General features: G+C 41.9%; 3 protein-coding genes across 3 annotated transcripts; 1 reads left to right on the forward strand and 2 right to left on the reverse strand.

The window, feature by feature from the left end:
* Positions 1–2,343: 2,343 nt before the first annotated feature.
* Positions 2,344–9,410, reverse strand: LOC120058570 (mitochondrial glutamate carrier 1-like). Its single transcript, XM_039007362.1, has 10 exons — positions 9,301–9,410; positions 7,844–7,977; positions 7,487–7,612; positions 6,591–6,646; positions 5,147–5,237; positions 4,878–4,996; positions 4,579–4,771; positions 4,287–4,441; positions 4,102–4,177; positions 2,344–3,965 (listed from the first exon to the last, which is right to left on the reverse strand). Exons 2-10 carry the CDS (start codon positions 7,864–7,866, stop codon positions 3,806–3,808), a joined length of 999 nt encoding a protein of 332 aa, XP_038863290.1. The 5' UTR covers positions 7,867–7,977; positions 9,301–9,410; the 3' UTR covers positions 2,344–3,805.
* A 12,050-nt stretch (positions 9,411–21,460) lies between these two features.
* LOC120024344 (thyrotropin subunit beta-like) lies at positions 21,461–22,181 on the reverse strand. Its single transcript, XM_038968568.1, has 2 exons — positions 22,020–22,181; positions 21,461–21,742 (listed from the first exon to the last, which is right to left on the reverse strand). Exons 1-2 carry the CDS (start codon positions 22,179–22,181, stop codon positions 21,461–21,463), a joined length of 444 nt encoding a protein of 147 aa, XP_038824496.1.
* A 6,566-nt stretch (positions 22,182–28,747) lies between these two features.
* On the forward strand, positions 28,748–52,098 carry LOC120058577 (sodium-coupled monocarboxylate transporter 1-like). Its single transcript, XM_039007372.1, has 15 exons — positions 28,748–30,827; positions 32,150–32,215; positions 32,470–32,521; positions 33,588–33,655; positions 36,567–36,721; positions 36,822–36,962; positions 37,070–37,199; positions 37,531–37,619; positions 37,940–38,052; positions 38,282–38,349; positions 38,445–38,531; positions 38,746–38,939; positions 50,327–50,436; positions 50,836–50,921; positions 51,254–52,098. Exons 1-15 carry the CDS (start codon positions 30,471–30,473, stop codon positions 51,365–51,367), a joined length of 1,830 nt encoding a protein of 609 aa, XP_038863300.1. The 5' UTR covers positions 28,748–30,470; the 3' UTR covers positions 51,368–52,098.
* The last annotated feature ends 19,991 nt before the right edge of the window (positions 52,099–72,089 follow it).

A 72,089-nucleotide genomic window follows, 5' to 3' on the forward strand; every position in this document is an offset into this window, starting at 1 on the left:
ACATTTTTTTATTGAAAAATTAAGTTTTAACATACAGGTAAGCCCTAAAGCTTAGGTTTACGCACTAATGCCAGATAAAAAATGATGAAAACCGGGAACACTACCTGACACCCAGCATCATAACACATTATGAAATGGTCATAATAACCATGTCATAATATGTCATAACAGCTGACATAACTTGGCATAACACATATATTTGAACCTGTTGTGACATATATTGTGTTATTTTATGGTTGGTTATGACACCTACATAAGAGTGTCAAAACCTACCACGGTAGTTATTTTATGGTTGGTTATGACACCTACATAAGAGTGTCAAAACCTACCACGGTAGTTATTTTATGGTTGGTTATGACACCTACATAAGAGTGTCAAAACCTACCACGGTAGTTATTTTATGGTTGGTTATGACACCTACATAAGAGTATCAAAACCTACCACGGTAGTTATTTTATGGTTGGTTATGACACCTACATAAGAGTGTCAAAACCCACAAAACCTTCCACACAACGCAAAACATTCCATTACACCATAGCCTACTCATCAACAGCATGTTTATGTTATATAACATTTTCTGAAATTGACCATATTAAAATATTGTTGTAATTGGGCACACATTGCTGTCACACTTGCACCTACCCCAATGCTCTCTTTCTGATGACAGGGATGAACGCAGGAACAGATTTCAGGAGCAGGTCAAGACACCCTCTTTTTGACTGATGACTGACGTAAGGGCATGCACATGACAGGCCTATCTGACTTATATGATTATGATGGTCATAATGCTTCTTGACAGTGTCATTAAGTATCTTTTTTACAAGTTAAAATATGATGAAAAAACATGACTAAATAATTCCTTACAACAACAAAGGCCTTAGGAAACAAACTTTCAAACGAAAGGAAACTTCTTGGCAGGGAAAAAAACACATTTGAATAAATATGGGTTTTGACACTTATGTAGGTGTCATAACCAGCCATAAAATAACACAATATATGTCACAGGTGTTATGACATAAACTACATGACCAAAACCAAAAGTATGTGGACACCTGCTCGTCGAACATCTCATTCCAAAATCATGGGCATTAATATGGAGTTGGTACCCCCTTTGCTGCTATAACAGCCTCCACTCTTCTGGGAAGGCTTTCTACTAGATGTTGGAACATTGCTGCAGGGACTTGCTTCCATTCAGTAACAAGAGCATTAGTGTGGTCGGGCACTGATGTTGGGAGATTAGGCCTGCTTGCAGTCGGCGTTCCAATTCATCCCAATGGTGTTGAGGTCAGGGCTCTGCAGGCCAGTCAAGTTCTTCCACACCGATCTCGACAAACCATTTCTGTATGGACCTTGCTTTGTGCACGGGGCCTTGTCATGCTGGAACAGGAAAGGGCCTTCCCCAAAATGTTGCCACAAAGTTGGAAGCAGAGAATCGTCTAGAATGTAATTGTATGCAGTAGCATTAAGATTTCCCTTCACTGGAACTAAGGGGCCAAGCCTGAACTATGAAAAACAGCCCCAGACCATTATTCCTCCTACACCAAACTTTACAGTTGGCACTGCATTGGGGCAGGTAGCGTTCTCCTGGCATCCGCCAAACCCAGATTAGTCCGTCAGACTGCCAGATGGTGAAGTGACTCATCAATCCAGAGAACGGATTTCCACTGCTCCAGAGTCCAATGGTGGCGAACTTTACACCACTCCAGCCGACGCTTGGCATAGAGCATGGTGATCTTAGGCATGTGTGTGGCTGCTCAGCCATAGAAACCCATTTCAAGAAGCTCCTGACGAACAGTTCTTATGCTGACGTTGCTCCGGAGGCAGTTTGGAACTTGGTAGTGAGTGTTGCAACTGAGGTCAGATTAATTTTTGCGCTTCAGCCCTCTGCGGTCCTGTTCTGTGCGCCTGTGTGGCATACCACTTCACGGCTGAGCCGTTGTTGCTCCTAGGCATTTCCACTTCACACTAACAGCACTTACAGTTGACTGGTGCAGCTCTAGCAGGACAGACATTTGACCAACTGACTTGTTGGAAAGGAGGCATCCTATGACGGTGCCACGTTGAAAGTCACTGAGCTCTTCAGTGAGGCCATTCTACTGCCAATGTTTGTCTATGGAGATTGCATGGCTGTGTGCTCAATTTTATACACCGGTCAGCAACAGCTGTGGCCAAAATAGTCAAATCCACTAATTTGAAGGGGTGTCCACATACTTTTGTGCATATGTATATATGTGTATTATGACATGGTTATGATAGTGTCATAACGTTATGGCACTGCGTGCTAAGTCAAGTGCGGTAAACCTCAACGTAAACTAGATGACCTGCACAAGAAGTATACATGTATGGATTTTCTTTAAATACATTGTTCTCTTTATTCAACCCGCCCTTCATCCACACATTGCATGAACCTAAACCTGCCCGTCCCGTGGATATAACAGTCAGGACTGCAGGTTATGAGTCAACCCAGGCATCACTTAAATACATACAAAACAAAATTAGACATACAACATAAAGTGATGTAACAGTAATTTCCTTTGTTAGATGACCTGGTACAGATAGTGTCGGTGATGCTATTTGGCAGGCTCAGTCAGTCTCGATACAGTATCACTTCCTTATAGTGAAAAATGCCAATCCACTCAGCTAAGGCAAATACAAAACCATTTGCATTACATTTAGGGGCATGTCATTAATAAAATAAAACAGAATTATGGCCATAAACTAAACATCTTGGAACTATTGTCTATAGCCCTGAAGTAACATAGACCATAACAGAACACTTCACAACCTTACTGTATATGTATGTATAAATATGCATAATATAAATGAATCAAGTATTTAGAATGTAAAAAATAAACTAAGATGTGAGTGTCTGTGGCAGCGAACCATGAGGTGTAGCTGTGGAATAACCCCTAGGTGCTTGGTCCCTCTGTCTCAAACTAAACCTCAGTGAAATGTGAGTTGAAGAGGTTTCTTTTGAAAAGAAAATGTTAAAAAGCTCATTCTAACGTGTTTCTTTAGCCTTCTCAATCAACCACAGTTAAATTAACAATTCAAATGTGTAAATCAGATTAATTGATAGCTTGAAATCACATGACTGCAAAAACATGACAGACGCTATGAAATAACTTCACAAATGGAGGCTGAGGGGAGGACGGCTCATAATGTCTGGAATGGAACAAATGGAACGGCATTAAACACATGGAAACCATGTGTGTATTTGATACCATTCCACTCCAGCCATTACCACGAGCCCGTCCTCCCCAATTAAGGTGCCACCAACCTCCTGTGACCTATACAAATCTTTACACCACACTATGGCATTCAACCAACGTGCTGTTGTAGAAAAGTAGAATCATAAATTATCAAATATTTTTTAGATAAACAATGGATAAAGAAAACAAAAAACGATGAAAAAACGTTCAGTTGTTGGTTGTGTTGAAATGGCCCCTCACAGAGGGAGAGGAACCAGGGAGACTCCCCAGCCAGCGCCACTGCTGCACTTCACGGTCCGCAGTTCAGCAAACTGACACCTTCAAGTGCAATCGTTGTTCACAGCCCATTAAATAAGCCAGGAAAATATTTGGAGGAAGTGCAGTACAGCTATTAGACCATACAGGAAGTCAATAACTATTTTTATTTTCTCTCTTTTCTAGGCTCCAAAGCTCTGACAGACACCTCAGTCTTACGTAGTTTATTTTTCTGTACCAAATACTGATGGAATATAGCTGCCAGTATTTTGCTGAGATACTTCTTCATGCGACGTGTGAGAAAGTCCCATGCACAGCCAGGTAGTGTTGGTCTTATCTCATGCAGACAAGTAGTTGAAAGGTGACTGGTCCAGGATGAACTCTCCGATGCCAATAAAGTACATGACCTGTGCAATGCCAAAGAGAGGAGCGATGACCAGCGCCCTGCATCCTGCTCCCTTCAGAAAGGCAAAGGGACCCTCCTTACTCATGATCTTACTGCAGGGAGAGAAAGGAAATAAATCACTGCTTGAATTTCAGGAAGGGGTGTAAATCAATTTTTATAGAGCACACTGGTTGTAAAGTTGCAACGAGTTCAAAGTCAGGGAAAAGCATGATTAAAGAGTGACTCTACCTGACGCAGTCAACCACACCGTTGTAGCTCTCCTCGTTGGCCCCTTTGCTCAGAGACTGCAATCTCGTTTTTACAACTGAAATAAAGAGCGGGAAATTGTTAGACCAGGAAGAAGAAAAATAAGAAATACACATCCGCTAGCTTAATAAAAGTGGGTCACAAATGGAGACAGATTCCAGACTCACCATCACAAGGATTGACTGCCACAGCTGCAGTGGAGCCAGCCAGACAGCCAGACAAGAAAGCCCAGTAGAAGGGTGCTGATTGATCTCGAGAGGGCTGGCCCAGCCGGTTGAGGTGGGCGAACAGTGGGAAGTAGACCATGGAGAAGGGAACATCTCTGAAATAGCAGACAATAAGTATTTTACTGGTTTGTAAATCTGTTTTCTAAAGCTATTCCAGTTTTTCTAGCCTAGCAGCCCCAATAAAAATTACTTCAGGCCTTTGACTTTACATGAATGTGTAAGAAGCCCTTACCTCATGAGGGTGGCCCCGAGGCCTTTGTAGAGGCCCTGGATGCCTTGTGTGTGCAGAAGGTCCCGGGCGATCTGGGTAGCAGACACTGCCCTGGCTGCAGGACTGGGCCCCACGTTGTAGGACCTGCTCAGCACTGTGTTAGTGGCAGCCAGCTTAGTGGGAGACATCATGGCTGGCATTCTCTGCTGAGCCGCTGGGAGGAACAAAAATACATGAATATACTTGCACAATATGTATTTGCCGCTGTAGGAATCACATGTAACATAACTTCCATCAATCAATACGGTGTACTTGCTTACCTAGCCTCCCTGCATCCTGAAGTTGAATCTTAAGCATTTCCATAGGAGTAGTAATGACAACTTGGCATATGCCTGCACCACAACCTGCCAACATCTCTTTAAACACCGTCAAGCCCTTCCTGCAACAAGGAGTCAGAGAGGTTAGAAAGCATGCATGGGATAGGATTTGTCTCTTCAATGACTAGTTGGACACTTCATAATATATCTATTAGCTACACTGTACTCTTAATCTACCGTCTTCACTGTCCGAAATGCAAACAGTAATTTACCCATTTTTGCTAAGATGCTGGCGGAAGAAGTCATTTGCGGCTAGTTTGATGGCCTTCTCAGGAGTGACCAAGGTCAGATTCACAGCAGCACCTAAAGACAAAACAATTGAACATTAGTCAAACCTTAAAAACCATACATCAAAATGTGTGAACAAGGAAATGTTACAAACAAAAACATTCCCCGCCACCATCGGTCCATTTAAGTATGCAATGCCATTGACTGTACAGTACTAGCTATCAATCTAATACACACGTTTCTAAATGAAATAGACAAGAAGCGCACAGGATGGCTGCTTGGCATGATCATGGAGGGGGATTATTTCAAGCATAAATCAACCTAATGAGTTACATTAAAACATGAGAAACATGATGAGAAGCAAGCAGAACAGGAATGCGAACAGAGATCAGACAACACTAGAGAAGGGGATGCAGAGAAGACAGTAAATTCCAGGAGAAAATGAAAAAAGCTAATCTACTGGAAGACCAACTTTTCTTTAGAAAACAAATGTGGGAAGAAGACTTTACATTAAGACATAGGCTAGCCTACATGCCAGTGGGAAATGGATAGACGAGAATGAAAGTCACCTTAGCCACTACTACGACATACATTTTCACAAGAGCATTGTTTGGCAATGGTCACAAGTGTTGGTGAAAAGTCAGTAAGCGAAAGGAGTCGAAAGCAGAAAGAACAGGTTCACTGATATGAAGACATGAAGGAGCAAAATATTGAACAAATGGGAAATGGTTGCCTAGTTGAAATAAAGCATTATTGTAAGAACCATTAAATGATTTGCCTTCAGCGTGGCTGTGCCATATCGGCTAGCCGTTCAATACCCCAGGGGGACCCAGGTCTGTAACATGAAAAAAACAGATGCAAAAACAAAACAAACATTCCTCACACAAATGGAGTCCCATAAAATTAACTCCAACCTCCTCAACACAAAAGACACTAGGCTATGTACATGATGTTGCTCAACACAAATGTGTCAATGTGTTTCATACAGTATTTAGTTTTAGTACAGCTAAAGTAATGCATTTCACTGTGTCATCAATTGAAAATTAGGCCATTCGCTTTTAAAAGGATTGGAGAAAATTCTACCATTTGTCATTCATTCAAATCTAAATAAATGAGTACAAAGAAACAAGCCAATTTCTAATGATGCATTTAAACATCACTACATAAGTACAATGCAGTGACCATCAATCAACTTTTGAGATCACATCCGAATATAATTACTTCTATCAATAATGAGAAACTACTGCATTGATTGTGATTGAACAGCAACTTGACTGCTTTCACTTTAAGCAAATAATAAAATCCAGATCAGTTATTGCTTAAAATAATTTTCTTACAAATCGGTCACAATTTCACTAATAACCCCCTTGTTGACTAGATATAGAACCAGTACTATAAAACTAGGACAAAAAATGTAATGACTCTTACCTCTATACATGCCAAAGTATCCTTCTGATCGAACAGTCTTAATGAGGCAGTCCAGCCTAAGAGAGAAAACACAACATGTCAGAATGATGGAATTTTATCACGTCTTCTTCCTTTGGGCTCCCGAGGGAGCAGCCCCACCTACTCGTATAGGTAGGGCTGTGACGTGACGTTAATGGAATTTTTGGTGAAGGTTATTTGTCAGCCAAATGACTGCAGTCACCGTTTAGAACTGTTACAATAGCAACAAAAGTCTCATCACGTTGTAAAGAGTCCATGTTATGGCGGAAGCGGATTCGACCGCAAGTGTCAATCTTTTTTAATGCCTAGCCGTCCCGTCTTCAGTCAGATGTCTGTTCCACATAATTCTAGAACTGGCTAGTTTTGCCTCTCCTCGTCTCTGCTTATATAAGCTGTTTGATGTAAACCAGGATTACATCCATTTGCTGCTATCAGGTAAATGGTCAACTATTTTTCATGATGGACAATCCATAATCGGCAGTTACACAATTATACAATTACTGCACCAGGCCTATCTATAGGTAAAACAGACAGTCAGAACTAAGTAACATCAAGGGGTTTAGGGTGGAGATGCCAACTGAATGGGCACACACAGCAAAGGGAAATTTCCACTCCCCTCACACATTCCTCAGGATTACTCAACAGGAAGAATGAGCCAATGACGACAGTCGGTCGTCACAGACATGGGACTCAAAGCCGGGCACCAGTCTATGCTCTCACAACAGCAGCCGCATTCTCTGAAGTACACCTCAAGATATCCCATCCTATATTAATTCCATGTCCTTTGTGGTGTTTTTAAAAACGTTCAAATAAATGTAACTATCAAGATTTAGCTATGCAGCCACATAGCATGACATGAAAAGGGAGGACGGACTCACATGTTCTTGTAGATCTGCTGACCTTGCCTCTGGTTCTGTAACCTGGTCTTTACAAGGTCGATGGGAAACACACAGGTGACCCCAACAATGCCAGCAATACCACCATTGATCAGTTTAGCAGGAAGGCTGGAAAAAATAAAACCGTTTGAGATTAGATTCAGATTGGCATTACACACACACACACACCTTCAAGGCACTTGAAATAGATAAAACAAAGGGAGGATACATTTATGAAAACAGTTTCCTGGGTTACTAACACTGGAAAAAAAACAAAGCAACTCTCTAGATATGGCACATATTGAGTAAAAAAAGTGAAAGACGCTCAAGACAGATGAGAGAAAGCCACAGTTACAATACCTGATCTGCTGCTGGTGAGCCATGGTAACTTTCAGATAGATAGCAGATGTAGAACGGAGCTGTGATATCTTAGCTAGTCGTAAGTCGATCGTAGTGGTCAGTAGATCAAGTGCTGATGAGCTGCTGCTAGAGTTCTGGAGAGGAAGAGCCAGGGAGATTATTTATATATAGACAAGCCTGTCAGAGTCCTGAGCGTGAATACGCACACGCAAAATTAAACCTAATACACACAAAGCCTATCCCACACACATACAGCAACATGCCCCTTGGATAATCTCCACCCACTCACACCTCAAAGGATCACGAGGGTTTACAACCTGCCTCCTACTGGAAGTGAAAATTGAATCTCAATACACGCTCAGTAACAGGAAGTCTATATTTGGGCATCAGTTTGCATGGCCCTGAGGCATCAACTCCAGTATCTTTGGCACAGTTGCTAGGGTAAAAGACATTCCAGGTCAGGACGTGAACAAGATTCAACTTGAGTCTAACTTGTAACTTTACTACACCCCAAACCAGTTTAATAATTAACGTTAGTTAGCTATTTCACTTTAATTTAAAGCTAGAATCCTTATTTGCTACATTAATTTTCAGACACACACACACACATATATATATATCGCCATTGGTTGTTGAAGAATATTACTTATGAGCTTAGTTCAACTGTCATACCCCATCAGAACCCAAAATATAAGCTTGTCTTACTCCAATGTTTGCAAAGAACTTAAATATTAAGCAACGCTGCACAGTATAGCCTCAAAACATGGTTAAAACTATAGCTTATATCATATATGGTCAGTCATTGCACCACATACTAGATCATTTAGTAGAGCATGGACCTTGCAACGCCAGGATTGTGGGTTTGATTCCCACGGGGGACCATTACGAACAAGTATAAAAATGAATGCACTCTACTGTAAATAGCTCTGGATAAGTGTCTGCTAAATGCATAAAATGTCAAATTAGTGGTTAACGTTAGTTAGCTACATTTTTGCCAGCCCCATCCATTAACTTAACTAACTAGGTACTATTATATTATAATTTTCCCTAAGTAATCTTATTCAATAATAGCAACAATATCTTTCATTACGATTGCGCCTTATTTACTTAGCTAATTAAGTTACCAAGGCTAGCTAGTTAGATGTTATTTATCCGGAAATGGCGTTAGCTAGCTAACGTTAATTCAGTATCTTCCGTAGATATATAACGTTGCTGTAAGATTATTAACCAAGTTTCTCTATATATAAAAATTATAATAATACTTAATGTTCGAATAGGTAGTTTAATTGCACTCAGAGCAAGCTATTGTTAACTTGCTACCTAACATTAACTAGCTAGCCGCGGCAGTTCCTCTTTCAATAATGCATTATAAGAAATTGAGCAACGATGACATAGAAAGTGTCAATCCAGTGATACATTAGCTAATAGTTATATTTGATAACGCGAAAGACACTCACCTGAAATAAATGTCAGATGAGATATGTCGTTCTAGTACGTAAAAGTATCGACTGTCTTGTCATTAGTTGTGAAACTTGCTGAATGACATAGTGGAAAATTCCATTACTTTATTAAACATGAAGGCGGGGCCAACTATTCGAAACGAGAGTTCAAAATTTTCCAATCGTGGTTTTCAAATGTACATATTAACGGTTCACTTGTCGTTTTATTTCATTAGTTGAAATACAACCAATGTTTATTTATTTTCCCTTTTGTACTTTAACTATTTGCACATCATTACAACACTTTATATCGACCTAATATGACATTTGAAATGTGACATTTGAAACTTTTGTGAGAGTAATGTTTACTGTACATTTGTTATTGTTTATTTCACTTTTGTTTATTATCTATTTCACTTACTTTGGCAATGTAAACATATGTTTACCATCCCAATAAATCCCCTTAAATTGATATTGAAATTGTAAGAAGTGGCGGGGATTAAAGGCTGAAGTTGCCCCTGGGTGCTGATCTAAGGTCAGTTTGGAATTTTCGTGAAGATTTGGGGATGGTAACATCAACAAGATTCTTCATCCAAGATCAGTTCCTACTTACATCTTCCCAGAGCCAGAGAGTATATACACATAGGGTAAGTTAAAAGTATCTTTGGTATAGACAATGGTGAAAAAAAGTACCCAATTGTCATACACGTGTAAATGTAAAGATACCTTAATAGAAAAGGACTCAAGTAAAAGTGAAAGTCACCCAGAAAGAAAACTACTTGAGTAAAAGTCTAAAGGTATTTGGTTTCATATATACTTAAGTAGCAAAAGTAAATGTAATTGCTAAAATATACTTAAGTATCAAAAGTAAATGTAATTGCTGAAATATACTTAAGTATCAAAAGTAAAAGTATTAATTATTTCAAATTAAGTACCATTTTCTTGTTTTTTAAATTCAGCGATAACCAGAGGCACACTCCAACACTCATAACATAATTTACAAATGAAGCATGTATGTTTCGTGAGTCTGTGAGGCAGTAGGGAAGACCAGGGATATTCTCTTGATAAATGTATGAATTGGACCATTTTCCTGTCATGCTAAGCTTTCAAAATGTAACTAATACTTTTTGGTGTCAGGGAAAATGAATGGAGTAAAAACTACATTATTTTCTTGGGGAATGTACTTAAGTAAAAATAAGTAAAAGTAAAAGTTGTCAAAAATATAAATAGTAAAGTACAGATACCCCCCAAAATACTGAGTATTTTTACTTAAGTACTTTACACCACTGGGTATAGGCCTATGATTGGACATAGCACAAACTTTCTCCAAATAAGATAGGACTAATAAAACTTTAAACTTAGTGTGTTATTGGTATAGTAGTGTTATTCGTATAGACCAAGGCCATCTGACCAAATCCTACATGGCATGAGGAGTCAAATATATCAGATGGGTAGGATCACAGAGATCCTTATCTTATTCATTACTATGGGTAGACTCTTAAACTGCTTTTCAATAGGCCTACACACAAACTAGGACAGGATCTTTGAAATTGAACTGCACTGCATGTAGGGATTTTTTTTTATACAAAAGCATGAAAGGGGATTACATAAAATGGTTTACATCAAGCTATCCAAAATAATGCTAACCATAACTGAGTGAATGAGAGTGAATGAGACTTGAATTATCTGAAAGTCCTCGTGCCAAATAAAACAATTACAAAGAGTTGGATGTTTGCAGTGCTATAATCCCAAACATCATGTCAATGTATAATCCTTAACATGGGAAAGCAAACACAGACAATGATGCTTAACTGTTCATTAATTTATATTCCAATCATTAGCCACCACAGTACAGGAGCCAACACACAGGGTCAAGGGTCAAGGGTCAAAGACGAGCTGGGTAAGTAAGGGATGTTATAATAGATAGGTGTTGTTCAATTACTAATGCTGTTTCTTTTTAAAACAAGTCATAACACAGTCCGAGGTAGGTAGGCCGAGGTAGGCCGTCATTTTATAGAAGAATTTGTTCTTAACTGACTTGCCTAGTTAAATAAAGGTAAATAAAAATAAAATATGTTGCTTTAAACCAATGAGATGTCAAATAAGTTTGAAAATGTTTTATTGTTTCTTTCTCCACAATAAAAAACATGATGTTATGTCATATGAATGCACACACTTAGTCATGACTCGCTTTGGACAAAAATGGCTGCTAAATGGCGTATACACTGAGTATACAAAACATTAAGAACACCTTCTTAATATTGAGTTGTACCTATTTTTGCCCTCAGAACAGCCTCACTTCGTCTGGGCATGGACTCTACATGGTGTCGAAAGCGTTCCACAGGGCTGCTGGCCCATGTTCACTCCAGTGCTTCCCACATTTGTCAAGTTGGCTGGTAGTGGATCTCTACTCCAAATAGCTCGTTCCATCTCATCCCAAAGATGCTCAATTGGATTGAGATCTGATGACTGGGCAGGCCACTGCAGTAAGCTGAATTCCCTGTCATGTTTGTGAAACCATTCCTGGACAATCCTAGCCTTGTAGCATGGAGCATTATCCTGCTGAAAAAAAATCTATTTGCAGATGGATACAGAAGATTCTTTGTGCGTTGCGCCGACAGAAATAAACATCTCTCTGGGAAGAAGAAGGGCTGGGGTGTATGTTTCATGATTAACGACTCATGGTGTAATTGTAACAGCATACAGTAACTCAAGTCCTTTTGTTCACCTTACATAGAATTCCTCACAATCAAATGCCGACCGTATTATCTCCCAAGAGAATTCTCGTCGGTTATTGTCACAGCCGTGTATATCCACCCTTAAGCCGATATCACGACGGCCCTCAAGGAACTTCACTGGACTTTATGTAAACTGGAAACCATATATCCTGAGGCTGCATTTATTGTAGCTGGGGATTTTAACAAAGCAAATTTGAGAAGAAGGCTACCTAAATTCTATCAGCATATTAATTGTAGCACTCATGCTGGCAAAACTGTATCACTGCTACTCTAACTTCCGCGATGCTTACAAGGCCCTCCCCCGCCCTCCCTTCGGAAAATCTGACCACGACTCCATTTTGCTCCTCCCTTCCTATAGGCATAAACTCAATCAGGACGTACCCGTGACAAGGACAATTCAACGCTGGTCTGACCAATCGGAATCCACACTTCAAGATTGTTTTGAACACGCGGACTGGGACATGTTCCGGGTAGCCTCAGAGAATAATATTGATTTATATGCTGATTCGGTGAGTGAGTTTATAAGGAAGTGTGAAGGAGATGTTGTACCCACTGTGACTATTAAAACCTACCCTAACCAGAAACCGTGGATAGATTGCAGCATTCGCGCAAAACTGAAAGCATGAACCACTGCATTTAACCATGGACAGTTGACTGGGAAAATGGCCAAATACAAACAGTGTAATTATTCCCTCCGCAAGGCAATCAAACAAGCAAAATGTCAGTATAGAGACAAATTGGAGTCACAATTCAACGGCTCAGACATGAGACATGTGTGTCAGGGTCTCCAGACAATCACAGACTACAAAAAGAAAACCAGCCACGTCAAGGACAGCAACGTCTTGCTTCCAGACAAACTAAACACATTATTTTCCCGCTTTGAGGATAATACAGTGCCACTGACGTGGCCCGGTACCAAGGACTGTGGGCTCTCCTACTCCGTGGCCGACGTGAGTAAGACATTTAAACATGTTAATCCTCGCAAGGCTGCCGGCCCAAACGACATCCCTAGCCGCATCCTCAGAGCATGCGCAGACCAGCTGGCTGGTGTGTTTACGGACATATTAAATCTCTCCCTGTCCCAGTCTGCTATCCCCACATGCTTCAAGATGGCCACCATTGTTCCTGTACCCAAGAAGGCAAAGGTAACTGAACTAAATGACTATCGCCCTGTAGCACTCACTTCTGTCATCCTGAAGTGCTTTACCTGTCACCCTAGACCCACTTCAATTTGCGTACCACCCCAATAGGTCCACTGATGATGCGATCGCCATCACACTGCACATTGCCACCTAGACAAAAGGAATACCTATGTAAGAATGCTGTTCATTGACTACAGCTCAGCATTCAACACCATAGTACCCTCCAAGCTCCTCATTAAGTTTGAGGTACTGGGTCTCAACCCCGCCTTGTGCAATTGGGTCCTGGACTTCCTGATGGGCCGCCCCCAGGTGTTGAAGGTAGGAAACAACATCTTCACTTTGCTGATCCTCAACAATGGGTGTCCCACAAGGGTGCGTGCTCAGCCCCCTCCTGTACTCCCTGTTCACCCATGATTGCGTAGCCACACACGCCTCCAACTCAATCATCAAGTTTGCAGACGACACAACAGTAGTAGGCTTGATTACCAACAACGACGAGACAGCCTATAGGGAGGAGGTGAGGACACTTGGAGTGTGGTGTCAGGAAAACAACCTCTCACTGAACGTCAACAAAACAAAGGAGATGATCGTGGACTTCAGGAAACAGCAGAGGGAGCATCCCCCTATCCACATTGACGGGACAGCAGTGAAGAAGGTGGAAAGTTTTAAGTTCCTCGGCGTACACATCGCGGACAAACTGAAATGGTCCACCCACACAGACAGTGTAGTGAAGAAGGCGCAATAGCGCCGCTTCAACCTCAGGAAAGCTGGGACCGAGAGAATGAAAAATAGCTCCTATCTCAAGGCCATCAGACTGTTAAACAGCCATCATTAACACAGTGAAACTGTAGCCTACATACAGACTTGAAATCATAGCCCAAGTTAATAAATGGATCACTAGTCACTTTAATAATGCCACTTTATAATGTTTACATATCTTGCATTACTCATCTCATATGTATAAACTGTATTTTATACCATCTATTGCATCTTGCCTATGCCGCTCGGTCATTGCTCATCCATATATTTATATGTATATATTCTTATTCCATTCCTTTACTTAGATGAGTGTGTATCAGGTAGTTGTTGTGGAATTGTTAGAATACTGGTTAGATATTGCTGCACTGTCTGAACTAGAAGCACAAGCATTTCGCTACACTCACAATAACATCTTCTAACCATGTGTATGTGACCAATAAAATGTAATTTGATTTGATGCCATGAAGGGATGCACCTGATTGGCAATGATGTTCAAACATTGCTCCATTTTTATCAAGGAGCCCAATAGAGAGAAATAGTAATGGTGTCCTTTTGTAGGCACTAACTAACTCTGCCATGGTTCTTTGGACAAATGGTTAGTTGGAAAAATAATTTCCACCACAGAGTCATTGAACTTAATGTTGGTGATATGGCCCCTCGTGTTCATGTAACCGATGTGAAATGGCCAGCTAGTTAGCAGTGGTGCGCGCTAGCAGCCTTTCAGTCGGTTACGTCACTTGCTCTGAAACCTAGAAGTAGTGGTTCCCCTTGCTCTGCAAGGGCCGTGGCTTTTGTGGAGCGATGGGTAATGACGCTTCGTGGGTGTCAGTTGTTGATGTGTGCAGAAGGTCCCTGGTTCGCGCCCGTGTCGGGGCGAGGGGACGGTCTAAAGTTATACTGTTACATTCAGACAAGTAATCCTCTGTTGCGATTGGTTTCCTACCATTTGAAAAAGGGGAACACAACAAAAACAAAACTACACAGATTTGTTTGAATGGAACTGTGAATGGCATGTGCCCTACATACAGTAGCTAATTCAATTCTGTCTAAAATAATGCTGAGGAGTCAAATTCTGTTTGGATGATTGCTTTATTCATCAGAGTATCAGGGCTTTTCTCTTCAAAACACAGCTTGATGTGGTATGTCAGCTGGACAATTCACACCATTGTCATGTGATTAGTCTGATTGTTTCAGAGTAAATTCAGGCCAACAGTATTTTATTCATTTTAAACCAATTGCATTTAATACAACTGGAAAAGCAACACACTTATAATCACTGTCCAATCTGATTAAATCAATGAGACTTTCATGAGGTCAATTCTAGTTATGTAGTATTGACAAGGAAGTTTTAAGGTGGGGGGACAATATAACAATAATGTATATTAGGGTGCCGAGTGACCCATGCTCGATACGCAATTTTGTGATGTTGAAATCATTCTGATGAATGCTATCTGACAATGAATATCTATGGTAATTTTCCATCTATTAGTACTGAGCGATTAACCAACATTTCGGTTATTTTTGGTTTTTAAACAACTAATTAATTGGTCGACGTCGGTTCAATTATTTTAATTCCTTTCGTTTTTTTTCTTCATGTGAGCTCAATGCGCACATCGCACAGTTCCTCAGGTCGCGCACCTGTTAATGGTGGGTCGCGACGTGTCAGAGTAAATGTATAATTATTTCATGAATTACTAGAATTGATTTGGCCAAGTGCAACTGCGCTCTCTGCTTAGCAGCGTTGCCTCTGCTCAGTTTGGCAGAAGCGCGAGTGTGAGGAAGACGTGCGTGTGCGTCGTGGTATACCTGCTCTTTTGAGGCAGTTTTCTTGAAGATCACTCCGCGACACCCACGCTGCGGCGCTGTCGTTCAGGAGCAGATGAAGTGCTGTCAGCCACTGACTTGTCATTCCTACTCGCCGTCACTCACCGCTGTTATTGAATTGACTCAAGCTAGTCACAAGTTCTGACTGAACTCAATCGTCATGAAATGCAATACAGCAATGAGTTTCTCTCTCTTGGTTTCATGCAAACTTTGAGAAATAACGAGGAGCGCCCACAATGTGTTTTGTGATGGGAAGTGCTCAGTAATGAGTCTCAAAACGAACAAAAGAACGACACGTCCTGACCAAACATTCACAGCATGACGGTAAACCCAGGGACTTTTTTCAAAACAGGGCAGAATGCTTCAGGAAACAGTACTAAAACAGTGGAAGAGTAAATCAGCTGGCAAGGCATTATTGTCATTTTATAACAGTTGATGATGACACTGTAAACAGAAATGAGGGATTACTATCTCTCATAGTAGTCGATGTGAATTTCTCTTAAAAAACAACAACAATGTACACAGCTAGTAGCTAGCTAGCTAACGTAAACGTTAGGCAAAGCAAGCTAGCTAGCTAACTGATACTGCAACCCTAAGTAACAGTACAGATGAAAAATAATCAGGTCTACTGTACATCTTACTGTTTAAATTATTGGTGTTTATTCCAGTTCAGAATGAAAGTGATGTCTTGTATTTTAACAGCAACAGTTCCAACCTAGACATATATGTAATAGTGTTTTTAATGGGGAACAATACACATGGATAGCTATTTATATGGTTATTTCATTTAATTGTTATTCGTTTTTGTCTATATTGCATTTGTTTTAGGCATTACGACAATGTAATGTACACATATTTACATATAGTTGCATGTTTTTATAAGCTTGGGTCCCATTAAAACACAGAATTTCTCATTTGGGTCCCAGGCTGAAAAAGTTTAAGAACCCCTGACATAGAGACCAGCTGTTGCTTCTCAAGGTATCTCTACCTGATAATAGATGATCTAAGTTATTGATATTTGGTATTCAGCCGTCTTAAATAGAGGCCGACCGATTATGTTTTTTTAACACCGATACCGATTATTGGAGGACCAAAAAAAGCAGATACCGATTAATCAGCATTTTTTATATATTTATAATAATGACAATTACAACAATACTCAATGAACACTTTTATTTTAACTTAATATAATACAGAAATAAAATAAACTTAGTCTCAAATAAATAATGAAACATGTTCAATTTGGTTTAAATAATGCAAAAACACAGTGTTTGAGAAGAAAGTAAAAGTGCAATATTTGCCATGTAAAAAAGCTAACGTTTAAGTTCCTTGCTCAGAACATGAGAACATATGAAAGCTGGTGGTTCCTTTTAACATGAGTTTTCAATATTCCCAGTTAAAAAGTTTTAGGTTGTAGTTATTATAGGACTATTTCTCTCTATACCATTTGTATTTCATAGACCTTTGACTATTGGATGTTCTTATAGGCGCTATAGTATTACCAGCCTAATCTCGGGAGTTGATATGCTTGAAGTCATAAACAGCGCTGTGCTTCAATCATTGCGAAAAGCTGCTGGCAAACGGAGGAAAGTGCGGTTTGAATGAATGCTTACGAGCATGCTGCTGCCTACTACCGCTCAGTCAGACTGCCCTATCAAATATCAAATCATAGACTTAATTATAATATAATAAACACACAGAAATACAAGCCTTAGCTCATTAATATGGTCAAATCCGGAAACTATCATTTCGAAAACAAAACATTCTTTCAGTGAAATACGGAACCGTTCCCTATTTTATCGAACAGGTAGCATCCCTAAGTCTAAATATTGCTGTTACATTGCACAACCTTCAATGTTACGTCATAATTATGTAAAATTCTGGCAAATTAATTACGGTCTTTGTTAGGAAGAAATGTAATTCACACAGTTCGCAACGAGCCCGGCGACCCAAACTGCTGCATATACCCAGGCTCTGCTTACACTGAACGCAACGAGCCAGGCGACCCAAACTGCTGCATATACCCTGACTCTGCTTACACTGAACGCAACGAGCCAGGCGACCCAAACTGCTGCATATACCCTGACTCTGCTTACACTGAACGCAACGAGCCAGGCGACCCAAACTGCTGCATATACCCTGACTCTGCTTACACTGAACGCAACGAGCCAGGCGACCCAAACTGCTGCATATACCCTGACTCTGCTTACACTGAACGCAACGAGCCAGGCGACCCAAACTGCTGCATATACCCTGACTCTGCTTACACTGAACGCAACGAGCCAGGCGGCCCAAACTGCTGCATATACCCTGACTCTGCTTACACTGAACGCAACGAGCCAGGCAGCCCAAACTGCTGCATATACCCTGACTCTGCTTACACTGAACGCAACGAGCCAGGCGACCCAAACTGCTGCATATACCCTGACTCTGCTTACACTGAACGCAACGAGCCAGGCGACCCAAACTGCTGCATATACCCTGACTCTGCTTACACTGAACGCAACGAGCCAGGCGACCCAAACTGCTGCATATACCCTGACTCTGCTTACACTGAACGCAACGAGCCAGGCGACCCAAACTGCTGCATATACCCTGACTCTGCTTACACTGAACGCAACGAGCCAGGCGACCCAAACTGCTGCATATACCCTGACTCTGCTTACACTGAACGCAACGAGCCAGGTGACCCAAACTGCTGCATATACCCTGACTCTGCTTACACTGAACGCAACGAGCCAGGCGACCCAAACTGCTGCATATACCCTGACTCTGCTTACACTGAACGCAACGAGCCAGGCGACCCAAACTGCTGCATATACCCTGACTCTGCTTACACTGAACGCAACGAGCCAGGCGACCCAAACTGCTGCATATACCCTGACTCTGCTTACACTGAACGCAACGAGCCAGGCAGCCCAAACTGCTGCATATACCCTGACTCTGCTTACACTGAACGCAACGAGCCAGGCGGCCCAAACTGCTGCATATACCCTGACTCTGCTTACACTGAACGCAACGAGCCAGGCAGCCCAAACTGCTGCATATACCCTGACTCTGCTTACACTGAACGCAACGAGCCAGGCGGCCCAAACTGCTGCATATACCCTGACTCTGCTTACACTGAACGCAACGAGCCAGGCGACCCAAACTGCTGCATATACCCTGACTCTGCTTACACTGAACGCAACGAGCCAGGCGACCCAAACTGCTGCATATACCCTGACTCTGCTTACACTGAACGCAACGAGCCAGGCGACCCAAACTGCTGCATATACCCTGACTCTGCTTACACTGAACGCAACGAGCCAGGCGACCCAAACTGCTGCATATACCCTGACTCTGCTTACACTGAACGCAACGAGCCAGGCGGCCCAAACTGCTGCATATACCCTGACTCTGCTTACACTGAACGCAACGAGCCAGGCGACCCAAACTGCTGCATATACCCTGACTCTGCTTACACTGAACGCAACGAGCCAGGCGGCCCAAACTGCTGCATATACCCTGACTCTGCTTACACTGAACGCAACGAGCCAGGCGACCCAAACTGCTGCATATACCCTGACTCTGCTTACACTGAACGCAACGAGCCAGGCGACCCAAACTGCTGCATATACCCTGACTCTGCTTACACTGAACGCAACGAGCCAGGCGACCCAAACTGCTGCATATACCCTGACTCTGCTTACACTGAACGCAAGAGAAGTGACACAATTTCAGGCACCACATTGATTATATGCAACGCAGGACAAGCTAGTTAAACTAGTAATATCATCAACCATATGTAGTTAAATAGTAAATATGTTAAGATTGTTTTTCATAATATAAGTTTAATGCTAGCTAGCAACTTACCATGGCTCCTTGCTGTCTGCACTCACGTAACAGGTGGTCAGCCTGCCACGCAGTCTCCTCGTGGATTGCAATATAATCGGCCATAATCGGCATCTAAAAATGCCGATTACGATTGTTATGAAAACTTAAAATCGGCCCTAATTAATTGGCCATTCCGATTAACCGGTCGACTACTAGTCATAAAAGTGTTCCTTATTTGCTTTGAAGACTACAAAATAGTGATTTTGTCAGACAGCATAGGCAGCAGCTCTATAGAGATGAGATGATGACTCTGAATGAAATAATAAAGTAATCAAATAAAACAAATGTAATATGCACAACTAAAGTATTTTATTAAAGTAAAGTAATGTGAAAAAATCATGGGACTTATATTCATTGTTTTATTTTGTGTTAGCATTCAACCCACATAATAATGCACAATGCATTTAATGTAAAACATGTTTTATCGAAACAGAAATAGAAGACCTCAATACATTTTTTGGTAATCAAACCGAACCAACCTCAAAAGCACGAATCGCTCAGCATTTCCATCTAAGCCTCCTTACCTCTCCCTGCCCTGTGGTTTCCCTCTGTGAGTCATCATCATGTCATGACCCTTGTCACATTGACACAGACTGGATTACAACATAAGGTATGGAAAATTCATAATATCAGATTAAGCATTGATTGAGATAGAAGGGAGTCCAAATGACAGGCGCATAACATGTCCCCCTCTGAGCTGGTGACTTATATATAGACCACCAGCTGTCTCCCCAAACGTCCTTTGTTTATTTCCGACCACGCATACCCCCTGTGATACACTCCCACGAGACTAAAGTTATAACCAGATGCACTTTGGATAGGAATGGATAGGATAGGATAATGTATGAAATCCCATTGAATGATGTGTGTTAGTAATGTCCATCGAGTGCACTTGGTGAAATAAAACAGTATTTCATTATACTATATTGTATTAATTTTTTGACAAAACTACTAATACATCTTTTTAGAATTTAGATTTTTTTTTTACTTAATAGTGCACAGGCTAATATCTCTATGATTATTGCACACAGAAATAATTTACAATCAGATTATCAAGCCAACGGAGGGAAAGTCAGGGAGTCATTGCCACGGTCTTGTTAATCACTATGTTGTTGCTGTCAGTGTGTCTGTGTTGTGTTTTGAGTGTGACAGCAAGCTGTGTTCCTACACAGGATGTGATTAATTAAGATTACTGACAACTATTTACAGACTTCAGCTTTAATCTAGTTGCATTCATGGTATTGGTTCAACGTAAACAAAATAGCTCAGTGTGTCAATGGACAGGACAGACAGAGAAGAACAAACCCAGGAAGCAGACAAAAATACCAGGGTCAGCAACTTGTAAGTATAGCAGTAAACGAAAAAGCACATCCAGATACCAAACAAAACAGACACTATACATGTCACAATACATGGGGTCCACCACCCTGTAACTACAAGTATGTATCCACCACAAACACATAAACACAATGCTAAGCACAATGATGTTCTATTTTGATAATGAGTAGGCTATTGACCATAAACTTTATTTGAACTGATCATTCTCATTACCTCCCCTGTTGGTAGTATGGTCATTACAGATGCAGGGTCTTAATTTGATCACTCTTTTGTTGCTGAGAATTTTCCTGCTCAGCAAAAAGGCTTCTAAAGTTTGTAACTTCCACTTTAAAATGTCAGGCATGATTTACCCTAATGAAAAATGTATCAACCCTACAAAAAATGACCATGAACTATAATCCATTATAATAATTAGCATTTCCTGTTGCTAAAGGATATTTTCCTGCTGTAGAAAACTGGCTCAAATTAAGATCCTACATCTGTCCACGGAAGGGAGAGAATTTAGTTGGGGTGAATGTAGTTGTTCAGGCCAGGGTATGGGTAGATGTGTCTGAGTGGCTTGGTACACCTGGGGCCGTCACCACTGCTGGCCTTGTGGGCACACTCATCACTGTCTGTGTTGCAAGTTCCACAGTGGCAGCTGAGGGCTACGGGGTAGGTGAAGAGAGGGTTGGCATGGAGCGGGCAACCAGGCAGTATCACTGTACGGTACTCCACCTGGTCATAGGTACAGCCTCTCTGGACCAGGAATCGTGGTCCGGCCAGCTCCTTCATATTACTGTCCTGATTATCACACACACAGACACATGCTAAACATATATACATTAAATTCATGGTATGTTGTATAATTGACCTTGTCTGTAACTACTAGTGTCCTGCAATTATGGCCAGGTCTGTCTTGTAAAATAGTATGCTTAATCTCAATGAGACTATGCTGATCAAATAAAGGGAAAACAAAACATGTTTTTGTGGGAGGATAAACGTTTTAAACTGAGTGATTTTTACAGATTTTTTCTTGTTGAAAACTTAGAATGTCAGGTTCAGCTTGTAGCCTGCTTACCCTTGAGTAGCAGAAACCCATGCAAATGGTAGTATTGATGGCCACGCAGAAGTCACATTCATGTCTCTCCTCATACAGAGTGTAGTCCGTGGGCACACACATGGGGACAGCTTGGCTGAACAGCAGGCAAAGGAGACCACACATGGCCACAGACGATTCCATTTGGCAAGCAGCGACAACTTTCTGTCATACAATCAAGAACCTGCATGGAATTAAAGTCAATGTCAAGAAGAAAATATGACATATTTATAGTTTTTTAGTTGGAAATATGAACAAATTCGGTCCTTCAGCAAGGCTGCACCGATAGCTGGACAAAAGAAGCTGAACCAGTGTTCCTGTCAGATCAGCTCTGCTCACTCACCTGGTAGAGCTGGGCACATGCAGGCCTGATGATGCTGCCTGATGCTCTTTATACAGGCATTCTAATCCACCTTGATCCTACTGGACCATTATCTCCCATCTCTGACCGAGTGGAAGCAGGAGTCTCCAGGCCCATTATCATGTTGACATACATAAATACATTTGCAATTACATTTGAGTCATTTAGCAGACGTTCTTATCCAGAGCGACTTACAGTTAGTGCATTCATCTTAACTTCTTATGGCTGAAGGGGCAGTATTGAGTAGCTTGGATGAAAGGTGCCCATTGTAAACGGCCAGCTCCTCAGTCTCAGTTGCGAATATATGCATATTATTATTAGTATTGGATATAAAACACTCTAAATTTTCTAAAACTGTTTGAATTAAGTCTGTGAGACTAACAAAACTCATATGGCAGGCAAAAACCTGAGAAGTTCCACTTCCTGTTTGGATTTTTTTGGGGGGTGCCATATTTTCAACCAAGCTCTTATTGAAAATGCAGAGAGATATTGATAAGTTTTCACTTCCTACGGCTTCCACTAGATGTCAACAGTCAATAGAACTAAGTCTGATGACTCAAATGTGAAGGGGGGTCGAAGGAGACAGAATTTAGAATGAGCTGCCATGAGGTGACCATGCATTCAACACGCGCGTTCACGTGAGAGGCAGCTCCGTTCCATCTCTCAATTGAAGTCGATTTAATTCTCCGGTTGGAACGTTATTCAAGATGTATGTTAACAACATTCTAAAGATTGATTCAGTACATCGTTTGCCATGTTTCTACAGACTGTAACGGAACGTTTGGACATTTCGTCACGTTATAGTGGTCGCGCTTTGAGACTTTGGTTAGGGTATTTGGTAAACAATTCGAAAGTAGCTAATTTGACATAAATAACGGACATGAACGAACAAATCAAGCATTTATTGTGGACCTGGGATTCCTAGGACTGCATTCTGATGAATTCATTAAAGGTAAGGAAACATTTATCATGTATTTTCTGGTTTCTGTTGAGTCCAACATGGTGGCTAATTTGGCTAATCATCTGAGCTCCGTCTCAGATTATTGCATGGTTTATATTTCCGTAGAGTTTTTTTGAAATCTGACACAGCGGTTGCATTAAGGAGAGGTATATCTATAATTCTATGTGTATTACTTGTATTATCATGTATATTTATGTTGAGTATTTCTGTTGAAACGATGTGGCTATGCAAAGTCACTTGATAGCTAGTGAATCTAACGCCTCAATGTAAACTCAGATTTTTTTATATAAATATGAACTTAATCAAACAAAACATGCATGTATTGTGTAACATGAAGTCCTATGAGTGTCATCTGATGAAAATAATCGAAGGTCAGTGATTCATTTTATCTCTATTCTGTTTTTTGTGAAAGCTATCTTTAGCTGGAAAAAATGGCTGTGGTTTTGTGGTGACCTAACATAATCGTTTGTAGTGCTTTCGCTGAAAAGCCTATTTGAAATCGGACACTTTGGTGGGATTAACAACACGATTACCTTTAAAATGATATAAGACACATGAATGTCTGAGGAATTTTAATTATGAGATTTCTGTTTTTTGAATTTGGCGCCCTGCACTTCGACTGGCTGTTGTCATATCGATCCCGTTAAAACCTGTTCGGGACAGGGGGGCAGCATTTTCACTTTGGACGAATTGCGTGCCCAAACGGAATTTCCTCCTACTCTGTCCCAGAAGGTAATACATGCATATTATTATTACTGTTGTATAGAAAACACTCCGAAGTTTCTAAAACTGTTTGAATTATGTCTGTAAGTAAAACAGAACTCATATGGCAGACAAAAACCTGAGAAGAAATCCAAACAGGAAGTGAGAACTCGATTTTCAAAACTGCCAAATGATACCCCTTTTAGTTATGGATGTGCAAACACTTCCTAGGGCTTCCACTAGATGTCACCGTCTTTAGATTTTGGTTATATGATTCTACTATAAAGGAGGGGCTCATAGGAGCTATTTTACTGAGTGGTCTTCAGAAATTCTCAGTCTCATTGTGCACGGTCACGAGAGAGTATGCTCTCGTTCCAATGCTCTTTCTTCAGACAATGAAATTCTCCGGTTGGATCCTTATTGATTATTAATGTTAAAAACATCCTAAATATGGATTGCATACATCATTTGACTTGTTTCTACGAACTGTAACGGAACTTTTTGAGTTTTTGTCTGGAGGTGTCACGATCGTCAAAGGGAGAGAGAGAGGACCAAGGCGCAGCGCGTGAAAAATACATCTTCTCTTTATTATAAGAAGGTAAACGAAACAAAACAACAAACAGACGACCGTGAAGCTAATAATACAGATAGTGCTGACACAAACACTACACATAGACAATTACCCACAAAAACCTAGTGCCTATGGCTGCCTTAAATATGGCTCCCAATCAGAGACAATTAATGACATCTGTCTCTGATTGAGAACCCTTCAGGCAACCATAGACACAGCTAGACTTCTATACTAAACATAAACCCAACTACTCTAATAAACCCCCTAACCTTACAACCACCCTAGACACTACAAAAACACATACATTCACCATGTCACACCCTGACCTAACTAAAATAATAAATGAAAACAAAGATAACTAAGGCCAGGGTGTGACAGGAGGGATTGCTCGTGCGTCATGAAAATGGATTACTGGGCTGAACATGCTAACAAGTGGCTAAATGATGGGCTTTATGGAACAAATCAGTAATTTATTGTCGAACTGGGAATCCTGGGATTGCCTTCTGATGAAGTTATTCGAAGGTAAGTGAATATTTATAGTGTTTTTGTAGCTTCTGTTGACGCCAAAATGGCGGCTATTTCTTTGGCTGGATTGTGCTCTGAGCACCGTTCTCAGATTATTCTTTTTCCGTAAAGTTTTTTTTGAAATCTGACACAGCGGTTGCATAGAGGATAAGTTTATCTTTAATTCTGTGAATAACACTTGCATCTTTTATCAATGTTTATTATGAGTATTTCTGCAAAATCACCGGATGTTTTGGAATCAAAACATTACTGCACGTAACGCGCCAATGTAAACTGAGATTTGTTTTAATATATATATGCACATTATTGAACAAAACACACAATACATGTATAACATGATGTCCTATGACTGTCATCTGATGAAGATAATCGAAGGTTAGTGATTCATTTTAACTATATTTCTGCTTTTTCTAACTCCTATTGTTGGCTGAAAAAATGGCTGTGTGTGTTTGTGACTTGGCTCTGACCTAACATAATCATATTTTGTGCTTTCACTGTAAATCATTTTTGAAATCGGACACCATGGGTAGATTAACAAGATGTTTATCTTTCATTTGCTGTATTGGACTTGTTAATGTGTGAAAGTTAAATATTTCAAAAAATATATTTTTGAATTTCGCGCGCTGCCTTTTCAGTGGAATGTTGTGGGTGTTCCGCTAGCGGAACCCCTGAGCTAGAAAGGTTTTAACGGGACTGCAGCCATAAGAAGTTTTAAGATAGCTAGGTGGGACAACCACATATCACAGTCATAGTAAGTACATTTTTCCTCAATAAAGTAGATATCAGCAAAGTCAGAGATGGTAAGGGGGGAAAAAAGTCAAGTTAGTTCACGAAAGGCTCCTTAAAAAATATTTATATAATAGGCACCCTCCGTAACTACAAACTTCCATTACCAGTACAGTAATGTCTGGGGTGAGGGTTTAACCTGTAATAACCTCATAATAAGCTTTCTTTTTTTAGCAGTCACATCCTGTACTGCAGTATGTGGCAATCTCACTGGTTAGCACAATAGAAAACTAAGTGGTGAAGTACGATTGGCCCGGTCCAGAAACAACTCCAAACACAACTCCTAGGTAAGAGCGTCTGCTAAATGACTGAAATGTAAATGTTTTTTTTCTTTTCTCCAGAGTGTCGATGTTGTCTCAACTCTGCAACTCCCCAACGGGCTCGGGAGGCTAAGGTCAAGTCAAGTCAAGTCATGCGTCTCTCCCGAAACATGACCCACCATACCGCGCTTCTTAACACTCGCCCACTTAACCCGGAAGCCAGCAGCAGTGATGTGTCGGAGGAAACACCGTTCAATTGATGACAGAGGTCAGCCTACAGGTGCCCGGCCCGCCACAAGGAGTCGCTAGAGCACAATCAGCCAAGGAGGCCCGTAAATGTTATTCTGACCTAGGAATAGGATCTGTTAAGTATAGGGTCTACATTAAGGTGAAAATTCCACCAAACCTATTAGAGGGCAAAGTGGAGATGCAACCATAAGCTTGCATATCAAATTCTTTCACATCTACATGTTCCTATACATCATGTGGGGCCGGCATTATGGCCTTAGGGGGCCCGGCCCGCCTTAATGTACATCGGATGCTGCAAACTTTAAATGCACTTGAAATACAGTTTGATTTAATCCTATTCTTTGACCTTGATTTTTGGTTGAGATGGAGACGTGAATCCAACATATTTATTATTCACTTGTAGATTCCATTTGAAATCAACCAAAGCTTGAAACCCTAGGCCTAAATCTATTGTCTATTTTGACGGGAGTGGATCCTCAATATCTGTCCACGTGACAATTCAGCAGTAAGCAGACCAAGTGGGGATTTTTTGTATGGAGATCTATAGAGAGCAATAGTTATGGCATCTTTTTGTAGGCACTATCTCCGCCATGGCTTGTTGGTCAAAGCCTATGGGGGAATACATTTTTTGGAGGGTTTTTGGATAAACTCTGAAAAGAAGGTCTGTGGTAAACACAGGCTTAGGTGATCTGATACGTTTTGTTCTATGAGATAATCTTCATCAGCTAACACCACTTTTTGTGAATTTTGAAGCATTTTCATAATCAAAACAACCACATAAATCAAAATCAAATCAAATGTTATTGGTCACATACACATGGTTAGAAGATGTTAATGCGAGTGTAGCGAAATGCTTGTGCTTCTAGTTCCGACCATGCAGTAATATCTAACAAGTAATCTAACCTAACAATTTCATAATGCTTCATAATTCATAAAGTTCATGTTAACTGACGCTTGGTCCCTTCTAGCCATGACCCTCTCGCTTCGCCTCTTCCTCTCCTCCTGAGCTATGCTCCTCTTACCATGCATGTGCTTTCTGCTTCCTGCCAATTCGGGCACATTCATTGTTTCATTATGTTAATTATTTGCACTTTGTTTGTTAAATTTGTGTAAATTCCCAGATAAATATATCACAGTAGTGAATTTAACGTTCATCATGTCATTTCCCGTTATCCTAATCTAGAACGTTTGCTTATGGTAATTCGGTTCATTAGGCTACATTTTAATTAGCTACCGTTCTCATTCAGAGTTGTTTGCAGAGCCCACAGACATGCTACACTTGAGCAAGATGTTTAGATTGATTTATTTCCATTTTAGAGTCTACTGTCAATTCCTTCAATGTTTTTCATTTGGATCACTCCGAATAGCTTCTTCAGCTGTTCATTGAGCACGTGCAATACGTTTAGGCCTAAGATTAGTAGGGCTACTGAGTTGAGATAAAATGATAGCGTTCAGTTTGTCAAGTTCTATGAACTGTGATGATACTGTATGTTATGAAGTCTGGTGTAGACTCAAATTTAGCAGGTTTTCATAATGAATCTTGTTCTGGAGAAAGCTCTGCAGAGTGGTCACTATCTGGTACAGCCACAAAGTCATAAAATCTGATTTGAAACCTAACCTTAACCACACTGCCGCCAGAGCCATGTCCCAGTGAGACATAGGTGCCAGCCCACGTAGAAACTGAAAAGTCAGAGCCTTTTTTTGTAAAACAGTGTTGTAAATCCTGTATTGACTTGTGCCTACTTTGTCTACATGATGCTTGAATGGTGTATATAGACCATGTAGCGCTATCGCAGCCTGACTGGGAGCACCAAGGCAACGTGACATTCAACACATTGAAACACTATAAGACTAGTGGCAATTAAACAATAAATGGAACAAGTTGTTCAGTGTTCCTCAGCAGTAGGCTCAAAGCCAATGAATGTTCACTTCCTAACTTAATCCGAACACCTAGTCATGACTGATTAAAGTATATCTTGTAGTCAGAAGTACCCACTGGGCACTAACTGGTTGAATCAACGGTGTTTCCACCTCATTTCGACCAAATCAATGTGGAAAACTATGAATTTTGTATTTTTTTCAAACAATCTTTAACCTAAATCCAATGACAGGGTGACATTTTTGGTTGATTTCACATTGAATTCACGTTAGTTGACAACTCAACCAAATGTAAATCAAAACGACACTATCTAGAACCTAAAAGGGTTATTGGTCTGTCTCCAGAGGAGAACCCTTTTTGTTTCCAGGTAGAAATCTTTTGGTTCAAGGTAGAACCCTTTTCACAGAGGGTTCTACATGGAACCCAAAATGGTTCTACCTGGAACCAAAAAGAGTTCTCCTATGGGGACAGCCGAAGAAAAAAACGTTCCAAAAGAGTTCTAAGACAGTAGAAGTTGAACTGACATGTGCCCAGTGGGTAGCTTTCAGATGTCAGGTCTCCCTGTTCTATCAGGCTTATTTTCATCTGAAATCTTTCATATTATACCAAGTCTATTTGTCTGTCCCAATGTCCAAATGCCATGTTGGCTTTCTCCTTGTTTTCTTTTTACACAATCTTAAATAAATGTAACCTAACTGTAAAATCTACGTGCTTGATTGGCATGTAGTAAGCCCTCTATGCTGCCTTCCAGAACATGTAATAATCTACTGCATCCATGGGAACAGATATCCAGCCGTCCAACAGTTTTACACCAATCCTGGATGGTCCCTTATCTCCAAGTGTTTTCATTTGAAGTTAATGATTGTAGAGAGGATTATCCCTGTCTCTCATATTCGTGTAAGGTTATAACTGAGAGGACTTTTTTTTGATGGTGCCCTATCCAACATTTCACACTAAAACAAATGTTACTGAAATGAATGCAATCTGTGGATAGGAGCATTACAGTTTGAGTCCTTGAGTGATTCAGTATCCATATGTTCCTAAAAACTGGACATTGTCTTCTCTTTCTACAAGTGCTTATATCTATATGTACTAGAATTGTTTTTCCAACGTACTGACTCGTGCAATGGAATGGAATGGCTGATCTATGGCTGATCTATTTTTCTCAAAGCTGACTGCTTCTCTGGAAAGTCTAATCAGTCAAATGTTGAGCAATCTGGTCTTGGAGTCCATAAGTACTGGAGGATTTCTTGTTGGAGAACCCTTTTCATGCTTTGAAAGTCACAACTGTGTCAGGCTGACCATACATGGTGTTCTACCACTAGAACTATACCAACCGTTCTATTTAATTGTAGATCGGAAGGCGGGCCAAACCCAATTCATCAAGTCAGATATAATGATCATTCCGTTTTAGAATCTTGGTAGGCAGTGGAGTGAATTCTGTATATTTTGTCCTTGGGTGATGATTAACTAAAGGTGTGTTTATGGTTAGCTGACACCAAGACTGTGTTCTTCCACGCTTTTGTTAGGATAAGGGGACCACACAAGGAAGTCTTGCCTAACAGGAGAATGCATTTCTAGTCATTCTCAACTTTATTCAACCTCAACAAATACGGTAGACTTAACAAATAGGAATATTGGACATTTGTTCTTGGAATTCTAGTACGTTTGTATAAGGATGTTTCTTTCAATTGTGGATGTCTATTGTAAGTGTCAAAGAACTGCAATAATCCCAACATTTTATCTGCATTAATACATTTCTGAGGTGCTTATCTAGTTGACTGAGAATTTATTTGCTATTGTTTTGTTTTCTTGGAATACTGAAAAAAGGTTGGACTCAATTTGAACAAAATGTATTTATTTTGACATTCTTGATCAAATCAAACATTCCTTCTCTACTTAGTGAAAGTTAAATATCAATGCTACACCTGTTCTGTAATTCACATACCATTTATCTGATTAAATTGTAAATAGGAAAAATAGTGTGCATTGGAAAGAAAGGAAATTAAACATTAGCAACATTGCCTAACATTCAACCTGTAAGATCTAAGTGGCGACCAGTGGGTGAAAGTGGTTAGATAGTGAAGATTAGATAAGTGTTGGTCTCTGCCGGAGGGATCTCTTCTGTACTCATTAACCATGACGACGGGTACAGGGGGCCCAGTGGCCTCGTTCTCTGTGTGGGACTATGTGGTGTTTGTGGGCACAGTCCTGGGGGCGGCCGGCATCGGCCTGTTCCAAGCCATCCGGGGCCGCAAGAACACCAGCAGCGATGAGTTTCTGCTGGGGGGCCGTCAGATGACAGCGGTGCCCGTCGCCATGTCCCTCACTGCCAGCTTCATGTCTGGCATCACCGTGATCGGCACTCCAGCAGAGGCCTATCGGTTTGGGGCGGCCTTCTGGATATTTGGCATCTCCTATGCCATCATGTCCATCATCACCGCTGAAATCTTCGTCCCTCTCTTCTACCGCCTGGGCATCACCAGCACCTACGAGGTACTGTAAGATATACCAGGCTGGGTCAGACCCACCTGGGTCAAATACATATACAGTATGTCAAATACATTAAAACATTTGAGGTGCAAATAGCTTGATGATTCCTTTGGGCCCATTGTAACGGTCAAACAGCAAGTGCAAGCAAGGTGGATTGAGATAAAGGTACAGGGGAATGAATTAAGATGATAGGTAGGGGGGTGAAGATGAGAGGGTTTGCCCTAAAATGTCCAGCAGTTGTATTTTTAGTTTTTTGTATTTTTATACTCATTTTTCTCCCCAATTGGTAGTTACGGTCTTGTCCCATCGCTGCAACTCCCGTACGGATTCGGGAGAGGCAAAGGTCGAGAGCCGTGCGTCCTCCGAAACACAACCCCGCCAAGCCGCACTGTTTCTTGACACAATGCATACTTAACTTAGAAGCCAGCCGTACCAATGTGTCGGAGGAAACACTGTACACCTGGCGACTGTGTCAGCGTCCATGCGTTTGGCAAGCCACAGGAGTCGCTAGAGCGCGATGGGACAAGGACATCCCGGCCGCCCAAACCCTCCCTTAACCCGGACGACGCTGGGGCAATTGTGTGTCGCCTCATGGGTCTCCCGGTCACGGCCGGCTGCGACACAGCCCGGTATCGAACCAGGATCTGTAGTAACGCAGCCTTAGACCGCTGCGCCACTCGGGTGGCCCCCAGCAGTTGTAATTTAACTAATAATTAATCAGTGATCAGTGAAAACAATCTAGTCCAGGAGGGGTGCCAAGATGTTACACCTGTTACATTCAGCATCTGAGGACTTTACCTCCTAAAAATATGTGACTAGTTGCCATAAAAGTAATTACAGGTATTTAATTAGTTTTGTGCACCAAGCAACCATTTAGCAGGTTGGCATTTATTGGGATGAGTCATGTACTGAAGGCAGCTCTGCAGGGTATTCACTGGCTGGCATTGACACAAAGTCATAAAATCTGATTTTAAACCTAACAATAACCTTAACCACACTGCTAACCTTATGCCTAATGCTAACCTTAGAGCAAATGTTTGTTTTCATAATCTTTTACAATATATATAGCCAATTTTGGCTGCAGCTGGCACATCCAGTGGAAATCGCTCAGATCTGCCTCCAGGACAAGATTCATCCCAATAAACATCAACCTGCAACCATTTATGACTTGAACAAAACAGCTGTAGACCTGCAGATAGACAGACTATTGAAAAGTCTATGAATCTTTCTTCATCATCACTTCCTGACTAGGAAAAAAGATTTACAAGTGTAAAAAGCCAATGAAATCAGGCCAGGTTTGACTGAAATGTTTATTTTCTCTCTAGTATCTAGAGATGCGTTTCAACAAGTTGATTCGGGTGATCGGGACCACCATGTACATCATACAAACGGTAAATATTCAGTTAACATCATGAAAATGGGGCAAAAGGGTAGATCTTAATGAAGCTAATGTTTTCCAAAGGATATGGTGGAAACAAAAATCTCAATAATGCAATAACTACAAAAAATGGCAATCTGCCCTTGTCCTTTTTTCCACTGCCTGATTTCAGGAAGCCATCTGGGCATCTAAGGTAAACATTCCGCTTTATGAATGTGCATTAAGCATATGTTTACATCCATCAACTAATGGCTGATTTTGTTTCAGGCCCTGTACACTGGTATGGTCATCTACGCCCCAGCTCTTGCTCTCAATCAAAGTAAGTCATATGCAAAGTATCTCTGTAATGTTCCTTAAATGAATCAAAATAATATTATTATCTGAGTGTTGACACAAGGTCAATCTCTGGACCAAACTGATGATAAATCTTTAGCTAATTAAATTGGTCTGCGATCTGCCAATAAAGATATTGTCTAATTGCTTATCAATTGATTCAGCACGAAAGAGGATATGCAGATGTCGTTAGGCTAAGTGATAATATCACAGAGAATGCATATGTATCTATACTGAACAAAAATATAAACGCAACATGCAACAATTTCAAAGATTTTACTGAGTTAAAGTTCATAAGGAAAACAGTCAATTGAATTAAATTCATTAGGCCTTAATCTATGGATTTGACATGACTGAGAATACTGATATGCATCTGTTGGTCACAGATACCTTAAAAAGAATGGGCCTCCCATCGATAAAATGCAATTGTGTTCGTTGTCCATAGCTTATGACTGCCCATACTATAACCCCACCACCACCATGGGGCACACTGTTCACGATGTTGACAATAGCGAACCGCTCGCCCACACAACGCAACACACGTGGTCTGTGGTTGTGAGGCCGGTTGGATGTAAAGCCAAATTCTATAAAATGAAGTTTAAGGCGGCTTATGGTAGAGAAATTAACAGTAAATTCTCTGGCAACCGCTCTGGTGGACATTCCTGCAGCCACCATACCAATTGCACACTCCCTGATCTGTGGCATTGTGTTTTGTGACAAAACTGCACTTAGAGTAGCCTTTTATTGCCCCCAGCACAAGGTGCACCTGTGTAATGATCATGCTGTTTAATCAGCTTCTTGATATGCTACACCTGTCAGGTGGATGGATTATCTTGGCAAAGAAGAAATGCTCACTAACAGGGATGTAAACAAATTTGCGGAGAGCTTTTCGTGCATATTGAACATTTTTGGGAGCTTTTATTTCAGCTCATGAAAGATGTGACCAACACTTTACATGTTGCGTTTATCTATTTGTTTCAGCTCATGGAAACAGTTGTAGAGTATTATTTGGAAATGCTGTGTAAATGGGTCTGTACTTGTGTGTGTTTCAGTCACAGGGCTGAACCTCTGGGGAGTGCTGGTGGCCACTGGGGTGGTGTGCATCATCTACTGCACCCTGGTCAGTGGTTCATCTGATCTCACTCACCAATCAGCAATCAACTCCTTCACGCTATGACAATACACATTTTAATATTGAATACTTATTAGGATCCCAATTAGCTGACACCATAACGTCAGCTAATCTTCCTCGGGTCCAACACAGAGCTTAAAATATATTACAAACAATTACATTTACAATAAGAAATTTTTAACAAGTAGACATTAAATCAAATCAAATTGTATTGTCACATGCGCCGAATACAACCTTATGCTTACGTAGAAGCCCTGAAATGCTTACTTACAAGCCCTTAACCAATAAGGCAGTTCAAGAAATAGAGTTAAGAAAATATTTACTAAATAAACTAAAGTAAAAAAGAAAAAAAAAATCCAGAAGTAACAAAATAAAATGACATAATAATAATGGTACCCCCTGTAATATACAAGGGGTACCGAGTCAATGCGCAGTGGTACAGGTTAGTCGAGGTAATTTTTAAAGTGACTGTGCTTGAAACTCTCGACCCGCTACACTACAGCCCCGTTGATGTTAATGCGGGCCTGTTTGGGCCTCCTTTTCCTATAGTCCACGATCAGCTCCTCTGTCTTGCTCACATTGAGGGAGAGGTTGTTTTCCTGGCACCACAATGCCAGGTCTTTGACCTCTTCCCAATAGATTGTCTCATCATTGTCAGTGATCAGGCCTACCACTGTTGTGTCGTCAACAAACTTAATGATGGTGTTGGAGTCGCGCTTGGCCACACGCAGTCATGGGTGATCAGGGAGTACAGGAGGGGACTAAGCATGCACCCCTGAGGGGTCCCAGTGTTGAGGATTAGTGTGGCAGATGTGCTGTTGTCTACCCTTACCACCTGGGGGTGGCTCGTTAGGAAGTCCAGAATCCAGTTGCAGAGGGAGGTGTTTAGTAACAGGGTCCTTAGCTTAGTGATGAGCTTTGAGGGTATGATGGTGTTGAACGCTGAGCTGTAGTCAAGGAACAGTATTCTCACATAGGTGGTCCTTTTGTCCAGGTGGGGAAGGGCAGTGTGGAGTGCGATTGAGATTGCGTCATCTGTGGATCTGTTGGAAGTGGGTCTAGGGTGTTGATGTGAGCCATGACCAGTCCTTCAAAGCACTTCATGGCTACGGACGTGAGTGCTACGGGGCGGTAATCATTTAGGCAGGTTACCTTCGCTATCTTGGGAACAGGGACTATGGTGGTCTGTTTGAAAGATGTAGATGTTACAGACTCGGTCAGGGAGAGGTTGAAAATGTCAGTGAAGACACTTGCCAGTTGGTCCGCGCATGCTTTGTGTACACGTCCTGGTAATCCGTCTGGCCCCATGGCTTTGTGAATGTTGACCTGTTTAAAGATCTTGCTCACATTGGCTACGGAGAGCGTGATCACACAGTCGTCCGGAACAGCTGGTGCTCCCTTACATGCTTCAGTGTTGCATGCCTCAAAGCGAGCATACAAAGCATTTATCTCGTCTGGTAGGCTGGCATCACTGGGCAGCTCACGTCTGGGTTTCCTTTTGTAGTCCTTAATAGTTTGTAAGCCTTGCCACATCCGACGAGAGTCAGAGCCGGTGTAGTAGGATTCAATCTTAGTCCTGTATTGACACTTTGCCTGTTTGATGTTTCGTGTGAGGGCATAGCAAGATTTCTTATAAGCGTCCGGATTAGTGTCCCGCTCCTTGAAAGTGGCAGCTCTAGCCTTTAGCTCTGTGCAAATGTTGTCTGTAATCCATGGCTTCTGGTTGGGATATGTACGTACAGTCACTGTCGGGTCGACGTTGTCGATGCACTTATTGATGAAGCTGAGGTGGTATACTCCTCAATGTCATTGGATGAATCCTGGAACATATTCCAGTCTATGCTATCACATGTGACATGCTGGTAGAAATGAGATAAAATGGAATTTAGTTTGCATGCATTAAAGTCCCCGGCAACTAGGAGCGCCACTTCTGGATGAGCATTTTCTTGTTTGCTTATGGCCTTATACGGCTCGTGGTCTTAGTGCAAGCATCGGTTTGTGGTGGTAAATAGACGGCTACGAATAATATAGATGAGAACTCTCTTGGTCGATAGTGTGGTTTACAGCTTATCATGAGATACTCTACCTCAGGCGAGCAATAACTCGAGACTTTTTAAATATTAGAAATCGCGCACCAGCAGTTATTGACAAATAGACAAACACCCCCACCCCCCGCCCCTCGTCTTACCAGACATATCTGCTCTGTCCTGCTGATGCAGGGTGTAATGATTCATAGGTGCGCGTAATAATGAATGCCAGCTGTGCGTAATGATGAATCCCAGGACCGGTGGTTAGTACTCTGGCGACGTCGTACGCCGGAGGGGAGGAGCAGGAGCAGACGTGACACAGGGAGAAGCCAGCCAGATCTATATTATCCATTTCGTCGTTTAACCACGTCTCTGTGAAACATAAAATATTACAGTTTTTATTGTCCCGTTGGTAAGATAGTCTTAATCGTAGATCGTCCAGTTTGTTTCCCAATGATTGCACGTTGGCCAATAATAGGGTAGTGGTGGTACTGGTGGTTTACCTACTCGTCGGCTAATTCTTACAAGGCACCCCGCCCTCCTCCCCCCATTTTCTCTGTCTTTTCTTCATGCAGATGACAGGGATTTGGGCCTTGTCTCGACAAAGCAGTATATCCTTCGCTTCAGACTCATTACAGAAAAAAGTCTTTGCCCGGGGCCAGGAGTTTTTCCTGACCCCATGACATGTTCATGCAGGGAAAACTCTCAGCCCCAGTTATGGGCAATTACTACTGTAGGGTCCAGTTTTTTCCTGGTCAGGTCACAGGGTCAGGGAACACACTTAAACCTACACATGAACAAACCTCTTTGGTGCACATGAGGTTGCACCATACCTTCCTTCCCCTGACTCCATGTTGCATTGTGGTTCTCAGGGAGGTCTGAAGGCGGTCATATGGACAGACGTGTTTCAGATGGTGATCATGTTAGCAGGCTTCGTGGCCGTCATTGCCAGGGGGGCTGTCATCCAGGGAGGTCTGGGGAAGATCTGGGATGACTGCTACCAAGGAGGCAGGCTCAACCTTTTTGAGTAAGTAAAATGTCCACACGTCATGCAGGGATTAATTACCACCACAGTATGACTCCTCATAGTTAGCTGAGCATTTTCACTTTAATACCTTCTAATGCAGTTTTGATCCGGACCCTTTGAAGCGTCACACGTTCTGGACGATCGTGGTTGGTGGCAGTGTGATGTGGGCATCCATCTACTCCATCAACCAGTCACAGGTGCAGCGTTACATCTCCTGCAAAACCCTAACTCAAGCCAAACTGTGAGTGGCACTCCTACCTTCCACAGTCATAACATACAGGAAAAGCTGTGAATGAAGAATAGCAATATGAGTGTTTGTTTCATGTTGGCTTTCTTTGAAACCCTCAGGTCACTGTATGTGAATATGATTGGTCTCTGGGTGACTGTGAGCTTAGCAGTGTTCTCCGGCCTCACCATGTACTCCATTTACAAAAACTGTGATCCACTCACTAATGGTGATGTAGGGGCACTTGATCAGGTCAGTAAATGTAAGACAGCTATGGCTCTTACACAGGCATGGACAGTGCTGCACTATGGCAGTGTTATTGAATGTTAGTGGGTGGGTGCTTATATTTGTCCTATTTCACACATGTACAAGTGTGTATTAATATGTATGTGTGAATTGGACAGGACTGTGTGTGGGATTAATAGTGTGTGTGTGTGTGTGTGTGTGTGTGTGTGTGTGTGTGTGTGTGTGTGTGTGTGTGTGTGTGTGTGTGTGTGTGTGTGTGTGTGTGTGTGTGTGTGTGTGTGTGTGTGTGTGTGTGTGTGTGTGTGTGTGTGTGTGTGTGTGTGTGTGTGTAAACAAGCTGCTTCCATACCTGGTAATGGACATCCTGGCAGCCTATCCTGGAGTCCCTGGGTTGTTTGTTGCGGCAGCATACAGTGGTACACTGAGGTGAGTATTCTCCAGGGGAACCCAAATAGAGAAGGTCCGCTGACACAAATCTTCCAGGTGGCAAAGATCTGGATAGATATAGTCACTTATCGGCATAGTAACAAACCCCTACCTCTCAACCCCCTCCCATTCTGGATCCGGAACCAGACCGCGGTTCGCCTATTGCGTATGGCTGGTATACACTAACAAATGCATGCTATCTTCCACTACTTTTACAACTAACCTACCAATGAATGTGTTTAACCATAAGTTCCCTGCAGACAAAGGGCAATTCCTCCTCTTTCTCTTTGCCTCATCTATTGTCAATGCGTCTGTTTCAGTACTGTATCCTCCAGCATCAATGCGCTGGTGGCTGTCACTGTAGAGGACTTCATCAGGCCAGTGTACAAAAACCTGACAGATAAACAGGTGACCTGGATGAACATGGGCCTCAGTGAGTTTCACACAAAACACTGTGTAAGACTAGCACAATTATATGTTGGTTCATTCAAATAGTAATGTCACACAAATTAAGGTCAGTTTGATATTTGCCGAGGTATGTACATTATATGTCAATACTTTGCATGGAAAAATACTTTGCATGGAAAAATACTTTGCATTGAAATATATTTATAATCATGAAATGTGTATGGAATATTTAATTACCTTTGCACCTATTTCAGGTGTTTTCTTCGGATTTTTGTGCATTGGGATGGCTGCAATAGCTTCACTGATGGGGAGCATTCTACAGGTAGGAAAACTATAATCAGAAGTGACTCCATATCGCCACCTGCTGTCTGGTAGTTGTCACCTCTACTTTATGTCTCTAACGTTGTCTCTTTTCAGGCAGCCCTGTCCATATTTGGAATGATCAGTGGCCCTCTTCTTGGGCTTTACCTCTTAGGCATGTTCTGGCGCACAGCAAACTCAACAGTAGGTATCCCACATCTTATTCATATCACTTTCATTATTCATACTTAAAGAATGATTTACTAATTTACTCAAAGATATAATACTAACCAGTAACACTATAAATGTTCTGACATACAAAGATTTTGGTTGTTGAATACAAAACAACGTTAGACAATATAATGACCTTTAATGATCGTTATGGGTGAGACTGAGACGGCTTCCTTGTGCATTGCAGGGGGGACTCACAGGGCTGATTGCGGGCCTTGTTATTACCCTGTGGGTGGGGATTGGAGCTCAGATATACCCACCCTTAGCTGATAAGACCAACCCCCTGCCAATCAGTGTGGCAGGCTGTAACCGCACACAGGACCTGAACTACACCACCCTGGCCCCATGGACCAGTGCAGTAACACTGACCCCTCTGCCTGAGTGAGTTACTCACAGTCACTTTATAATCACTGTCTTCAAAGTCACCCTATTCCACATATAGTGCACAACTTTATTCCAGAGTCCTATGGTGCTTATAGCTAACTATGGGTTAGCAGCCTTGTTGAACCAGCCTGATGTTGCGAGCTCACATTCTGTTTCACTGAATGAAAACGTCAATGCAGCGGTCAGTCTGGTTTCACAAGATGGCGCCGACAGATAGGGCAGCTCTGCTTCTAGCTAATAAGCAACTTTGTAGTATTTCATTTTTTTTTGTGTTATTTCTTACATTATTATCCCAGGAAATGTTTTGTATTATTACATAGACCCGGAAAGAACTTTTGAATATCAGAGTGGCGGTAACTCACCAGCATTATGACCGGGAATACGACTTTCCCGAATTGGATTCTTTGTTCGTACCCCCCAGGGCAAATTAATTGATTCCAGAGGCTGATCCAAAACACAGCCGACGAGAAGAGGTATTCGGAGTGGACTTCTAGTCCGACTCAGGAGGCGCGCACACCATCCACCGCATCCAAGTATATTACTCGCTAATGTTCAGTCTCTGGACAACAAATTAGACGAGCTCAGGGTTCTCAGCTAGCTGGGTTCTCAGTATATCGCATCGACAGGATTAAAGAACTCTCCCCGGGAAGAAGAAAGGCGGGGGTGTATGTTTCATGATTAACCACAAATGGTGTGATTGTGATAACATACAGAAACTTAAGTCCTTTTGTTCACCCAACCTAGAATACCTCACAATCAAATGCCGACCGTATTACCTCCCAAGAGAATTCTCTTCAGTTATAGTCACAGAGGTGTATATTCCCCCTCAAGCTGATACCACGACGGCCCTCAAAGAACTTCACTGGACTTTATGCAAACTGGAAACCACATAACCTGAGGCAGCATTTATTGTAGCTGGGGATTTTAACAAAGCACATTTGAGGAAAACACTACCGAAGTTCTATCAACACATTGACTGTAGTACTCGTGCTGCTAAAACAATCGACCACTGCTACTCCATCTTCCGGGATGCCTACAAGGCCCTCCCCTGCCCTCCCTTCTGCAAATCTGATAACGACTCCATTTTTCTCCTCCCTTCCTATTAGCAGAAACTCAAACAGGAAGTACCCGTGCTAAGGATTATTCAATGCTGGTCTGACAAATCACAATCCACGTTTCAAGATTGCTTTGATCACCCGGACTGGGATATGTTCCGGGTAGCCTCTGAGAATAACATTGACGAATATACTGATATGGTGACTGAGTTTATCAGGAAGTGTATAGGAGATGTTGTACCCACTGTGACTATTACAACCTACATTAACCAGAAACCGTGCATAGATGGCAGCAAAACTGAAAGCGCGAACCACCGCATTTAACCATGGCAAGGTGATTGGGAATATGGCAGAATGCAAACAGTGTGGTTATTCCCTTTGTAAGGCAATCAAACAGTCAAAACATCAGTATAGAGACAAAGTGGAGTCGCAATTCAATGGCTCAGACACGAGACGTATGTGGCAGGGTCTACAGACAACCACGGACTACAAAGGGAAAACCAGCCACGTCACGGACACCGATGTCTTGCTTCCGGACAAGCTAAACACCTTCTTCGCCCGCTTTGAGGATAACACAGTGCCACCGACGCGGACCGCTATCAAGGACTGTGGGCTCTCCTTCTCTGTGGCCGAAGTGAGTAAGAGATTTATGCGTGTTATCCCTCGCAAGGCTGCCGGCCTAGACCAGCTGGCTTGAGTGTTTGAGGACATAGTCAATCTCTCCCTATCCCAGTCTGCTGTCCCCACTTGCTTCAAGATGTCCACCATTGTTCCTGTTCCCAAAAAAGCAAAGGTAACTGAACTAAATTACTATCTCCCCGTAGCACTCACTTCTCTCATCATGAAGTGCTTTGAGAGGCTAGTTAAGGATCATATCACCTCTAACTTTTTAGGGATAGGGGGCAGCATTTTCACTTTTGGATGAATTGGTGCCCAAATTGAACGGCCTCCTACTCTGTCCCAGATGATAATATATGCATATTATTATTACTATTGGATAGAAAACACTCTGAAGTTTATAAAACTGTTTGAATTATGTCTGTGAGTATAACAGAACTCATATGGCAGGCAAACTTCCAAACAGGAAGTGAAAATTCTGAAAAGGGTCGATGTGAAAGTCATCGCCTATTCAAATCCCTGTAATTTATGGATCTGTTTGCACTTCATACGCCTTCCACTAGATGTCAACAGTCAGTAGAACGTGGAATGAAGCCTCTAGTGTGATGTGGGACCGGATGGGAGGTGTTTCAGTCACTGGTCTGGCAGATTGCCAGTTGCTGGTCACGCACGCTAGTCATGGAATGAGCATGTGTGCCATTACTTTTACAGACATGAAGAAATGCTCCGGTTGGGACGTTATTGGATATATATGATAACAACATCCTGAAGATTGATTCTCAACTAAGTTTGACCAGTTTATTCGACTTGTAATATAACTTTTTGAAGTTTTCGTCCGACGTTTGCGTTCACTTGCGCAAGTGTTTGGACACGTGTACTACACATGCTAGCTAAAGTTGCTAATTTGACATAAGTAATGGACATTATCGAACAAAACAACGATTTATTGTGGAACTAGGATTCCTGGCACTGCATTCTGATGAAAGATCATCAAAGGTAAGGGAATATTTATGGTGTAATTTCGTATTTCTGTTGACTCCAACATGGCGGAGAAATGTTGTTTCTATCTGAGCGCCGTCTCAGATTATTGCATGGTGTGCTTTTTACTAAAGTTTTTTTAAAATCTGACACAGCGGTTGCATCTTTAATTATATGTAAAACATGTATCTTTCATCAAAGTTTATGATGAGTATTTCTGTTATTTGACATGGCTCTCTGTAATTACTCCGGATATTTTGGAGGCATTCCTGAACATGGCGCCAATGTAAACCGAGATTTGTGGATATAAATATGCACATTATGTCACGAATCCCGTTTCCTGAGTCTGGTTTTTGCCTGTGTTCTGTTCTGGAGTGTTTTTCCGGTGTCCTGGAACGCACCCTGTCTGGTTGCCGGGCGTTTTAGCTAGTTGGGAGATCTCAGATTACCCGCACCTGTATCCCATCAGCTATCTGTGCACCTGGTCCTGATCATCATCTCTCCTCTTCATAAGCCCGGACCTGACATCCATTCCCTGCCGGATCGTTAGCCATAAACAGTATGTTGTGCCAGCGTATCAGCCTCCAGCTTGATAGTATTTGTTTTGTTGTTTTGTACGTCTTGCTTGCCTTAAACTTAACCCCGTTTGTTCTGTCTTCAGTTATTCACCCGGATCACTTACCCCATTCCTGCCTGGTCGTCGGAGGCTTCCGCTACTCCTTTGGACCCACCTATTCACTCCCATCAACTCACCACCGCTGCCCGTTACGCTACCTGGATATTTCTACACCTTCATATTCACTTGTAAATAAATACTCACCTTCTTCCTACTCTCCTTGTCCTGGTCTGCTTCTGGGTTCGATTTTGAAAGAACGTGACAGAACGATCCGGCCAAGGATGAACCCAGCGGACCTGGACCCCGTTTGCCATGCCGTTACCCAGCAGGGGAAGATATTGGAACAACACAACACGGCGCTACAGGAGATAGCGGGTTCAGTCCGGAACTTATCTGCTAGCTTGACGAATATCCAGGATCAGCTCAGGTTGCCGGCGGGACATCCACCACCTGTTTCACCCATCTCACCTGCCGATTCTGGAGAGGTTTCCTTCCGTGAGCCCAAGGTTCCGACGCCTGATAAGTACGAGGGGGATTTCGGAAGATGCCGTTCATTTCTTATGCAGTGTGGCTTAGTTTTTGATCTACAGCCCTACTCTTACGCCACAGATAAGGCTAGGATAGCTTTCGTGATTGAACTGCTGCGTGGTAGAGCTCTGGAATGGGCTTCAGCCGTTTGGGAACGACCGGACACCTGCATGGCTTCATACCAGGAGTTCACGGCGGAGATGAGAAAGCTTTTTGACCATCCTGTCCGAGGTAAGGACGCAGCTAAACGTTTGTTCACTCTTCGCCAAGGAGCTCGCAGTGTGGCAGACTTTATGATCGAATTCAGGACATTGGCTGTGGAGAGTGGTTGGAATGAGGAGTCACTACAAGCGGCTTTTTACCAGGGGTTGTCGGAGCAACTCAAGGACGAGCTGATATCCTATCCAGAGCCTAGTGACCTAGACAGCTTGGTCACTTTAGCTATTCGGGTAGATAATAGAGTCCGAGAGAGAAGGAGGGAGAAGCAGTGGGGGCCGTCCAATCAATCAGCAACTCGGTTACCATTTGGTTCAGGAAATGGACCAGAACGTGTTGATCATGCTTCCCCACACGGGATTAGTGGAGGGGTCTTGCCACCAGATCCTGAACCAATGCAAGTGGGGCGACACGGGCTAACTAAGGAGGAGCGCCAACGTAGACGTGAGACCAACAGCTGCCTCTACTGTGGTAGCTCGGGACATTACATCTCCGCTTGTCCACAGCGCCCGTTAAACTGCCCGGCTCGCTAGTTATGGGAGGAATTTTTGCGAGCCAGTTTCAACCTCTCAAGAACCCTGTCAGACCCCGTTTTCCTGCGACCCTTATGAATAAGGATCAGAGCTTAGAGATGAACGCTTTTATCGATTCAGGTGCCGATGGCAGCTTTATTGATGCCGACTTGGTGGAACAGCTGGGGCTTTCCAAGGAGCAATTGCCGGAAGCCATTGAAGCAACCACTCTGAACGGCAGTAGTCTGGCACGGATTACGATGAGGACTGAACCGGTTAAGATGTTGTTGTCGGGGAATCATTCAGAGTTTATCTCCTTCCTCATTCTGTCCTCGCCTCATGTTCCTCTGGTTCTTGGTTACCCCTGGCTGAAGGAACACAATCCCTCGTTTGATTGGGTGACGGGTAAGGTAACTAGTTGGAGCATTGAGTGTCATGCTAACTGCCTTAGGACTGCCTGTTCTCCTGCTGTTCCCAGTCAGGTCAGTGACTCTGCTCCTCCTGATTTGTCCCTGGTTCCAGAAACATATCACGAGTTGGGTGAAGTATTCAGTAAGCAGAAGGCTCTGTCCCTTCCTCCCCATCGACCTTATGACTGTGCGATTAATTTGTTCCCTGGAGCTGCCTTTCCCAAGGGACGGTTATACAGTATCTCTCGACCTGAACGTGAAGCCTTGGAGACCTACATCAAGGAATCTCTAGCTGCAGGTCTCATTCGCCCCTCGTCATCACCTCTGGGAGCAGGATTCTTTTTTGTGAGTAAGAAGGATGGCTCTCTTCGACCATGTATTGATTATCGGGGGTTGAATGATATTACGGTTAAGAACAAGTATCCCCTGCCCTTGATGAGCTCTGCTTTCGACTCTTTACAGGGTGCTACGGTTTTTACGAAGCTTGACCTACGTAATGCTTATCATTTGGTTCGGATCAAAGAGGGGGACGAGTGGTTGACTGGGTTCAATACTCCTATGGGACATTTCGAGTACCAGGTGATGCCGTTTGGCCTGACCAACGCTCCTGCTGTGTTCCAAAGTATGGTGAATGATGTTCTGAGAGATATGATTGGTATTTTTGTGTTCGTTTACCTGGATGATATCCTCATCTTCTCGAGGGAGCTTTCTAGCCACGTCCTGCATGTCAAGCAGGTCTTGCAGCGGTTATTGGAGAACCGTCTGTTCGTGAAGGCTGAGAAGTGTGATTTTCACGCCCACACGACGTCCTTCCTCGGGTACATCATCTCCAGGGGAGAGATCATGATGGACCAAGAGAAGGTTCGGGCGGTTCGGGATTGGGCCCAGCCCGGTACGAGATTGCAGCTCCAGAGATTCCTGGGGTTTGCGAACTTCTATCGGAGGTTTATCCGTGATTACAGCCGGGTGGCCGTCCCTTTAACTGCCCTGACGTCTTGCACCAGAGATTTCTGTTGGACTCCTGAGGCAGACCGAGCATTTCTGGACTTGAAGAGCCGATTCACCAACGCCCCGATTCTCTCTCAACCTGACACTTCCCGTCAGTTTGTTGTTGAGGTGGACGCGTCTGATGTGGGGGTGGGCGCCATCCTGTCCCAGCGTAGCTCCACTGACGGTAAACTCCATCCCTGCGCCTTCTACTCTTGTCGTCTTTCTCCAGCTGAAAGAAACTACGATGTGGGTAACCGGGAGCTTCTCGCTGTGAAGCTTGCCTTGGAGGAGTGGCGTCACTGGTTGGAGGGAGCGGAGCAACCGTTTGTGGTCTGGACTGACCACAAGAATCTGGCTTACGTGCAATCGGCTAAACGTCTCAACTCCCGTCAGGCCAGGTGGGCTTTGTTTTTTGGACGCTTCAATTTTTCCCTGACGTTCCGACCTGGGTCGAAGAACGGGAAGGCGGACGCCCTGTCCCGGATGTTCTCCAAGACGGAGGAGAGTGGGGCCAAGACTGAGACGATTATTCCCCAGAATGTTGTCGTGGGAGCCGTTACATGGAGGATTGAGGAGGATGTGATGGCGGCCCTTCGGACGCAGCCCGGGCCCGGTAACGGTCCACCCGGTCGGTTGTTCGTGCCTGAGTCGGTCCGCTCTGCTGTCCTTCAGTGGTCCCACGCCAGCAAGATAGCTTGTCACCCTGGCGTTGCTCGGACTATGGCGTTACTGCGCAGACGATTTTGGTGGCCTGCCATGGGAGAAGATACCCGGAGGTTTGTTGCCGCTTGTCCTGTTTGTGCGCAGAATAAGAGTTCCAATCGGCCCAGCTCTGGGCTTCTTCACCCCCTACCTATTCCCCGGCGACCTTGGTCGCATCTGGCCCTGGACTTTGTCACCGGGTTGCCCTCTTCTGTTGGTAACACGGTTATTCTGACCATTGTGGACAGATTCAGCAAGTTTGCTCACTTTGTCCCCCTCTCCAAGCTGCCTTCTGCCACTGAGACGTCCGAGATCCTGGTTAGGGAGGTTTTCAGGGTCCACGGGTTGCCCTGTGACATTGTTTCTGACCGTGGTCCTCAGTTTACCTCTGCTGTCTGGAGATCCTTCTGTTTGGCCATTGGAGCTACAGTCAGTCTCACTTCTGGATTTCACCCCCAATCTAATGGTCAGGCGGAGAGAGCCAACCAGAAGATGGAGTCCACGCTGCGCTGTCTTGTTTCCTCTGATCCCACCTCTTGGTCCTCTCAATTACCCTGGGTCGAGTATGCCCATAATACTCTCCCTTCATCTGCTACTGGGATGTCTCCCTTCCAGTGCCTGTACGGTTACCAACCTCCCTTGTTTCCTTCTCAGGAGAGGGATCTCTCGGTCCCCTCCGTCCAGACCCACATTCGTCGTTGCCACCGGACCTGGCATCGGGCCAGGAAGGCTCTCCTTAGAGTTTCTGACCGGTATCAGATCCAGGCGAATCGTCGCCGTATTCCTGCCCCCGCTTATACGGTCGGAGATAAGGTTTGGTTAGCTACACGGGATCTTCCTCTACGGACTGAGTCGAGGAAACTGTCACCGAAGTTCATTGGTCCGTTTGTAGTGGAGAGAATCATTAATCCGGTGGTGGTCCGACTCAAGTTGCCTGCATCACTTAGAGTACATCCCACCTTTCATGTCTCCTGCCTCAAGCCGGTTTACCTCAGTCCTCTGTTGCCCCCTCCTCCTCGTCCTCCCCCTCCTCGGATGATCGGAGGTGGTCCTGTCTACACGGTGCGCCGCATCATGGACTCAAGACGGCGGGGTCGAGGGTTCCAGTATCTAGTGGATTGGGAAGGATATGGTCCAGAGGAGAGGAGTTGGATTCCTCGGCGTCAGATCCTTGACGCTGACCTGCTTCGTGACTTCTACCGCCTCCACCCTGGCGCTCCGGGTAGTCCGCCCGGTGGCGTTCGTCGGAGGGGGGGTACTGTCACGAATCCCGTTTCTTGAGTCTGGTTTTTGCCTGTGTTCTGTTCTGGAGTGTTTTTCCGGTGTCCTGGAACGCACCCTGTCTGATTGCCGGGCGTTTTAGCTAGTTGGGAGATCTCAGATTACCCGCACCTGTATCCCATCAGCTATCTGTGCACCTGGTCCTGATCATCATCTCTCCTCTTCATAAGCCCGGACCTGACATCCATTCCCTGCCAGATCGTTAGCCATAAACAGTATGTTGTGCCAGCGTATCAGCCTCCAGCTTGATAGTATTTGTTTTGTTGTTTTGTACGTCTTGCTTGCCTTAAACTTAACCCCGTTTGTTCTGTCTTCAGTTATTCACCCGGATCACTTACCCCATTCCTGCCTGGTCGTCGGAGGCTTCCGCTACTCCTTTGGACCCACCTATTCACTCCCATCAACTCACCACCGCTGCCCGTTACGCTACCTGGATATTTCTACACCTTCATATTCACTTGTAAATAAATACTCACCTTCTTCCTACTCTCCTTGTCCTGGTCTGCTTCTGGGTTCGATTTTGAAAGAACGTGACACATTATCGAACAAAACATAAATGTATTGTGTAACATGATGTCATATGAGTGTCATCTGATGAAGATGTTTAAAGGTTAGTGGTTAATTTTATCTCTATTTCTGGGTTTTGTGAAAGCCAACTTTGCTGGGAAAAATGGCTGTGTGTTTTTTGGATTTGGTGGTGAGCTAACATAAATAAATGTTGTGTTTTTGCTGTAAAACATTAAAAAAATCGGACACGATGGGTAGATTAACAAGATGTTTATCTTTCATTTGCTGTATTGGACTTGTTAATGTGTGAAAGTTCAATATTTCGGAAAAATATTTTTGAATTTTGCGCGCTGCCTTTTCAGAGGAATGTTGGGGGGGGGGTTCCGCTAGCGGAACGCGTGTCCTAGAAAGGCTAACTTACCTGACACCGTAGACCCACTTCAATTTGCTTATCACCCCAATAGATCCACCGATGATACACTCGCCCTCGCACTGCACACTGCTCTATCCCATCTGGACAAGAGAAATACCTATGAAAGAATGCTGTTCATTGACTATATCTCAGCATTCAACACCATAGTACCCTCCAAGCTCATCATTAAGCTTGGTGCCCTGGGTCTGAACCCCACACTCTGCAACTGGGTCCTGGACTTCCTGATGGGCCGCCCCCAGGTGGTGAAGGTAGGAAACGACACGCCCCTATCCAAATCAACGGGACCGCAGTGGAGCAGGTGAAAAGCTTCAAGTCCCTCGGTGTACACATCACTGACGATCTGAAATGGTCCACCCACACAGACAGTGTGGTGAAGAAGAAGCAACAGCGCCTCTTCATCCTCAGGAGGCTGAAGACATTTGGCTTGGCACCTAAAACCCTCACAAACTTTTACAAATACACAATTGAGAGCATCCTGTTCGGCTGTATCACCGCCTGGTATGGCAACTGCACCACCTGAAACCGCAGGGCTCTCCAGAGGCGGGTGCGGTCTTCCCAACGCATCACCGTGGGAAAACTATCTGCCCTCCAGTACACCTACAGCACCCGATGTCACAGGAAGGCCAAAAAGATCATCAAGGACAACAACCACCCAAGCCACTGCTTCCAGACTCTCCACCCGGTTACGTAAACCTGCACCTTAGACGCTACTGTCTCATATACATAGACTTGAAATCACTGGCCATTTTAATAATGGAACAATAGTCACTCTAATAATGTTTACATATTTTTGCTTTACTCATCTCATATCTATATACTGTATTCTACTGTATTTTAGTCTTTGACACACTGACATTGCTCGTCCTAATATTTATATAGTCCTTAATGCCATTATTTTACTTTTAGGTTGTGTGTATTGTTGTGAGTTGTTAGATATTACTGCGCTGTTGGAGCTAGAAACACAAGCATTTTACTACACTCGCAATAACATCTGCTAAACGTTGTCGTGTCTTTGGCTATGCCGGATTAAGTGATATGACATGCTATTCTATAAAATCCTTTCTCAGTAATTAATATTACCTGATTGAGCTAATCATGTAAATGTATTTAACTAGAGAGTCGGGGCACCACGAAATAATATTTATAGAGCTGTTATCTTCCGAATAAACTCTTAAAGACCTAGTAATATTTTACATCAATAGCAGTCAATATTAATCGTCAACTTAATTCAGTCTCATCTGAAAGTTGTAAATTATTCACGAACCCTGGCTAACAAGTTGAATTAGCAATACAAAATTGGGTTTAATTATTTATTTACTAAATACCTAACTAATCACACAGAATTACATATACACAGAATTAATCATACCTTGATTACAAATTACGTCATAAAGAAAAACGTCCCTAGCGGACGGAACAGATATGACAGCTGGTTACACAAAAGAAAAGGGGGCTGGGTTTGAGTGAAAGAGCGGGAAGACTGAAGACAAAGGGAGAAGCGATGTCTCTATCGTAAATACAGTATCTTATGCATTCTAAATTACCGCCCATTTGGAAAAGGAAAATGCAATAAATATTTACTCTGAGCTGCGCTTCGGTAGGTTGGTGGTAGATGGAAGGCCGTGTTGCCCAACCGAGTCCTTTGTCCTTTGAAGAATGTCTCTGGTGGTAAATTGGATACGTTGTAGTAACGGCGTTGTGTGGTAGACAGTATACTCTGTCTGTCCTTTCCTAGCCCACGTTTGCAGCTGCTGTTGCTAACTCAACAGCTAGGAGGTATCACTTCTGTAGTGAATAAGAGTTCAAAGTTCATACCATTCGCAACCAAAGCTCACGCTGAGGTTGGCTTAGTTCTGTAGTTGACAGGTTAGTCCTTTTAACGTATGGCCCGTCGTCCTCACATCCTCGGAACAGAAGGTAATATTGTGTTCAAGGCTTTATATAGGAAGGGAGAGGAGGGCGTGTTTGAAAAGTTTTATAACCCATGTTTCTTCACAGGGGCGGGCCACTGATTGAGCAGAGCCCTAACCTTATGAAAACCCAAATCTCTCATTTGGAAGCTAAAATTACATTTCATCTCTTCACCAATAATTTTATATTCAAACATTTAAATTGAACAACAATTACATGTGAATCTGATAACTACAATGTGCAGACTTTCCACTGTAGAGTTTATGTCCTCCTATTATTGATGAGAATGTCTCAGATGACAACCTAACTGACATCATATTCATTAAGTACCACCGCATATGTTCAATTGGTCGGATTACCAGAATATAGTTCATTTCCCCCACCTTCTGATGTTCCCAAAATCTCTATGTTAACCAAAGGATTTTCAAATGTCACATCAGTAGGGTAGAGAGAGGAAAAAGGGAGGAAGAGGTATTTATGACTGTCATAAACCTACCCCCAGGCCAACGTCATGACAACGTGTATGTGACAAATAAGATTTGATTTGATTTAACAAGGCTATTGTGTTAGCGCAAGGCTACTGTATTAGTGGGGGCTCAGGTATGACTCTTCATCTTGTTGTTACAGTGACCGTCCGGCTCTGGCAGACTCTTGGTACTCCCTGTCCTACTTGTACTTCTGTCTTCTGGGCACTTTGGTGACTGTGATCGTGGGCTTGGTGGTAAGCGCTATCACAGGTGAGGCTACCTCCTTTAGCTCCAACCCTAACAGCATAGTGCATGATATTAATTATTTTTGACTGCATGACCTGACCAGGACAAACTTTACATTTGACATTTACGTCATTTAGCAAACACTCTTATCCAGAGCCACTTACAGGAGCTATTAGGGTTAAGTGTCTTGCTCAAGGGCACAGACAGATTTTTTACCTAGTCAGCTCGGGATTCAAACCAGCAACCTTTTGGTTACTGGCCCAAAGCTCTTAACCGCTAAGCTCTTAACTCTGGGGCTAGTTGTTCCTGGTCAGGTCTGTTAAAGGAAAAATTCCTGGCACTAGGCATAATGACTTTGGCTGGTTCAAATGTATATTTTATGCAGTTAGTTAAACGTGACGTCTCCCTGTGTTGTCTGTCCAGGTGGCTGCAAGCAGGAGAAGCTAAGCTCAGATCTCTTTGTAAGGAGAAGTGATCTATTCTGCGCTGGCTGTGGCAAGGACTCAGAGGTAAAGCTTCTCTCTCTCTCTCTCTCTCTCTCTCTCTCTCTCTCTCTCTCTCTCTCTCTCTCTCTCTCTCTCTCTCTCTCTCTCTCTCTCTCTCTCTCTCTCTCTCTCTCTCTCTCTCTCTCTCTCTCTCTCTCTCTCTCTCTCTCTCTCTCTCTCTCTCTCTCTCTCTCTCTCTCTCTCTCTCTCTCTCTCTCTCTCTCTCTCTCTCTCTCTCTCTCTCTCTCTCTCTCTCTCTCTCTCTCTCTCTCTCTCATATATACCGTAAGCCTACAGCTGTATTAAATGTTCTGTGTTAACTGTCTCCCGGTGTGGTCTTTGTGTGACTTCTGCAGTCATCAGAACCTGAGATAAATGAAAAGGCTGGGTCAGAGCTGAAGAGGGGATCAAACAACGCTGGATTCCAAGACCCTCAGTTTAACATAGTGGAGAAGGTCTCTAAAATGTGATGCTGCCACCAAGCTAAATGCACTCTGTCAACTGGAGTGCTCCAAGGGAACGATTTTTCCTCTCACCTTTCCGTTCTAGTTTTATTGTAATGAAATTCATTACTAAGAGAAGGAACCCCAAGTGTGTAATAATGCAGGTTGATACAGTTGATCAACTAGCTAGCTCATGTATGTTAGGCTAACCAGCTATCTAAATCTTATAGTTATCATAGCCAGATTACTTGCCCAGGTGCCTCAACCCCCAGGGGGTCTCCATTGATTTTGTAGAGTCATTAAAGTATCATATGAACACTCATAAGACATGGCAAAATGTGTAGAATTGCAGGAAATTTGCTTTAAAACTGTAAAATGTTCTCTAAACCAACAAGAGGTGTGTGAACAGTTTAGGATCCCATGTGTTGTGAGGTGGTTTGTTACTATCCCAATACATGACAATATCCATCCAGCCACCTAGGAAATGTGTGTGACCAGACCTTCTCAAATAGTAGTTGAGCATCCCTGACCTAGGCCATGGAAGGGTACTGCAATTTAAAGCAATAGTTGTAAGGTAGGACTTTTCAACCATGTGTTAAGATAAAACAATATATAATAATGTACATCTAACTTAATTGTCAGTACAAATAAGCATATGCAGTTCACATGTAATCATATTTATTTTGTGTTTACAGCACTACACTGGCTGATATGAGACATTTTACAGTATGTAATATTAATTTTGTGGATATAAAGATTGTGCTGAAATGCATACCTGTTTGCTTGCTTGATTTATCTGTGATTGTTCTTTTGGGAATTTGTTTATATTGTCAAGTTTTCATAAACAAGGCAATGAGCTAGACAAGGCAAATGCACACTTATTTCTAGACAGATTTGGAGGGAAACAGATGCAACTGTATCTTGCATGCTTCACATTCATCTTTACAAAGGTGACAATATTAATTGGGTCAACCAACTATATTACTGGCATTTGTTGGCAGCTGACTTGGACATACAGGTTCAGCCTACCATACGCAAACATCCAAAAAACATAGAGAAAAAGGGACATCTTTTTCCCCCCTCTCCCAACCACCAGTTATTTCACCAGTTATTTGAAATAATAACTTAATAATAACTGCTCTGCAAAAAGTTCTGATTTGCTGACTGTAAGCCTAAACAGAGAGTTAATTTAATCTGACCAATGACCATAGCTGTGTTCGAATACTAACCGCATTAACTGTACTATTTGTGATGTAAATTGAGGCATAGTATGGATATATTTAGTATGCCAAAAGTTTCCGGAAGTTGTACTACATTCACCAAAAAGTATAAAAGTAGTGGACAGATTTGAAGAAAATGGCGGAAAATATGCAGCCGAAGTCCAACGAGAGCAGATATAAATTTAAGTACAAAAATATATATTCATTGCTGTAGCAAATTATAACAAATACTAGGAAAATATTGAGCAATGTAATATAAAAGTAATGACTTTAAAATAAGTTACATTATACGTTATGTTGGCTGACAATTTGTTGGCTACGCTAGACTTACAAACCACAAAGCATATTATGTGGTGCCGGTATGTTAGCTAGCTGACGTTAGTTGGCTTCTAATACATGGAACTTGCTAGTTTATTAACTATATGCTATCTAACTAACTACTCAACGTTAGGCCTAAAATGAGTAAGATAGCTAATCCTTTTAAACCCGATTTATGTAGACACACTTTTATCTAAAACGTGTGTCTATTTGACCTGAAAGTCTGATGACAACACAGCAAAGTTGATCACCCGGCGGGCCAGAAAAGAATCCCAGTTCACAGGAAATAGGCATGCGGCAGTGAAGGGGTTTGAGTAAGCAGCTGAATTGCGCAGCATTTGTTTCCTTGCCAACCAACGGACAATTATGGAAGTGAACACAGAAGAAGACCGCCCACTTCACTGCTCTCTGTGGTCTGTAGGGAGCAAGGCCCCAACCAAATCTCACTTGAGGCCCCCCACTTGATGGCGTAGAACAATTTCCTGCAATTCTACACATTTTGCCATGGGGTGAAGAGAAAGTGTTTCAGTTTTAAAGCAAGTTTTCTGCAGTTCTACACATTTTGCCATGGGCAAAAGTGAAAATGTTGCAATTTTATAACACATTTGATTAAATTCTACAAATTTTGCCATGGGGCAGAGATTTATTTGTTGTTGCAGCAAATTTTCTGCAATTCTACCCATTTTGCCATGGGGTGGAGATAATTTTTTTCTCACTTTTAAAGCAAATTTCCTGCAATTCTACACACACAATTTGTCATTACTTATGCCATGTTAACGACATCTGAGTGAGAGTCACTCACAAACTCAATGGGGACCCTTTGGAGGTCAGAGGGTGACTGTCAGAGACTGGCATAACAGAAACATGTTGATGCACAACCAAATTTCGAAGTTACAGCTTGTGTATTCTACTATTTTAACTCTCAACAGTAAGTTGAGACCCTTACTGAGTAAAGAAAAAAATATATAATAAAAAATGGGAGAGGAGTTAGGGGTCAGGGGCCCCCTATTGACCTGGGGCCCTAAGCGACCGATTATGTTGTTTATGCCTGGAGCCGGCCCTGGTAGGGAGTGGAGAACAGAGTAAGAAGTTTGATCTATGGGATGGGAAAACAAATGACTGCTAAAGCAATAGACCAAGTTCCTGGTTTTACTCTCATGGGTGCCGGCTGTGTAAGGTGAGTTAAATGTATTTTCTGAATGTTGACTGTGAAAATGAAATGGTAGGGAATCAACAGCGGTCGGTGCCATTTAAGATGAGAAAGGACGATTTTGTTTTGAGAGCATGGCCTTATTTCTATTACAGCATATTGGATGACTGTCATTCATATTCCATTCACCCAGTTCAATGTAACAGCGATAGGTTTGGCTACTACATGATACTCAAATTTTCCCTATACCCACCATGAGGTTGCTACAACCTAGCCTATGAATGAAAGTTTACAATGTAGGTTCACACTGGTCGAGAGAAAATGTTGAGGGGACAGACAGTGACACATGGACAGACAGTGACACATTCAATATTGCCTTGCACACTCTTGCCTGTATCTAGTTGTTCTAGGGTGTAATCATTAGTACAACAGTTGCAAATGAGAGATTCTATTGGACAAATTCAGGTATGTTTATTCTATGTTTTGTTCCGTTTGCTTCCGTTAAATTTTTTTTTTGTTCAACAGAATCGGCGGAATGAATACACCCCATATCACACAAAAACACAGTTCACTTTCATAGCAGCCACGTTGTATTCCTTCTTGCATCTATGCACTCACCTCCTCTCACCTTTTTCCGTCGCTTGTGGACTTCAATGCACAACACATCAGTTGTATGTGACCAGACAAAAAACCTTTCCAAGCCATATCATAACCGCTACACACAGCCTACATTGTTGTCACCATATCAGCTAAAGCAACATCATAGTCAACATACAGCGCATTCGGAAAGATTTCAGATCCCTTGACTTTTTCCACATTTTGTCACGTTACAACCTTATTCTAAAATGGATTAAGTAAAAAAAAATCCGCAACAATCTACACATAATACCCCATAATGACAAAGTGAAATCAGGTTTTTTTATTATTTTGCTAGTTTATATAAAAAAACAGAATTACCTTATTTAAGTAAGTAATCAGAACCTTTGCTATGAGACTCGAAATTGAGCTCAGGTGCATCCTGTTTCCATTGATCATCCTTGAGATGTTTCTACAACTTGATTGAAGTCCACTTGTGGTAAATTAAATTGATTGGACATGATTTGTAAAGGCACACACTTGTCTGCATTAGGTCCCACAGTTGACAGTGCATGTCAGAGAAAAAACCAAGCCACGAGGTTGAAGGAATTGTCCATAGAACTCCGAGACAGGATTGTGTCGAGGCACTGATCTGGGGAAGGGTACCAAATAAATGCAGCAACATTGAAGGTCCCAAAGAACACAGTGGCCTCCATCATTCTTAAATGTAATAAGTTTGGAACCACCAAGACCTTGTAGAGCTGGCCGCCTGGCCAAATAAAGTAATTGGGGGAGAAGGGCCTTGTAGAAAAGGCCCATTCATGGACACTTGCTCAGCTGGGCCAGGGGCGCTTTAATTAGGTCAGGTGGAATGTCCGACACATTTCAACTCATTAAAAGGAGGAAATCGCCATCGCCCAATCTCGCTGCTTTCTCTTCCTTAACTCCGTCTAATCCAGAAGATCTGTGTGTCCATGAATCCACGTAAATCCACTGAATCTGTTACCTTTCATCTGAACTATCTGTTGCGAACCTATTATGTAATGTAAATGGTCAATGATCACGGCCCTACAGATCATCACAGGCCAATTATGCCATGGATTTAATATGGGATGAAATTACATGTACATACGAAGACAAACTTGAAAGGGTGAAATATGAAACGTCATTGTTTGCTGAACTGATCAATTCTGATATCAAACTAATGGGGATTATAGATTGAATAACCGATCACTGATTGAAATATTTGTATTCTTCTTCTCATGATTATGATGAATAGTTACGAGCCTAAATGACTCAAGGATGATTCCTATTGACTTCTTATTGAACTGAATTTCTGAATTACCTAATTATGTTAATAATGAATGATTGTTATGATTTGATCTTTGATTATGAATTTGATTGGATACATGTTATTCTGTTTCCTTTGTTATGAATTTGATTGGATACATGTTATTCTGTTTACTTTGCTATGAATTTGATTGGATACATGTTATTCTGTTTACTTTGCTATGCAGCACAGACTACCCAGTAAATATCCTCTAATTCCTCCCAAACCCGGATCCGGGAGCACCCCCATCAGTAAAAAAGCTGACTAGCATAGCGTCACAAGTAAATACTAGCATCTAAATATCATTAAATCACAAGTCCAAGACACCAGATGAAAGATACACATCTTGTGAATCCAGCCATCATTTCTGATTTTTAAAATGTTTTACAGGGAAGACACAATATGTAAATCTATTAGCTAACCACGTTAGCAAAAGACACCACTTTTTTTACTCCACCATTTTTTTACTGCATCAGTAGCTATCACAAATTCGACCAAATAAAGATATAAATAGCCACTAACCAAGAAACAACTTCATCAGATGACAGTCTGATAATATATTTATTGTATAGCATATGTTTTGTTAGAAAAATTTGCATATTTCAGGTATAAATCATAGTTTACCATTGCAGCCACCATCACAACTCTCACCAAAGCGACTAGAATAACTACAGAGAGCAACGTGAATTACCTAAATACTCATCATAAAACATTTCTGAAAAATACACAGCGTACAGCAAATGAAAGACAAACATCTTGTGAATCCAGCCAATATTTCAGATTTTTTAAGTGTTTTACAGCGAAAACACAATATAGCATTATATTAGCTTACCACAATAGCCAGAAACACAACACCATTTACCAGCAGCAAAGGTTAGCGATCGTAACAAGCAAGCAAAAGATATATAATTTGACTAACCTTCATAAACTTCTTCAGATGACAGTCCTGTAACATCATATTACACAATGCATATAGGGTTTGTTCGAAAATGTGCATATGTAGCGGCACAAATCGTGGTTATACAATGTGAGTAGTGGCCAAACTTCAGGCAATCTGTCCGGCGCCATCTTGGAGAGGCACCTAATCTAATCGAAAACTATTCATAAACTTGACTAAAAAATACAGGTTGGACAGCAAATGAAAGATACATTAGTTCTTAATGCAACCGCTGTGTTAGATTTTTAAAATTAACGTTACTGCGCATACAGCGTGCGCTAAAGCGAGACCGCACCGAAATTCATGGCGGAATTATTGTTTAACATTTGTCAACATAAATACGAATTAACAGCATAAAGACTTCTTACTATTTGACGAGCTTCCATCAGAATCTTGGGCAAGGCGTCCTTTCTCCAGAACAATCGTCTTTTGGTTGAAAGATGTCCTCTTCTCCTGTAGAAATAGCAGCTAACGCTAGCTATGTGCAGGAGAGGTGTCCAACTCGTGAAAGCGCGTGACAAAGAAATTCAAGAAAATCGCAATAAACTGATATAAACTGCTATAAGTCGGTTTAAATTAACTACCTTATGATGTCTTTAACACCTATAACGAATAAAAACATGACCGGATATATCTAAAGGCCTATAACCGGAGCGTTCTAGAGCCACAGCCAGATGTCCTCCTTGCGTCAGAGCGAAGTGAAAAAAGGCCGGACACTTTGTTCCGAGGTCTTTTATAAGCTCTCAGTTCTGCCTAGCAACCCCATTTCAACTCTCACTATTCGCTGACACCCAGGGGAAGACGTATGCAGTGCATCTCAACCAATAGAAGACAGGCAGATTTATAAACAGATCTCAGAACAGCAAGAAGATTTCTGCATTCTCACATCCTCATAGGAAAAATGCTCTAACTCGAGTTCTGTTTCACTCACAGATATAATTCAAACGGTTTTAGAAACTAGAGAGTGTTTTCTATCCAATAGTAATAATAATATGCATATTGTACGAGCAAGAATTGAGTACGAGGCAGTTTAATTTGGGAACGAAATTATTACAAAGTGCAAATAGCACCCCCTATTGAGAAGAAGATATACCACTTTATGGTTAACTTCTCTGGGGTAGGGGGCAGTATTTTGACGCCCGGATGAAAAGTGTGCCCAGAGTAAACTGCCTGCTATTCAGGCCCAGATGCTAGGATATGCATATTATTAGTAGATTTGGATAGCAAACTCTGCAGTTTCTAAAACTGTTTGAATGATGTCTGTGAGTATAACATAACTCATATGGCAGGCAAAAACCTGAGAAAAAATCCAACCAGGAAGTGGGAAATCTGAGGTTTTTAGTTTTTCAACTCTTTGCTTATCCAAGATACAGTGGAAATGGGGTCATGTTGCACATCCTAAGGCTTCCACTAGATGTCAACAGTCATTAGAACCTTGTATGATGCTTCTACTGTGAAGTGGGGGCGAATGAGAGGGGATTGAGTAAGGTTTGCCATGAGCTGACCATGCGCTGACCATGCGCGTTCATGTGAGAGTTAACTTTTACTGCCTCAGAAACCCGGATCCGGGATCACCCCCCACCCCCCCCACACTGATTAGCATCGCTAGCATAGCGTCACAATTAAATAGTAGCATCTAAATATCATTAAATCACAAGTCCAAGACACCAAATGAAAGATACAGATCTTGTGAATAAAGCCACCATTTCAGATTTTTAAAATGTTTTACAGGGAAGACAAAATATGTAAATCTATTAGCTAACCCCGTTAGCAAAAGACAACACTTTTCTAACTCCATCAGTTTCTTACTCCATCAGGTGCTATCACCAATTCGGCCAAATAAAGAAATAAATAGCCACTAACCAAGAAAAAACCTCATCAGATGACAGTCTGATAACATATTTATTGTATAGCATAGGTTTTGTTAGAAAAATGTGCATATTTCAGGTATAAATCATAGTTTGCAATTGCAGCCACCATCACAAATCTCCCCAAAGCGACTAGAATTACTACATAGAGCAACGTGTATTACCAATTTACTCATCATAAAACATTTCTTAAAAATACACAGCTCACAGCAATGGAAAGACACAGATCTTGTGAATTCAGACAATATTTCAGATTTTCAAAGTGTCTTACAGCGAAAACACAATAAATCGTTATATTAGCATACCACATTTGCAAACGTTACCCGAGCATTGATTCAAGGCAAAATGAGCTATAGCGTTATCATCACCAAAATACATTAATTTTTTCACTAACCTTCTCAGAATTCTTCCGATGACACTCCTGTAACATCATATTACACAATCCATATAGAGTTTAATCGAAAATGTGCATATTTAGCGGCACAAATCGTGCTTACACAATGGAAATAGTGTCCAACTACTCAAGCAATCTGCCCGGCGCCATCTTGAAAATACAACTATTTTTATCGAAAACTATTCATAAACTTGACTAAAAAAATACAGGTTGGACATGAAATGAAAGATGCATTAGTTATTAATGCAACCGCTGAGTTAGATTTTTAAAATTAACGTTACTAGACATACAGTGTGCGTTACAGCCAGACTAGTGCCGCAATAATGGCGTCACTAGTCGCCATTATTGAGTTTACATTTTTCCACATAAAAACGGAATAACATCATAAATAGCTCTTACTTTTCGACGAGCTTCCATCAGAATCTTGGCCAAGTCGTCCTTTGTCCAAAAGAATCGTTGCTTGGTTGTAAAACGTTGCATTCAACTTCTGATATAGCAGCTAACAATAGCTAACAATAGCTATTTTGCCCCAACGTGTCCAAATCCTCAAGACGCAATACTGAGGAAATTCCGAAAAATAGCAATATACTCGCATAATCTGATATAACTCGGTTTAAAATAGCTTCGTTATGATGTTTCTAACACCTATATCGAATTAAATTACAGACGGATACATCTAAGGTTGATAACTGAGCGTTTGAAAATGGCATCCTGAGGTCCTTCTCTGCGTAATGGTCAGCGTCGAAAAGAAGGCGCACCTCACTCCTTGGCCTTTTATAAACTCTGAGAGCTACGTAGAAAGCCCATTCCACTTCTCATTGGTTACTGACATCCAGGGGAAGGCGGGTGCAGTTCATGTCGTTCCATAGGATACACACAGACCTTTAAAACTGATCTGAGACCAGAGCTTCGCTCTCAGACCTTCGCAGTACCTGTCATGGATTTCGCTGTAGAAAGAGTTCTGGGTCACCCACAGACATAATTCCAACGGTTTATGAAACTAGAGAGTGTTTTCTATCCAATAGAATTAATAATATGCATATTGTACGAGCAAGAATTGAGTACGAGGCAGTTTAATTTGGCAACACCCAGAAAAAAAAAATGCTAACTGCTCCCCCTATTGACAAAAGGGGTAGAGCTGCCGCTTTCAAGGAGCGGGACTCTAACCCGGAAGCCTATAAGAAATCCCGCTATGCCCTCCGACGAATCATCAAACAGGCCAAGCGTCAATACAGGACTAAGACTGAATTGTACTACACCGGCTCCAACGCTCGTTGGATATGACAGGGCTTGCAAACTATTACAGACTACAAAGGGAAGCACACCCACGAGCTGCCCAGTGACACGAACCTACCAGACGAGCTAAATTTCTTCTATTCTCGCTTTGAGGCAAGTAACACTGAAACATGCATGAGAGCACCAGCTGTTCTGGACAACTGTGTGATCATGCTCTCCATAGCCAATGTCAGTAAGACCTTTAATAAATCTTCTTAGGGAATGGCGTCCCGCTAGCAGGACACCTGTCGACAACATCCGGTGAAATTGGAGGGCGCACAATTCAAATAAATAATCGCAATATTAAACATTAATGAACATACAAGTATCTTATATCCTTTAAAAGCTTAACCTGTTTGGGCTGCAGGGGCAGTATTGAGTAGCCGGATAAAAGGTGCCCATTTCAAACGGCCTCGTACTCAATTCTTGCTCGTACAATATGCATATTATTATTACTATTGGATAGAAAACACTCTCTAGTTTCTAAAATGCAATCTGGGAGCTAGAATTGCATAGGCCCCGAAGCTTTCCATTATAAGAGCCTGGGACCTAAAATAATAAATACATCTGTTTTCTTGGGGGGGGGGGGGATTTTTGTCAACCATATCAATTGTGTAATAGTCTCATACATTATTTTAACATTTCTACAAACGTCAAAGTGTTTTCTATCCAATGCCACCAAATATATGCATATCCTGGCTTCTGGGCCTGAGTACCAGGCAGTTTACTTTGGGCCCGTCAGTCAGGCGTAAATTCAGGAAAATAGACCCTAGCCCTGTAAACAGGTCAACATTCAGAAGGCCACAGGTCCAGACGGATTACCAGGATGTGTACTCCAAGCATGCGCTGACCAACTGGCAAGTGGCTTCACTAGCAATTTTAAACATGTTTTAAGCAGACCACCGTAGTCCCTGTGCCCAAGAACACTAAGGTAACCTGCCTAAGGGACTACTGGCGTGTAGCACTCACATCTGTAGCCATGAAGTGCTTTGAAAGGCTGGTCATGGCTCACATCAACACCATTATCCCAGAAACCCTAGACCCACTCCAATTTGCATACCGCCCCAACAGATTCACAGACGATGCAATCTCTATTGCACTCAACACTGCCCTTTCCCACCTGGACAAAAGGAACACCTACACTACCGTTCAAAAGTTTGGGGTCACTTAGAAATGTCCTTGTTTTTGAAAGAAACAATAATTTTTTGCCCATTAAAATAACATTAAATTGATTTTGAAATACAGTGTAGACATTGTTAATGTTGTAAATGACTATTGTAGCTGGAAACGGCAGTTTTTTTAAGGAATATCTACAAAGGCGTACATAGGACCATTATCAGCAACCATCACTCCTGTGTTCCAATGGCACGTTGTGTTAGCTAATCCAAGTTTATAATTTTAAAAGGCTAATTTCTGACACCGCCTGATATAGAGGTCCTGGATGGCAGGAAGCTTGGCCCTAGTGATGTACTGGGCCGTACGCATTACTTAACTTCTTAAAGAATTGTTGGTTAAGGGCTGTACGCATTTCTTAACTTCTTAAAGAATTGTTGGTTAAGGGCTTTACTGTAAGGTACATTTTGATTTGATTTGATTTGATTTGACTCAAGGCTGTAATTGCTGCCAAAGGTGTTTCAACAAAGTACTGAGTAAAGGGTCTGAATACTTATGCAAATGTGATATTTCAGGGGTATTGTGTGTAGATTGATGAGGGGGGAAAAAACGATTTATTCCATTTTAGAAAACGTCTGTCACGTAATAAAATGTGGAAAAAGCACTGTAGCTAACATAACTAACTTATCATTAAACCCGCTACAGTCATGCAAAAACATTACAGTGTATAGTCAGTAAGCAGTTTAGCACTGACCCCGGTGGCAATGAATTAGTAAAACCAAAAGCTAACCTTGACTTGGAAGAGTTCCAGTGTTGTGTTGGATAGTCATAGCCAGCTAGCTAACATAGAATCCCTCTCTTTGAGCAGGGTGTTTGAGTGGACTAAACTAGCCTCTCTCTATCTCTCTCTTGCTTCTCCTTCATTTTGGAAGATATTAATTTGTTTAAAACTGTTCAACTATTGTTTTTCTCTCTCTTTGAGTTACATTTTATGCACTGCAGTGCTAGCTAGCTGTAGCTTATGCTTTCAGTTCTAGATTCATTCTCGGAACCTTTGATTGGGTGGACAACATGTCAGTTCATGCTGCAAGTTCTCTGATAGGTTGGAGGACGTCCTCTGGAAGTTGACATAATTACTGTGTATTACTTTGGGATTGGGTTACAGAGGCTTTGTGTGACTGTCCTCAGGCATCGTGGCTGAGTGTTTCAGAACACCTAACTTCTATGGACATTGGCTCAGGCAGCTAGCTCATTTGCACATTTTTGTGTTGTTAGGGAAAACAATCGTTTTTGTCAGACACTTTTAAACAACACTAAGTGTTGTTGTAATGCTCTGATATCTGAATATGTACCTGTTTATCCTGTGTCTCCAGTTGCCTGCTCATTTTCTGACATGCCGTCTCTTTTTCCAGGCCTGTAATCTCCTGTAGTCAGCTTTGATACAACACAACATGACATCACGACTGAGTCAATAGACAACATTTGTCACTTGACACAGCTTTGTCAGCATGGTGGATGGCAGGGGACTTACCCTCTCCTTCATTTCTTTCTCCAGTTGTTCCTTCAAATGGCCATTCTCCATGTTCTGCTGTGACAGATCCATTCCTGAGGAAAAATCGGAAAAGAAGCAGAGCTATAACACCCTACTGAAATACACCCAGTTAATACAATGACATGTTTATTCATATACTATCATGTATCATACCAGTGATGTTCTATTAGCAGCTGCCTCCATGTCTTTCCTCTTCTTGTCACGTGTGTGACGAGGGTGGGTATGCTTGTTTTGTATTGTCTAGTTTTTTTTTGTATATCTAGGGGTTTTTCGTATGTCTAGGTATACGTAGGTCTATGGTGGCCTGAATTGGTTCCCAATCAGAGGCAGCTGTTTATCGTTGTCTCTGATTGAGGATCATATTTAGGTTGCCATTTTCCCTTTTGGTTTTGTGGGTTCTTGTCTATGTGTAGTTGCCTGTTCAGCACTCTTTGTACAGCTACACGTTCGTTTTTGTCACAAATCCCGCTTCCTGAGTCTGTTTTTGCCTGTGTTCTGTCCTGGAGTGTTTTTCCGGTGTCCTGGAACGCACCCTGTCTGGTTGCCGGGCGACGTAGCTAGTTGGGAGATCTCTGATTACCCGCACCTGTATCCCATCAGCTATCTGCACACCTGGTCCTGATCATCACCCCTCCACTTCATAAGCTCTGATCTGACATCCATTCCCTGCCGGATCGTTAGCCATGAACAGTATGTTGTGCCAGCGTATCAGCCTCCAGTTTGATAGAGTTTGTTTTGTTGTTTTGTACGTCTTGCTTGCCTTGAACTTACCTCCGTTTGTTCTGTCTACAGTCATTCACCCGGAACACTCACCCCATCCCTGCCTGGTCGTCGGTGGCTTCTGTTACTCCCTTGGATCTGCCTATTCACTCCCATCAACTCACCTCCGCTGCCTGCTCCGCCACCTGGATCATTCTACCTCTACGTTTAAACTTGTAAATAAATACTCACCTTCGTCCTACTCTCCTTGTCCTGGTCTGCTTCTGGGTTCTAATTTAGAAAACCGTGACAGTTTTGTTGTTTTGTTCAGTGTTCATTCTTATAATAAAGAGAATGCACACATACCACGCTGTGCCTTAGTCTCCTCCCTACGATGGCCGTGACACTTCTTCTCATCAAGCTCAGCATTTTTCTCATCAAGCATTTTGTCATAGTGGTTCTGAAACCAACAGAGAACTTAACCTTGTGCTTTCCGTCACGGCAACCATGTCTGCTGTCTTGTTCTGACATTTGACTTCAGCATCTTCCTTACTCGTGACGGCCTCTGTAGCTCGAAGCTGTAGCTTCGGTACCTGCAGGGATCAGGTTACAGTTGAAGTCGGAAGTTTACATACACTTAGGTTGGAGTCATTAAAACTGTTGTTTCAACCACTCCACAAATTTCTTGTTAAAACAAACTATAGTTTTGGCAAGTCGGTTAGGACATCTACTTTGTGCATGACACAAGTCATTTTTCCAACAATTTGTTAGACAGATTATTTCACTTATAATTCACTGTATCACAATTCCAGTGGGTCAGAAGTTTACATACACTAAGTTGACCGTGCCTTTAAACACCTTGGAAAAATCCAGAAAATGATGTCATGGCTTTAGAAGCTTATGACAGACTAATTGACATAATTTGAGTCAATTGGAGGTGTACCTGTGGATGTATTTCAAGGCCTACCTTCAAACTCAGTGCCTCTTTGCTTGACATCATGGGAAAATCTAAAGAAATCAGCCAAGACCTCAGAAAAAATTGTAGACCTCCAAGTCTGGTTCATCCTTGGGAGCAATTTCCAATCACCTGAAGGTACCACGTTCATCTGTACAAACAATAGTACGCAAGTATAAACACCATGGGACCACGCTGCCGTCATACAGCTCAGGAAGGAGACGCGTTCTGTCTCCTAGAGATGAACGTACTTTGGTGCGAAAAGTGCAAATCAATCCTAGAACAACAGCAAAGGACCTTGTGAAGATGCTGGAGGAAGCAGGTACAAAGTATCTATATTCACAGTAAAACAAGTCTTATATCGACATAACCTGAAAGGCCGCTCAGCAAGGAAGAAGCCACTGCTCCAAAACTGACATAATAAAGCCAAATTACGGTTTGCAACTGCACATGGGGACAAAGATCTTACTTTTTGGAGAAATGTCCTCTGGTCTGATGAAACAAAAATAGAACTGTTTGGCCATAATGACCATCGTTATGTTTGGAGGAAAAATGGGGAGGCTTGCAAGCCGAAGAACACCATCCCAACTGTGAAGCACGGGGTAGGGGGCAACATGTTGTGGGGGTGCTTTGCTGCAGGAAGGACTGGTGCACTTCACAAAATAGATGGCATCATGAGGTAGGAATATTTTGTGGATATATTGAAGCAACATCTCAAGACATCAGTCAGGAAGTTAAAGCTTGGTCACAAATGGGTCTTCCAAATGGAGAATGACCCCAAGAATACTTCCAACGTTGTGGCAAAATGGCTTAAGGACAACAAAGTCAAGGTATTGGAGTGGCCATCACAAAGCCCTGTCCTCAATCCCATAGAAAATTTGTGGGCAGAACTGAAAAAGCGTGAGAGAGCAAGGAGGCCTACAAACCTAACTCAGTTTCACCAGCTCTGTCAGGAGGAGTGGGCCAAAATTCACCCAATTTATTGTGGGAAGCTTGTGGAAGGCTACCTGAAATGTTTGACCCAAGTTAAACAATTTAAAGGCAAAGCTACCAAATACTAATTGAGTGACTCCAACCTAAGTGTATGTAAACTTCCGACTGCAACTGTAGATTTGTCCGTATTTTGTCGTTTTCTGAAAAAGAGTTTGAAACAGTTGATTTTCTTACACTTTTTCCAAGTTTCTTCTTCAGATTCTCAGTGTCTTCACCTTGCTCTTAAACTTTGTCATTTTAGGATTTCAAATCCTCTCTATGGGAAAGAAAAGGTGAATGATTTTGAGAAAAAATGTATCTTGCTGCATTGCAATTCTTATTTAGAATGACGGCCTACCAAATGGCAAATGGCCTCCTGCGGGGACGGGGGCCTGGGATAAAAAATAAAATAATATACAATATAAATATAGGACAAAGCACACATCACAACAAGAGAGTCAACACAACACTACATAAAGAGAAACCTGAGACAACAACATAACAAGGCAGCAACACATTACAACACAGCATGGTAGGAACACAACATAACAACAACATGGTAGCAGCACAAAAACATGGCACAAACATTATTGGGCACAGTATAAAGGTCAAGAAGGTAGAGACAACAATACATCACACAAAGCAGCCACAACTGTCAGTGAGAGTGTCCATGATTGAGTCTTTGAATGAAGAGATTGAGATAAAACTGTCCGTTTGAGTGTTTGTTGCAGCTCGTTCCAGTCGCTAGCTGCAGCGAACTGAAAAGAGGAGCGACCCAGGGATGTGTGTGCTTTGGGGACCTTTAACAGAATGTGACTGGCAGATTGGGTGTTGTATGTGGAGGATGAGGGCTGCAGTAGATATCTCAGATAGGGGGGAATGAGGCCTAAGAGGGTTTTATAAATAAACATCAACCAGTGGGTCTTGTGACGGGTATACAGAGATGACCAGTTTACAGAGGAGTATAGAGTGCAGTGATGTGTCCTATAAGGCGCATTGTTGGCAAATCTGATGGTCGGATGGTAAAGAACATCTAGCCGCTCGAGAGCACCCTTACCTGCCGATCTATAAATTATGTCTCCGTAATCTGGCATGGGTAGGCTGGTCATCTGAATCAGGATTAATTTGGCAGGTGGGGTGAAAGAGGAGCAACTACGATAGAGGAAACCAAGTCTAGATTTAACTTTAGCCTGTAGCTTTGATATGTGCTGGTGACAGGACAGTGCAGCGTCCATCCATACTCCCAAGTACTTGTATGAGGTGACTACCTCAAGCTCTAAACCCTCAGAAGTAGTAATAACACCTGTGGGAAGAGGTGAAGAAGACATTCTTCTTACCAAACCACATGACCTTTTGTTTTGGAGGTGTTCCGAAAAAGGTTAAGGGTAGAGAAAGCTTGTTGGACACTAAGAAAACTTTGTTGTAGAGCATTTAACACAAAATCCAGGGAGGGGCCAGCTGAGTATAAGACTGTATCATTTGCATATAAATGGATGAGAGAGCTTCCTACTGCCTGAGCTATGTTGTTGATGTAAATTGAGAAGAGCGTGGGGCCTAGGATTGAGCCTTGGGGTACTCCCTTGGTGACAGGCAGTGGCTGAGACAGCAGATTTTCTGACTTTATACACTGCACTCTTTGAGAGAGGTAGTTAGAAAACCAGACCAAAGACCCCCCAGAGACACCAATACTCCTTAGCCGGCCTACAAGAATGGAATGGTCTACCGTATCAAAATCTTTGGCCAAGTCAATAAAAATAGCAGCATATTAATAGCAGCATATTAAATATTAACAATCAACTCTGACCATAATTGATGGTTTTCCTCCTGGAGTCTTTCAATTTCCTTCTTCATCTATTTTGCCTCCCTCTCCTGAATGAGAGAAAAATATTCCCATAACAACACAATACCATAAATGATCAGAAAACTGCTAAATTATTCTGTATTATTCTATACATATAGCAACACCTGTTCAATTCACACAGACTTTTAGTCGTGCTACAAGAATGGTTGCCTCTGAGGCTTCATTCTGCATCTTCTCCAGAATAGTCTTGTTCTCAAGTTGCAGCTGTTCTTCATACTTCACCCTGGGGAAGAGTTCACATTCAACGTTATTTAAATGGAGATTTGGAGACATGGAGGAAAACTGTCCCTCAGGTTATTGTATAAGTGATATTTGAACATCAAAGGTCTTACTCATGTTGTACAATGTCTCTTTAGATGATCTTTTTCCTTGATGGATTTTTCATCTCTTCTCATTGCAGCAGATAATTGCCCCTCAATCTCTTGTATTTTCCTCTGTGGGAGAGAACATATTAACAATCTCTTTCCTGGATTCATGCATGTACAGGTGTCGAACAAAAAATTGAAGCCAATATTGTGCGAGGAAAATACAATTAATAGAATCAAACCTCAGTCATATTGTCTTTTTCCTTCAAATAGTTTTGCATCGTTTCAGCCTTTTCAAGAGCCTTTTCCAGTCAATTGTTTTCAGCAGACTTTATTCTAGAAGGGTACAACACATGAATAAGATTTAAGCAAACAATATCCTTCTGAATAAGTAGTGTTACAAATGTATCTACACAACGGTCATCTGAACATCATCTCACCTTGAATTGGTGAATTTCAGCATGTTTCCCCTCAAACTCTGTGGTGATGTTCTGATGTTCTGGTCTCCGCAACTTCGTTTTCTCTACTGACTGTATGACTTTTCTTTTCACATCCTAAAGGCAAGAGTTCAATAATTGCTATTATATTAACCTCACTACATGGACTAGGCATGACATTTATGAGAGGGAAGTGCCCATTTGAGTTCACAAAACACAGTATAATCTTTACCAGTTCATCTTCAAAGATTTGTAGCTGGCTGTCTTTCTTTTCTTTAATCTCTCCTAGAAAACTGATATTTAATCTCTGGTTGCATTACAAGCTAAATACAAATCAGTAACAATGCATGTTTTCCATTGTCTCATTATGTTCTGTCCACAGCCACATAAAGATAAATAAAAATATAGAATGTAAAATTAAACATACTTGGAATATGCATGATGAATTGCATAACCTGTGTTTTGAATATTCTCTTCATCAGCATATTGGAGTACAAGATAACATACTATCTTCAAAGTCTTTATTGAGCTGTTCGGCACTTCGACTCTAACAGGGATTCTTGTTCTTGTTTGGAACTTTGAAGGGCTTCCTGATGTTGCTCTGTCGAAGAAAATAAGATGTTTATATGTTTTTGTCGTAAATCATGAAATTTTACAGGAGTAAAGCAGTTATGACGCAGCTACCATGCTTGAAGTTACACTTTCAGTAAAATGCATGGAATTTATGGAAAAGTTCACATCTAGGCCTAATCAATGAACAAAATCTAAATAAATTAGATTTTTTTCAAGTGCCAATCTGACTTGCTGCTTCTTGTAAACTTTTGCAACTCTCTTGGGTTTCATAGAGGTTGAGCAGGATTTACTGAAGTTTTTCTTTTTTGATCTTCCTTTTCATCTGTATCACAACATGTAAGAGATATTTTCAGTTTGAATAGTCTACATACGCAAAGTAAAATACCGTTCATTGTAATGTGGTGCGTGCTGGTGGCAGGGAAGTCAGGCGCAGGAGAACGAACTTGGTATAAACAGAGTATTTAATGAAAGCTCACAAACTCCAACGTATACAAAATAAAGAATAGTGTGTAAATAAAACCCGTCGCACACCATAACAGACATAGCACCTATACATACAACGAACAATCACAGACAAAGACATGAGGTAAAACAGAGGGTTAAATACACAACATGTAATGATGGGATTGAAACCAGGTGTGATGTGAGACAAGACAAAACCAATGGAAAATGAAAAATGGATCAGCAATCAAAAGTATCAAAAGTAAATGTAGTTGCTAAAATATACTTAATATCAAAAGTAAAAGTACAAATAATTCAAAAGTCATTATATTAAGCCAACTAGACTTCACAATTGTATTTTTTTATTTACGGATAGCCAGGGTCACACTCCAACACTCAGACATCATTTAAAAACAAAGCACATGTTTAGTGATTCCGCCAGATCAGAGGCAGTAGGGATGACCAGGGATGTTCTCTTATTAAGTGTGTGAATTGGACCATTTTCTGTCCTGTTAAGCATTCAAAATGTAACTAGTACTTCTGGGTGGCAGGGAAAATGAATGGAGTAAAAAGTACATAATTTTCTTTAGGAATGTAGTGAAGTAAAAGTAGTCCAAAATATAAATAGTAAAGCAAGGTACAGATATAAAAAGTAGTACTTTAAAGTATTTTTACTTAAGTACTTTACACCATTGTATCTAGGCCTATATTGTGCCATGCCAAAGTTGCCGTGACCATTGTGGTTTAAAGAAGCAAAGGTTTGGAACATGCCCAGTAGTTTTCTAAAGACCCATTGGACATCACACCCTTCTTCTGACTGATACTCACTAAGTGTAACAAATACAGGTGAATGTACACGACAACTTAAAACCTGTCTGGGAACGGGGTTCCCCTCGCCATCAGCCAATGAAATTGCAGGACGCCAAATTCAATCAATAGAAATCTCATATTTCAAATTTCTCAAACATACATGTGTTAGACACCGTTTTAAAGATAAAAGTCTCGTTAATCCAACCACAGTGTCCGATTTCAAAAAGGCTTTTCGGCGAAAGCAGAACATATCATTATGTTAGGTCAGCAACTAGTCACAGAAAGCATACAGCGATTTTCCAACCAAAGAGAGGAGTCACAAAAATCAGAAATAGAGATCAAATTAATCACTAACCTTTGATATTCTTCATCAGATGACACTCCCGGGACAACATGTTACACAATACATGTATGTTTTGTTCGATCAAGTTCATATTTATATCCAAAAACCTCAGTTTACATTTGGCTTTGCCTCCAAAACATCCCGTGAATTTGCACAGAGCCACATCAATTTACAGAAATACTCATAATAAACATTGATAAAAGATACAAGCGTTATGCACAGAATTAAAGATATACTTCTCCTTAATGCAACGGCTGTGTCATATTTCAAAAACACTTTACGCAAAACGCTAACCTTGCAATAATCTGAGTACGGGGCTCAGACAACAAATCAAGCCAAACAGATATCCGCCATGTTGTGTAGTCAACAGAAGTCAGAAATAGCATTATAAATATACACTTACCTTTGATGATCTTCATCAGAATGCACTCCCAGGAATCCCAGTTCCACAATAAATGTTTGATTTGTTCGATAAAGTTCATCTTTATGTCCAAATACCTCCTTTATGTTCGCGCGTTTAGCCCAGTATTCCAAATTCATGACGCCCGATCACTAGGAGCGCGATCACTAAAAGGTTCCGTTACATTCTGTAGAAACATGTCAAACGAAGTATAGAATCAATCTTTAGGATGTTTTCAACATAAATGTTCAATAATGTTCCAATCGGAGAATTCCTTTGTCTTCAGAAATGCAATGGAACTCAAGCTAACTCTCACGTGAACGCGCATGGTCAGCTCATGGCACTCTGGGAGAGACCTTACTCAATCCCCTCTCATTCGCCCCCACTTCACAGTTGAAGCGTTAAACAAGGTTCTAAAGACTGTTGACATCTAGTGGAAGCCTTAGGAAGTGCAATATGACCCCATAGACACTGTGTATTCGATAGGCCAAGTTGAAAAATTACAAACCTCAGATTTCCCACTTCCTGGTTGGATTTTTCTCAGGTTTTCGCCTGCCAAATGAGTTCTGTTATACTCACAGACATCATTCAAACAGTTTTAGAAACTTCAGAGTGTTTTCTATCAAAATACTAATAATATGCATATATTAGCAACTTGGACTGAGAAGCACGCAGTTTACTCTGGGCACGCTTTTCATCCAAACGTGAAAATGCTGCCCCCTAGCCCAAACAGGTTATTAAGGGAATCCAGGAAATATCCCCCTCTGCTCTCTACAGCAGTTTTATTCCCCTACGACCCACCAGCTCCATGTCACATCACATAGTATTGTTTTTATCTGTGTCACACCAAACTAAGTTTACTCACTTCTTCATTTTTCATTGGTGGCACAACTTTCATCTTTAATGCATCTTTAGGAGGAGATGGCACGTGGGTACCTGCTTCTATAAACCAATGAGGAGATGGGAGAGACAGGACATGCAGCGCGATCTGCGTCAGAAATAGAACTGAATTATATTTTAGCCCTTGGAAATGCAGACGCTCGAATAACATAAATTAAAAAATGTATTTTGCAACGCTCGCACACGCGATGCGAGCGCTGTAGTCAGCCTGTAAGAAATGAAGTAGCACATCGATGCGAGGTCATTCACATTGAGAAAATACCAAACCATTTTACTTCAAACAAAACATATAACTAACTACCTGCTGCAAAGTGTGACAC

The sequence above is a fragment of the Salvelinus namaycush genome, chromosome 2, assembly GCF_016432855.1.
Source record: "Salvelinus namaycush isolate Seneca chromosome 2, SaNama_1.0, whole genome shotgun sequence".
In the NCBI taxonomy this organism is placed as follows: domain Eukaryota; kingdom Metazoa; phylum Chordata; class Actinopteri; order Salmoniformes; family Salmonidae; genus Salvelinus; species Salvelinus namaycush.

Coding starts and splice junctions, on each gene's coding strand:
- LOC120024344 (XM_038968568.1), bottom strand. CDS start 22,181: ATGGAATCGTCTGTGGCCATGTGTGGTCTCCTTTGCCTGCTGTTCAGC. Junction 21,743..22,019: donor TGGGTTTCTGCTACTCAAGG/GTAAGCAGGCTA, acceptor TGTGATAATCAG/GACAGTAATATGAAGGAGCT.
- LOC120058577 (XM_039007372.1), top strand. CDS start 30,471: ATGACGACGGGTACAGGGGGCCCAGTGGCCTCGTTCTCTGTGTGGGAC. Junction 32,522..33,587: donor AGCTCTTGCTCTCAATCAAA/GTAAGTCATATG, acceptor TGTGTGTTTCAG/TCACAGGGCTGAACCTCTGG. Junction 50,922..51,253: donor GCTGTGGCAAGGACTCAGAG/GTAAAGCTTCTC, acceptor TGACTTCTGCAG/TCATCAGAACCTGAGATAAA.
- LOC120058570 (XM_039007362.1), bottom strand. CDS start 7,866: ATGGCTCACCAGCAGCAGATCAG. Junction 4,442..4,578: donor CTCGGGGCCACCCTCATGAG/GTAAGGGCTTCT, acceptor CTGCTATTTCAG/AGATGTTCCCTTCTCCATGG. Junction 3,966..4,101: donor GGTGTGGTTGACTGCGTCAG/GTAGAGTCACTC, acceptor CTCTCCCTGCAG/TAAGATCATGAGTAAGGAGG.